We start from the raw sequence: 72089 nt of genomic DNA, 5'->3' as shown, positions 1-72089 counted from the left end.
GTTTGTGGTCAAGCATCTATGATACGGGGCGGTCCCGGCACCCAATCGGCTGCAGCACCTGCGCTCAGACACTGCGCTGCGCGACTTCACCTGTGCTGTCTGTGCCGGCTCTGCCGCTCGCTCTCACACTCCATAATCTGCTGCCAGTTCGTGTGCGGAGGGTCCTCGCCAGCGAGATGGTAAATTACAGATGTGCCCTCAAGCCCCAGGTCGCCGGGACACTTTACATCCATCTTGCAGCTTCTCCTGTATAAGGAACCGGCTCTGCTGCTGCTGCAGGGAAAAACTCGATGTAAATAGATAAGCCTCTTCCACACCTTGCGCGATAACATTACCCACGGCTTACGCCGGGGGCCACGGTTTACCCCGGAGGCCACAGCATGCCACAGATTCCCTTAGGTTCACTTACCACGTACTCTCCAGGTACCAGAGAGAATGCTCCACCGCCCTATAATGCGACCAGGATTTGCAACAATACCCCACGGACCCGTCGCAATAGCATTGGACTCGGCAAGCAGCTTCCTCCTCTATCTTCTCCACGGCCTTGGTCAGGGAATGGTGAAGGTGGATACAGTGGTGGTGAATATGTTTGGTGGTCTGCTTGGTGATGAAGCCCTTGGAAAGTTTAGCGCAGGGGTTAACGGTGGCCACTGGTGGTAAGCTAGGACTCTGTGGCCACAGCAGGTCTGGAGATCGGGGACAGGGTTTTTTTTGCCCATTCCAGGAGACTGGCAGCCAGGGGTCTGCAGGACCCTCGATAAGTGGTTGTCTAGAATGGCCTGAGGATCGTCTTCGCAGGAGCCTGAAGGCACCGAGGGAAGCGGCTTACGTGGAAGGACGGAGGTCTCCCGGCTGGGCTGGCAGCTCATTGGGGTCTCCAGTTCTTCCTTTTCTTGTTCCTGTTGGGGAAACCAAACGAAAGCCTCAAAATCTTGACCCGGACCCCCGTGGCCAAAACTGCCCCCCGCCAAAGGACACAGAGGAGAGGAATTATGGCTGAGTGGGCGTCGTCTCCGTGAGGCTGGGATGCAGTCAATACAGATTCATCTGGCGGATACTGAATAAAACATGCGCTCTGCACGCATCCACTCAGTGCATCAATAATATGATTAGGCGTTCCTGAGTGATTGTAACTGTTTTTTCCACAGTTACAATGCAGAGGATGGACCCAGTATCTGTGTGTCCTACGAGAAATAGGCTGAAAACAAACAGTTTCACACAAAACAAAGTCCTGGACTGGTTCATATTGAATTTTACACCATTTGGAACAAACATGCCATTACAAACAAACATACGCGACCGGATCCTGCGTGCCAAAAGCAACAGCAAACAATTTGCACCATCATTTGGGGCCAATCTTCCCAGAGGAGCAGACATTCGAAATAAAGCATGCCTTACAAACCACAGAAAAGAGACAAAAGGGTCTACCAAGTAAATGACATCAGGAGAGGGCAGATACTTGCCATTTATCCTAATCCCTTTTAGCTGGGTGAAACTTCTAACTTGTAAAGGCTGGAAAAACTGCCTAAGGTCAAAAAAAGCAATTTCCACAGAAAGGCTAAAACGCCAGAAAAAACTGCAGAAAAAACGCCAAAACGCAGGTAAATGCAGTGGCAGTTTTCTTGGCAGTTTTCCTGGCGTTTTTCATCAAGAAAAAAACGCCGGACAAAAACCCAAGTGGAAACCTAGCCAACCGCAGGTAAATGCAGTGGCAGTTTTCTTGGCAGTTTTCCTGGCGTTTTTCATCAAGAAAAAAACGCCGGACAAAAACCCAAGTGGAAACCTAGCCTTACTTCAGAAAAACTGCAGTAATTTTTTCGTAAGGGAAAAGGGGAGAGATGGGTAAGAAGTGCTGATGGAAGGAGGGCAGCGGGGGGAAAAGAGTTACGGAGTCCGTGAAACATTCAGTACCAGGCTCACAACTGCCCCGAGACACGCGGCTCTCCCACGGACGAGACATTAAGTGTCACTTTCCTGTCCAACGCTAAACACACCGAGCTGCCCCTTGCCACATCACCCTCAATGCCCCCTGCCACGGCACCCTCACTGCCCCCTGCCACGTCACCCTCACTGCCCCCTGCCACATCACCCTCACTGTTGGTTAAATTAATGGTCCAATTCTCCCCAGAAAGATTTCTTGAGGTGTGGTTCCTTCAGGACTGTCCTCCCCGTCTCCGGTCAGGACCTCTTCACACGGGCACCAAAATGTTGGTTGTGGACAATGATTTGTATATATAACTTTATCGTGGATCTGATAATTTCTCAAATCATAAATTATACAGTTTAATATACTTAAGGACTAAACTGAGCACTATAAATACATGTAGTTGAAAATACCTTATGTGAACTATAGCAGGGGTAACAATGTCCTGCTCTTTCTTTGTGTCACTTCTCAGAATGCTTAGCATATTCTAACACATCATTCAATGGGGCTGTACAGAGATTTACCATGTGTTTACTGATATACGCATTTATCAGTTTACGTGTCCCTGACACAAATGCATTTTTTAATTGCTGCTCATAAGCAGAGTTTGGATCTGGAGCAGGAGGTGGTGTCAATCCGCTATAGATATTATAGGTGGGTCCGACGCCACCGTAGCGTACCGCTGCCGCCAGCAGCGTACCTAGCGGGGGCGGTCCGCATTGGGTGCCGCTCATCAGGGGGGCACCCGGCACCCCTCCAGAGACGGACAGTAATGTCCGCCGCTGGAGGAGCAGGCTCGCAAGGGAGCGGTATCGGAGGTCTTTAACCTCCCTTGAACCCGGCTTAAAATCACTCAAGGGAGCCGGAGGTCTGTTAAAGACCTCCGATACCGCTCCCTTGTGATCCGCGCGGCAACAGCTGCTGTGCGCCGGGATCTGACAACAAACCCCGGCGCACAGCAGCTGTTGCCGCGCGGATCACAAGGGAGCGGTATCGGAGTTCTTTAACAGACCTCCGGCTCCCTTGAGTGATTTTAAGCCGGGTTCAAGGGTTCAAGCCGCGCCCACCGCTGTCTGACCCGGAAGAAGACAGAAGAACTGAAGAAGAGGAGCGAAGAGAAGGAAAAGGAGCTGTAAGGAGAAAAGAGGAAAGGTAGGAAAGCATTCAGTGAGAGTGGATTGGTGTATGTGTGGATTGGTGTATGTGTGGATTAGTGTATGTGTGGATTGGTATATGTGTGGATCAGTGTATGTGTGGATTGGTATATGTGTGGATTGGTATGTGTGTGGATTGGTATGTGTGTGGATTGATATGTGTGTGGATTGGTATATATGTGTGGATTAGTGTATATGTGTGGATTGGTAAATGTGGATTGGTATATATGTGTGGATTAGTGTATATGTGTGGATTGGTATACGTGTGGATTGGTATACGTGTGGATTGGTATACGTGTGGATTAGTATATGTGTGGATTGGTATATATGTGTGGATTAGTGTATATGTGTGGATTGGTATACGTGTGGATTGGTATGCGTGTGGATTGGTATGCGTGTGGATTGGTATGCGTGTGGATTGGTATGCGTGTGGATTGGTATGCGTGTGGATTGGTATAGGTGTGGATTGGTATGCGTGTGGATTGGTATGCGTGTGGATTGGTATACGTGTGGATTGGTATACGTGTGGATTGGTATACGTGTGGATTAGTATACGCGTGGATTGGTATATATGTGTGGATTAGTGTATATGTGTGGATTGGTATAGGTGTGGATTGGTATGCGTGTGGATTGGTATGCGTGTGGATTGTGTGACAGTGTAAACCCCAGGGAGATGCTTAGTGTGGCATTTGGGTACAGGTGCTATCCAGATCTTAAAAATGGGTCCCTGGGGTGGAGCAATTGGAGAGCAGGGTGGGCCAATGCTCCATTTCCCCATTTTGTGGAAATTCCATGCCGGGTTTTCCAGGAGGCAAGAAGTCCACAGGATCCGGTCCGGGATTCCTATGGGGCCGGCATCAGGCACAGGTGCTGGACATTAAAAACCCCTGGAGCCTGATACTCAGAGAGACTGTTGGGGGAAGAGGAAGTTCCCTGTGCTCCCAGGGCAAGGAGAGGCCCTGAAGAAGGCAATCCCTGAGCCAAGTGAGGCAATACCTGCCTGGACATTGTGTGTGCTGTCTGGGGGAGGTTTTCCAGAGCCTGGTGTAGCTGGGTCTGGCTGGGAGGTTGAGATAGTGGGTGATTAGGCTGGTCAGTCTGGACCAGCATAGTTTACTTAGAGAGGGCTCCAATTGGGAGCTAGGTTTTCGTTTTATGATTTGGTTTTGGGGTTTGAGCGATTAAAAATAAAGCGCTATTTTGTTCAAAGCTGCTGTTCCTGACTCTGATTGCCCTAGAGGACTGTGCTTAGGACCCCTAAAAAGTGACATGTGTGGCCCTCATGCTACAGGGTTTGTCACAATTGGTATACGTGTGGATTGGTATATGTGTGGATTGGTAAGTGTGTGAGAGTGATGGGTGTTATGCTGTACCATTTCCAATGTCTTTTTCATGATCTAATTATGCTCTAAAAGTACATCATAACTCCCATCATTCTATACTGTTCCATACAGTGGCAGAGCCTTGCACCCCCACCGCAGGACTCCTGAAAGGTAAGTGATCTTCAAAGAGGGAAAGGGTAGATAGTTAGGAGAGGGTGGATAGGGAGAAGGGAGTGAGACAGGGGAAAGGGGGTAGATAGGGAGAAGGAGTGAGAAGCGGTAGATAGGGCAATCATATTCCTATCATGCCAAGTCTGCGAGTACATCCTAGAATCTGGGTATGCCTGGGCATGATAGGAATGTGATTGCTGTTAATCATATATATATGATTTAATTGTTTTGTCCTATTTTGGTGTGTTACTTACTTTAAATAAAAGTGTTAGATTTTTTTATGGTGTGGGGGGGGTCATATTCGGTTTTGGCCAGGTAAATGCTGCACTTTCGGTTTCAGTCCAGAATTCGTTTCAGTGCATCCCTACTACTAAGCCAGACAATGAAGTGGTAGGCCTACACCACATCAATGTTTGGCGTAGTATATAGTGATTGGGGTTTTGTTACAAGTTTTTATTCCTTTCTTTTTTGGGATAGGGGGGGTGCCAGAGGAGTAGTCCGCACAGGGCGCCAGAACACCTAAGGCCGGCTCTGAATATCCCCATGATACAATCTCACCGCAATATTGGGAAAGACAGAAAAAAAGAAAATCTTTCGGTATTTATAAGATACTAGATCTGGACAGGGTGAAACAAAAGGACCTTGGTATTTATAAGATACCACTTTTTGACAGAGTGAAACAAAAGGACCTTGGTATTTATAAGATACCGTACCTAGACAGTAAAGACAGGAAAATCACTCTCACAGCGAAGTTGTTCACTTGCAATCCCAACACTTGATCACAGATGGCTTCTCACAAGTGCCGGGGGGCGTATTAACAACAACCTTATTTACTGTTCGTTCGCCGTAAAGGACTCCTGAACAGTCATTCACACAGACAGATTCATTCAGACAGGATTTGGGGACATGGGTTGGTATAACCTTCTCTGGACCATAAGATCTCTTCTTCTTAAGGTATTTTGATACTCATTCACCATAAAACAGTCTATGACTGACCCCAACAGTATTACTATAATCACAATTAACAATTCGTTATCACAAAAATAACGACTCACTACTCTCTACATTTCTCTAAATCAGTCTCATTACTCCTCGTAGTATTTCTCATTATCGGATGTACATACGCAGTTATTTATTTCAGTAGTCCCTGACAGACTTTGACCTCTATCCTTATATAATATTCCTACTCACATTTCTGGAGAGATAAATCTTCAAGAGAATGCTGGTGGTTTCAGGGACGTTGTTGCGAAGTGCCTCTGGTTTACAGCAATCTTAGCTGGAGGACTTATGTTATCCCAAATTCAGATTCTTGAGCTGCGGTTCCCTCAGGACCGTCGTCCCCGTCTCCAGTCAGGACCTCCTCACACGGGGCACCAAAATGTTGGTTAAATTAATGGTCAAATTCTCCTTAGAAAGATTTCTTGAGGTGTGGTTCCTTCAGGACCATCGTCCCTGTCTCCGGTCAGGACCTCCTCACAAGGGGCACCAAAATGTTGGTTGAATTAATGTTCGAATTTTATTCAGATCATGCGCATAATCGAGACAAGGCACACAACAAACATAAATCGGAGCGTTGTCTGATTGGTCTATTTCAAGCAGATAACACTTCTTGGCAAAACGTCAAGAAAAGCAGATGCTTGACCTTGCACAGTTTTGAGAGAAGCATGGTTTAGACGTTTTGGCGCAATTTCAAGGATAGCATAATATTTCTGATAACATAAGCATTTTTCACTGCCCCGCAGACACAGAAGACTGCCCCACCTGGCCCACAGAAGCCAAATCTAACGCGGGGGCCAAGGGATCAGTAAAGGTTGAAAATGTAGAGATTCTCCCAGCCACCAGCCCCTGCGCCACGTCTCTGGTACCCTCCGCATGCACACGTATGATCATCAGACTCAATTTCCCAAAACCCAGGACTTTGCCGCTGGCCCCAGGGCTGCAGCCATTAGAAAATTATAGCTGTTCCCGTACGTTCTGGTACATGGCCCTTGTTCCTGGCACAGGTGCGGCAACCACGGACTACAACACACTCTCCGTATAAACCAAACGAAGTGAGGGAGGGACACCTGCCCGTTGGCCTTGATGCTCCGTTGCATTTCGCGCTGGAGCTGCTTTTTCCTGCCCGTTCTATATGAAGGAATCCCGTACCTGCGCCAGAAAAGAACAACAACCAAAGCAGCGGCTCCTGTGCATGGACGGCCGCGATCTCTTATTAAAGATTACATTAAGGGGGCCCTGAAATGAAGCAGACCGCAGAGAACGCATTTCACGTGCGGCATTCACGGCTCTCATTGCAAATTCTGCGTAATCCCACCCAAAAAAGCGGTAAAAGCTGTTCCCCGACATGCACCAGCTACCCCGGGGTGGTGCTAATGGGGTAATGCAATCACCGCTCAGCAATGAAAGCATCAGCCGCCCTTGTGTTAGAATGAAAGTGACTGTAAGGTATGTTTATCCGTGACACGGAATCCCGATGAACATACATGTGCAGCTACTTACACGCTACGGAATCGTCACTGACACAGAATCGTCCATCATGGCATTGCTGGACACCTCGCTTTCATTGGCGCTGGTCGCCGGCGCAAACGCATATCCAGTTTAACGTGGGTGGGGGCTGGCGGGGTCACTCTTTTTATACACCCTGCGAGAGAAATTAACCAATCAGATTAATTCATGAAATGGGGTACCAGGAACCTAGTGCCACAAACCACATACTGGACCCCATACTGGAGGTAACAGGAATCCAGTGCCATAAACCCCCATACTGGACCCCGTACTGGGAGTAACATTAATCCAGTGCCATAAACCCCCATACTGGACCCCGTACTGGGAGTAACAGAGAACCCAACACCACAAACCCCATACTGGACACCTTACTGGGAGTAACAGGGAACCCAGCGCCAAAAACCCCATACTGGACCACGTACTGGGAGGAACAGGGAACCCAGTCCCACAAACCCCATACTGGACCCCGTACTGGGAGTAAACGGGGAACCCAGCGTCATAAACCCCATACTGGACACCGTACTGGGAGTAACAGGGAACCCAGTGCCACAAACCCCATACTGGACACCATACTGGGAGTAACAGGGAACCCAGTGCCACAAACCCCATACTGGACCCCGTACTGGGAGTAACAGGGAACCCAGTGCCATAAACCCCATACCGAACACCGTACTAGGAGTAACAGGGAACCCAGTGCCATATTCTGCTGCCGTAAAGGTGGGACTGGACACCATATTGTGGGCTGCAGGCTTAGCCTATGTCTGCCCCTCTGTATCTGTACAAGGTAATGGCTGCCAGGCTGGCCCCACCGGTGGCCCCAGTGGACACCCAGACCCAGTAACATCATCCCCAGAACACATCTCAGGGGCGCAGGGAGTTGGTGGCAACGCGTTCCGTGGCTTCATCCCTGGATTTTAGGTACAGATGGCTTTTGGCTGCGTCCCTCCTGCTGGCCCTTTAAAACTTTCCCTCCCACTGAGTCACGTTCCTTGGAGCCTCCAGATAGGGGGAGGGGGGGCAAATATCCCCTTTGGAGGCTTTGCCTCTTTACCCAAAGGGATCCAGCAAGTTAACATAGAGGGAGGGGAGCGCTCAGCCCCTTAATGCCATACAGGAGCAAATGTCCCCAAACTGCCTCCGCTTCCTGTGCCTTTTACAGGCTACTTGGAATCAGGTGAATACACCTTGCAATTCCATTTGAAGAAGAGACCTCTGAGGTGTCAGAAGATTATATAACTTTACATCGTATTCTATGTTGACCCAATAGAAGCTACAAACTTCTACTACAGACTCCATTGGACCCCTCTGGCTCGGTCCGTTCTCCTAACCTTGAGAACAGGTCACTATATACCCCAAATACCATTAACTCCTTCACAGCCAGCCCCATTAGACTCCAGACACCAAAGGGTTAAGCCCTCCTGCCTTGAAGTGGTTACTTATACAGTACCTGCTGCCCTTTTCAGGGTAAAATTGGGGCTTCTTTGATCTTGATCTTGCCCTTCAAAGCCTTTCATAAGCTTATCGCCTCCACTGGAGTGTCACTCGGCACAGCTATATAAAAGAGATCACAGTACCCACCTTCATGTTCCCCACAATCAACTGAAGCCCAAGCAAACCTGCATACTTTGCTACATGCCCTCACAACCTGCGATACCCACCTTCATGTTCCCCACAATCAACTGAAGCCCAAGCAAACCTGCATACTTTGCTACAAGGTGGACCAAGAGATCTCCATAATTATCTGTTATTCTGTTATCTGTTTTCTGTATTGTTACAGCATTTTTCCATTTTTATTTGGTAAAATGTATGTCATGCCTGTCACTACTTAAGTGTGTTATATTTTACTTTCTATCTTTCTGCTCCACTAACCCCTTATCTCCTATATCTGCCCTCTTACTGCCCCCGTCCAGTTTAACATTATTTAACACTCTCTATTATAGCCCTCACAACCTGCAATACCCACCTTCATGTTCCCCACAATCAAGTGGTTTTTCGCCTGCCCACCTGCCCCAGTGGTGTCCTAATATATAGACAGTTAAGTACCAGATCTATTTGAACATGCCAGTAGAGGGCACCAAACTGTGGATCCCTTTATTACCCACTACTCTCCACTAAACCTTTCCAGATCCTATCCCTCCCCATCTCTCTGCCATCAAAGCTATCCCAGTACCTCTACACTAAACCTTTATATGTGAAAACTACCTGTATTTGCTCTGCTACTCCTGTCCCCCACATAGTCTTCCCTATTCCTATCACACTCAACCAGCAAACTCAACCTAACCAATCTTATTCCTATCATCTCCAACCATAAACTCCCTCCCGTCTTTAACTGTGCCCTATGGAATGCCTGCTCGGTATGCAACAAACTCGCTTGTATACATGACATTTTTCTATCCCATGCTTTTAACCTCCTAGCTCTTACTGAAACCTGGATCCCCTCCCATGACACTACTGCCGCACTCTGCTTCGGAGGACTACACTTCAGCCACACTCCTAGGCCTGATGGCAGAAAGGGTGGTGGTGTAGGCATCCTTCTCTCACCTCACTGCACCTTCCAGAATATACCAAGCCCTCCCTACCTTTCATTCTGTTCCTTTGAAGTTCATACAATCCGTCTTTTCTCTCCACTCTCTCTTCAAATTGCTACACAGTTCTTTGACCACCTTTCTGCCTAGCTCCCTTTCTTCCTCTCTCCTAATATCCCCTGTCTTATTCTGGGTGACTTTAACATTCCGTTAGATATATCTAACAACTCTGCTAGCTCCAAACTCCTCTCCCTGACATCCTCCTCTGGTCTCTCTCAATGGACTAATTCCCCTACGCACACCGAGGGACACTCACTTGATCTGGTTTTCTCCAGATCATGCTCCCTTTCATTTTTCTCCATCTACCCCTTCCCTCTGTCTGACCACCACCTTCTATCCTTTTCTCCAGTGCTAACCCCTAACAAAACAAACTTACAGCGCTCACCTCATATTTGTAGGCCATCACCAGAAAATACCATTACTCAACTGTCAGCCTCACTTGAACCTCTCTTACCTTCCATGTTAACATTTTCCTGCCAAACAGCTCTACTTCTCCACTCTCATATGCTCCCTTTCTTCCAACCCACGATGCCTTTTTTCTACTTTCAACTCCCTTCTCTGTCCCTCCACACCCACACCACAAACCTCTCTCACTGCCCAAGATCTTGCTACCACTTCAAAGAGAAGATCGAGACTATTAGAAAAGACCTGTCTTCTTTACAACTCCCTCCTACATCACTCACCACCACTCTCTCCACTCCTCCCATACTAACAGCCTTTTCCCCTACAACCGAAGAAGAGAGAGACACTTTTCTTTCTTCCTCTCACCCAACAACCTGTCCCCTTGACCTCATCCCATCACACCTCACAAAGTCTCTATGTCCATCCCTTGGTCCATCACTTACCCACCTATTTAATCTTTCTCTATCATCTTGAACTGTACCATCTGCCTTCAAGCATAGAGTCACTTCTCTATTCTAATACTACTGGATCTCTCTGCTGCTTTTGATACTGTTGATCACCACCTTCTTCTAGACTCACTTGCTTCTATAGGCAATCGAGATACAGCTCTCTCCTGGATCTCCTCATACCTGTCTAACCGTTCCTTCTCTGTCAACTTCTCTGGCAAGACATCATCGCCCCTTCCACTTTTGGTTGGTGTCTCTTGGCAAACTCATCAACTCATTTGGCCTCCAGTATCATTTATATGCAGATGATACCCAAATCTACCTGTCTTCTCCTGATCTCTCTCCATCTCTCATGTCCCGTATCACCAATTGCTTGTCTGCTATTTCTTCATGGATGTCACAACGCTACCTGAAACTTAATCTTCCCTCCCTACATTTCCACTCCACTACCTGAATTCTCTATCACCATTAACAACGCGACTATCTCTCCTACTAACCAGGCCCTATGCCTTGGGGTCATCCTTGACTCAAACCTCTCCCTCATCCCTCACATTCAGTCCCTCGCCAGATCCTGCCACTTGCACCTAAAAAACATCTCTCGTATCCGCCCATTCCTGCTTCATGGGGGAAAATGTCGCCTTAAACAAAGACATTCCGTTGGTTCCTGGGGCCCCGGACAGCACTGGTGCCTTGGTGGATGCTCAGGCTATCATTTTTGAGAAGCCATACCATGACTTTGTAAGTCACCATGTCCGGAAATGGAGTGCTGTTAACATAGCACAACACAAAGAGTGCAAATGTAAAACACAGAACATGAAAAAATGGAGCCGTGGTTCACATAGTAAGATGCACAAAGCGCTTCTGAAAATGAACATGAATGTTGTCTTTGAAAGACCATTGGTTACATATCTGTCATCTCTTCTCCAAAATGAGAGTAGCAGATGGTCCACATGTGCAGAGGATGCACGCCCACAGAACATTTTCTCCCTCTGATTGCATGGTTTTATGTTGCCTCTGTCGCCAATGGTATCATGCAGCATGCCTTTTACAAACCACCTCAAAACATATTACAAGTGTCACCAGTGTTCAAAATGACAAAAATGTATATGATATGTCAGATGGTTTTCTCAGAAAAAACAGTTAAATTTTTCTCCCATTATAACCTATGGGCATTCACTCAATTCTGTCATTCACCTGCCATTCTTTAGAATACCGCTATAATTCCACTTAATCTGCGTTTTAGAACCTATACCTGTACTAGGGGAGTATACATGACAAAAATCTATATATTTCTCTGAAAAACAGGTTAGATCTTTCTCCCATTGTATCCATGGGCATTCCCTCAACACTGTCATTCCCTAGAACACAGCTATAATTCCACCTAATCTGACACTTAGATCATGTGTCTGTAATAGGGGAGTATGTGTGCCAAAGTTTTACGTGATATGTCTGATGGTTTTCTCTGAAAAACAAGTTTAATTTTTCTTCCATTATATCCCATGGGCATTCACGCAATACTGTCATTCACCTGTTATTCCATAGAACAGAGCTATAATTCCACTTAATATGAGGTTTAGATCCTGTGTGTGTACTAGGGGAGTATATGTGCCAAAGATCTATATGATATTTCAGAGGGTTTTGTCTGAAAAACAGGTTTCATTTTTCTCCCATTATATCCTATTGGCATTCACTCAATACTGTCATTCACCTGTCATTCCATGGAAAACAGCTATGATTCCACTTAATATGAGGTTTAGAACGTATACCTGTACTTGGGGAGTATACATGACAAAGATCTATATGATATTTCAGAGAGTTTTGTCTGAAAAAACAGGTTTAATTTTTCTCCCATTATATCCTATGGGCATTCACTCAATAATGTCATTCACCTGGCATTCCATAGAACACAGCTATAATCCCACTTAATATGAGTTTTAGATCCTGTGTGTGTACTAGGGGAGTATGTGTGCCAAAGATCTATATGATATGTTTTAAGATTTTATTTAAAAATCAATTATTCTTTTCCCCTCTATTATAGTCTATGGACATTCTTCCCCATTATAGTTTATGGGCATTCCTCCCCATTAAAGTCTATGGGCATTCCTCCCCATTAAAGTCTATGGGCATTCCTCCCCATTAAAGTCTATGGGCATTCCATTTTGTCATTCGTTTTACTATGTCCCTACTGTGGCCATACTAGACTGAGTCCCAAAGTTGGTATCCTTCAAACTATTATTTCTTTCATCTCTAATTATTTTATCATCACATCTTTACATTACAGGAGTTGTAAATTGGTGGTGTCACTCCGATGTTTCTCAATATGTCTAAAATTTTGCTGCTTAAAGGTTGCCATATCATCAGTTCTGGATGTGTTGCTTATGCTGAGGTGTTTCTGATTGCAATGTATGAACACTGGGTAACAAGTGGCATACCAGCCTACTGTGGCACATTCACATAATGCTTTATGGTAATAGCAGGGCCGGCCCTACAATGGAGCCGACTGGGGCAATTGCCCCAGGCGGCACTTTTGAAGGGGCGGCACTTTGCCGCCCCAAGCGCTTTTTTTTTTAAGCAGAGGAGAGAGAGGGGCGCCGAGTGGTTTTCGCTTACCCGCTCGGCGCCCCTCTCTTTCTCTCTCTCTCCTCTGCGGCGAGTCTCCGTGCTCTGTCACGGTGCCGGCTTGTAATGCTGAGCGCCGGAAGTGACGTCAATTTTCGGCGCTCAGCATTACAAGCCGGCACCGTGGCAGAGCAAGGAGACTCGCCGCAGGACTGTTTAAAGGTAAGTACCGGGGGGGTGGTTAGGGTAGATAATGGCGTCGGCGAAGTTTAAAATGCCGCCCCCCCGGCGTCGGCGGGGGGGGCGGCATTTTAAACTTCGCCCCAGGCGGCATTAAGTCTTGGGCCGGCCCTGGGTAATAGCATTTATTTTTCTCTGGTGTTTTAGATAAACTGGATAAGAATAGGTGAAAATGGCACAATGCTGGATTACAGTTAGTGAGTGCTGGGAGCAGAGCTAAATATTTTGCTGAAGCAAGTTTTTCGCTTCTTTTCGTGTGTTACTGTTATATTGCACATTGTAAAACAAAAAACAAATAGTGTTGAAAAAGAAACAAAAACATGCACCTGCATTCATGTTGATGTGCATATCATCAGCCCCTATGTTAACTTGGACCCGGGGAGACAGTTGATTAAATGTATGTAACCATTAACGACTTCCCTAACCTGTGTCACTGACACTGGTGTACTTTTAATGTACACTTTGCCTACCCTTAAACTGGACATTTTACAACAATCTGGATAGTTGTTACTTGGGTTTCAAATTGGGGCAGTCCTGTCAGACCTAGCATAGTTGGTAGGCATATAAATATTGTATTGATTAATGACAATTCTTAATATGTAATTTCATTATTTTAAATATGTGTCCTTCGTTTTAGTTATGGTAACTGCACTGATAAGAAGAAACAAGCATTGTGGCAGATGTGTTAGATGCACCTAAGGCAGACCTGGAAATTGGACTACCTGGAGCTCTTCCTCTTCTGAGGGGAGTGACTTAGTGAATGGGCACGGGCACACAGCCACTGATGAGAGGGAAGTGGGATGGTCTGATATTCTATGTTTTTATGGGGCCAAACGGCAGAGGCATTAGATTGGTTTTCTATGGTGACAAGAATAATATACCAGAACCATGTTTTACATGTTACACCCCCCCCCAACATGTCTGTACAAGCTTCTTATTCAGCACTGAAAATATTTTTTTCATAAATGAGAAACACAACATTGTTGTAGAAAACAAATACAAAACAGATACTATAGCACATCCAAGATACATAAACACTGTAAATAGTTCTAATATCATTACTATGTTAAAAAAGGTGGGACACTCGCATACCTGAGAATACACAGGCTGCAGGTAACCAACGCCCTTCCTCTTCGGGATGTGGGTAGGCCTGTCTACTGAAGTCAGTGCGCAGTCCTGCTAAGGTTGCGTGCAGGGCTAGCCCCGAACACAGAAAAACTTCATAAATTCTCTGTTTATTATACAGGTGCACATAGACAAGTTACAACATTGGCAAGCAGTACTGATGTATGATATACATAGTGTTATAAATGCCATACATACATGCATGTCAATTTCAACATTTTGCTGTAACATATGAGTGAAACATGCAATTACAATAAGTTATAAGACTGCATTCCATAGTCATCAAGATCCCCGTTTCACAAAATTATAGCATATTAGAGCAACTAAGGAGAATGGTTAAGAATGACATATGATAACCTCTTAACATAATGTAGTAAAAGATTAAAAGAAAGAAATGAAATAAAATTGCTCCAAGGTGTTGCCAAAGTATCTTGTTCACATGTAAAATTTAATTGAAAGAGATGAGATAGATGAACCAAATGAACGCCAGAGGTACGTACAGCCCGAGTTGACCGGTTGTTCTCCTGCTGGGTAAAAGACATAGGTCAATAAGTTTTGGGGAAGATACATAAGTCGTCCAAGGTAGCCATTCGAGCTGCTATCAAATCCACATTTGTGAAATAAAATTCACTCTTGAAATCTAAGCACTAATGGAGGGGGGCTGGTGTCTTCTAAAATCAAGGGATAACCACTTTAGCTGCATTTACCAGGTGTACCGTTTGTATCCACCAAATGTGGATTGGTTGTGGTGTAACATCAGCGCCTCAGGAGAGGCTATAAAAGCAGGGTCATCTACTTCCTTAATCACTCCCACCTCCACATTCCAAAAGGGACAAATACCCGTACACTCCCACCACAGGTGAATGTAAGAGTCCTCCTCCACTCCGGCATCTCCTACATAGAGAAGAGACCTGAGACAGGTAATGGTGTAGCTCTGCAGGGACTTTGTACCAACATGTAAGCAGCTTGAAAGAGCACCCTTGAATCTTACTCGAAATCTCTCCCTTGTGAATCACCCGTAAAATCGTATCCCATTCTCAATCTACGACATATGACTGGACATCCCTCTCCCATCGACTCATAAAATATTGTTTCGTGTTCCCCTGTACAGCGATTAACATGGCGTGAATCTTAGACAAGAAATGTGCGGGCATAGAGCTCCCCACACACAATTGTTCAAAACCCGTCAAAGCCTTGGTGATCACAGGGTTTGGTAACAAAGTGGAGACATAATGTTTCAATTGGTGATAAAGGAAGACAACCTGACAAGGAGGTGGAACCTGCTGAACTACATCACTAATAGAATTGAATTTCTCCCCCTGTACAACCTGACAGACTCCCACGCAGGCAAAAAAGTTATTTGTAGCTTTGTAGCAACTTTTCTAAGGGCCCTCAACGTCGGGGCGATAGTGGCATGTGTACTCGTAGTTAGTTTTTTACAGCAATGCGACAACCAGCGGGCAGCAGAGATGTGGTGAACAAAGAAGAATTCTTAATGGAAACACATTGTTTCAGTGCCACAAATGACCACTCTACCAACCTACGCAGGTGGGAAGCAATCCATTAACCTTCAATGTTTGGAAAACCCATACCACCCTTAAGCCCGGTCAGGTTACGGTCCCCCCACACATACTTCGTAAAGACTCTGTGGCATGCCCTAAAATATGATCTAGGTAAGAAGATGGGCAACGATTGCAATAAGTAGAAAAATCTCGGCAAAATATTCTTTATATATTTATAACTCCAATTCGTCCAAACTAGGAAATGTTTGGGACAGCCCACCTGCGCAGGTCTTCTGTTACCATGGACAGGAGGGCATTATAATTTAAGTGTTGTAGCTGTGAGAGATACGCCAGTATCCAAAGAAAAACTTCAATGTTGTAGGAAGGAAAATTGGGCGTGCCTCAACGCCGTTCTCGCGATCCAGAGATCCTCCGTGGTGACCTTGAGACTCAGGGGATTGGAGCCTTCATAACTGTATGATAATGTGGGTTGACCAATGGATATCAACCCAACAAAATTCTCAGTTACATATTCAAAATGCTTACAATCTTCGGGTTGGCACACTGGGCACCTTTTTTATGGGCAAAACAGTGTCTGGGCCAAGCTGAAATGAGCTGGGTTTTATGTAGTGGACCTGTCATATCTGTAGCATAACCTGGGTGGCCCAATGGGTTTTAACCTGCAAAATCCTCAGTTACTTATTAAAAATTCCTTAACCCTGGGGGTGGGCACACTGGGGACACTTTTTATGGGTGGTGTCTCTGTAACTTAGGGCAAACAACAATCACATTACACTACAAAACACCAATACAGCAATTTATTTGGTAAAAGGGCAGCTGCCAGACAGAAAATTAAGATCTTGGTATACTCTACAGAGGCCATTCATAACTTTAGATATATACATATACACATGATCAGCTTTTATGAGGAGGTGAGCTCAAGACTGGATCGGGGTGAATCGCTGGATGTCATATATCTTGATTTTTCCAAAGCATTCGATACGGTGCCACATAAAAGGCTGGTACATAAAATGAGAATGCTTGGGCTGGGGGAGAATGTGTGTATGTGGGTAAGTAACTGGCTCAGTGATAGGAAACAGAGGGTGGTTATTAATGGTACATACTCTGAGTGGGTGACTGCTACTAGTGGGGTACCACAGGGGTCAGTTTTGGGTCCTATTCTTTTTAATATATTTATTAATGACCTTGTAGAGGGATTGTATTGTAAAGTATCAATCTTTGCAGACGATACTAAGCTCTGTAACGTGGTTAACACAATAGAGGACAGTGCACGATTACAAATGGATCTGCATAGGTTGGAGGCTTGGGCTGGGATGTGGCAGATGAGGTTCAACACAGATAAATGTAAGGTTATGCACATGGGGAAGAAAAATCCAGGCTGGGAATATGTATTAAATGGGAAAACACTGGGGACGACTGACATGGAAAAGGACTTAGGAGTCTTGGTTAACAGTAAATTTACCTGTAGCGACCAGTGTCGGGCAGCTGCTGCTAAGGTAAATAAAATCATGGGGTGCATCAAAAGGGGCATGGATGCCCACGACAAGGAAATAATTCTACCATTGTACAAGTCACTAGTCAGACCACACATGGAATACTGTGTACAGTACTGGGCACCAGTGTACAAGAAAGATATAGTGGAGCTGGAGAGGGTTCAAAGACGGGCAACCAGAGTAATAAGGGGAATGGAAGGACTACAGTACCCAGAAAGATTATCAGAATTAGGGTTATTTAGTTTGGAAAAAAGACGGCTTAGGGGGGACTTAATAACTATGTATAAATATATAAGGGGGCAGTACAGAGATCACTCCCAGGACCTATTTATACCCAGGACTGTATCTATAACAAGGGGACATCCTCTACGGCTGGAGGAAAGAAGGTTTCTACAAAGAGTTTAAAAGGAGCCTGGACGTGTTTCTTGAAAGCAATAATATTACAAGTTATGGATATTAGATTAATAGGGACAGAACGTTGATCCAGGGATTTATTCTGATTGCCATATTTGGAGTCGGGAAGGAATTTTCCCCCTGGTATGGGGCAATTGGCATCTGCTTCATAAGGGTTTTTTGCCTTCCTCTGGATCAACACAGTAGGGACACAATATGTATATAGGTTGAACTTGATGGACTTTGGTCTTTTTTCAACCTTATGAACTATGTTACTATATACATACACTATATGGACAAACATATTGGGACACTTGACCATTACACCAACAAAGACTTTTATGACATTGCATTCTAAATACATAGACATTAATATGTAGTTAGTCCTCCCTTTGCAGCTATAACAGTTTCCACACCCCTGGAAATGCTTTCCATAAGATTTTGAAGTGTTTGTGTGCAAATGTTTGTCTATTCACCCAGTAGAGCATTTATGAGGTCAGGCACTGATGGCCTGGCTCGCAATCTCTGTTCCAGTTCATCTCAAAGGTGTTTGATGGGGTTGAGGTCAGGGCTCTGTGCGGGTCAGTCAGGTTCTTCCACACGAAACTCATCCAACCATGTCTTTATAGACCTTACTTTGTGCGCTGGAACACAGTCATGATGGAATAGAAAAGGGCCTTCCCCAAACTGTTCCCACAAAACCATCATGTGTTCTTTTTGTATATTGTTAATTTTAAAGTTGTTGGCAGTTTATACTTTACTTTTATAGTAGTGCTACAAAAAAAGTACAACCATGTAAAAATGCAAAGAAGGGAAGCTGAGTTTTTCAGTTTTACATCCCACATTTACTTCTGTACATTTGCTGGATAAGCAACATATGAAACATATTTCCCCTATTAAGAAATGGCCTATGTGATCATTACTATCTTTTGCAAAACAATAAATAAATCCCTAGCATTTGTTTTATACCAGCGAAAGTTAACCATAGGAATAACTGTAAGCCCCTTTTAGTTACTTTGAAAAATGCCTAAAATTAATTGCATGACGTCAATACCCCTTAAACATTCTCCTCAAACAAGCATTTGGTGACTCTCTGTTGCTAAGAAACCACCAGAAGCGGTGATGGAGCTTCAAAGGGAAAGCGCGCTCCCGCAAGCCAAGCCACGCCCAAAAGTACTACACATGCGCAACCATACGGATTTTTGTATTGTATAGCCAGCTGGTCACTGTTTTGGTCACCCCCCCAATCTAGGGTTGTACGCGGGGGCGCGCGTTGTTCGTATTCCATCGCACTGCGCGCGCTCCCGCTTTCTCCTTTCCTCTCCTCTCCTCTCTTCCCTCCGCAGTGTAGCGGGGTTCCTGAGGAGGAGGATGTGGTGAAAAAAAATGGCGGAGTTGCAGATGCTGCTGGAGGAAGAGATTCCCGGCGGCCGGAGGGCCTTGCTGGATAGCTATACCAATCTTGAGAGAGTGGCTGATTATTGCGAGAACAACTACATCCAGGTTTGTATGGCGGATAGAAGTGGGTTAAATACATTAATGTGGTGCTATTTTTTTCATACAACATGACGTCTAGCCATATTGGACATATTTAGGTTCTGTGTATATTTGAGCAGGGCGACACGTTACTATACACCCGGACAATAGGACGGCAAGTTCTCGCCTTCTGCTATGGACTGCAGTTTTTGGAAGTCCCCAACCCCCAGCCGGGTGCTAAACTCGGTAGTAGGGTTATTGTTATTCAGTGCCCTGGTCACAAAGGGTTAATGGCCATTAAAGCAAATCCTTCTGGCACACGAATGGATAACATGGCGAAGATTGGCATGCAATTTGCCAGTGATTTCATCATGCAACGAACACCCATCTTTACCCTTCGAGATTGACTCCCTGTCATCCTCAATCATATGATGTTGGCTGTACACTATCTACCAGCTGCATTAAGAGGTTCAACGTTACTAATAGCTCTACTCCAGGCAAACTGCATGGTTTAGGTGTGTTTAGTATTCTCAGTTTACGGTACAGTTTTGAGAATATAAAATTATCGGTAATGCTAAAGCACATGTTTATCTACTGTAAGAATTCCACTGGACTCCATAATTGCCATCTTTTTATATAAATGTTGGTGTGATGGATTTAGGCATCGCTGGCTGCGAAATGGTTAATAATGGTGTGACATTGCACTGTCCAGAGGTGCTTGGTTGGTCCAGTGATCCACTTTGCACATAGAGTTTTAATGCGTTTTATTCCATCCACTTATTTGCAGACCTACTCATGGACATGATAACTCATCAATAAAATGATGAAAAGAATGTCTGTAATTTTCTGATTTCAGCTTTATATTTCAACCCATCCATAAATGACATCTGCATTGAATTATGATGCATGGGATGCATCGAATGGAAAATTATTACATGTGAGATGCCTTTTAAATGTTGTACATCTATATATATATATATATATATATATATATATATATATATATATTCATGGAATATTTTCATTACTTGTCAGCTGCCTGCCTAATGATTTGTCAGTGTTATCGTAAAGTGTTATAAGAGATCATCTTGAGTAATATGATCCCAAGGACGACATGTGATTGTAATTTTAAACATGTCTATAAAACCATAGGTGCTAATGTGCCATTGACAAATAGGCTGGTCAGCACACTTTCGTTTTACAGTCCAGTAGGATCACAGTTCATTGTAGTATTTAAAGGGCTGAAAATATTTATAGAAGGGTTAATGATATTACAGTGGAACTTGAGTTGGGATGATTGCACAGTGAACACAACAGATAACTGAAAATGAAATTCGTGATCATTGCTAATCGTATTTAAATTGACATAATGTATGCGTTGGTGTAAAGTAAGCGTTGACATCTTTTCAATACAAACATGTATAAATCCCCTTTTCCGCCCATTTACCAATTGGAGCAAAAAAGTCTCATCATGTTTTTATGAATCTCGATGAAAAATTTGCCATGTGATCTCATACAGGAATTGGCAGGAGACACCAGAGCACCCTGCTGCCACAAAAGCAGGTCACCTCCAAGAGAATTGCCCTCCAGTGCAAATCTGTTAAATATTTAATTGATTTCCAAATTAAATCTCTACTATTCATTGCTGACTTGTAATTCCCGTGTGATTTATTTGCACTTCAGTTACCTCACACCCTCTCATTTTTGTAGTTCCCATTTGAATTGCTACTGCAGTAGATGTTAGTGAATAATTTCAGATTGAGCTGTGTGGAATATTTTAACATGGTTTTTCTGTCAGTCTAAGCAGAGGGTCTGCATTCCTCGGGGCGTAAATAAAATGTGCGTACATTTTAGAATATATCTTTTGTAAATTTTGAGCAAGATTATTTTTACACAGTGCATTTAATTTTCCTTAAATATTATTAAATCTAAGTAGATTATTGATGTGTTAAATCTCTTCTAGTTTTGCATATTATTATGTTTTATTTACATAGTGCCAAGTATTTACATATATTCAAGGGCTATGACAGAACTAGAATTGACAGAATAATACAAAATGTTACATTTGGAAAAGGGGGAATGATGTGTAGAGAAACTTAACATATGGAGAAGGTGGAAGAGGTTAAAAGCAAGGAGGAAAGTTTCCGCCCACAGAAAGGCTCCTACAGGGAAGTATTTTTTGTTAAGACAGCTGAAATGTGTGTGTGGCAGTGTCATAAAGGGCTCTGTAGATTAAGACATTTTTTTAAATGTAATTCTTGAGGTTATAGAGAGCCAGTGGATGGATGCCTGAGAAGAGCACCGTGTAGCAACAGCATTTTGGATACTTTGCAGAGGAGAGAATGGAGGAATGCCAACCAGGAGCATGTTGGAAAAGTCAAAGCAAGAGATAAGGGAATGAACCATGGTTTCTTGTGATTCATCAACAGGTGCCAAATATGTTTTTGAGGTGCAAATGGCAGGATCTGGCCATGGATGGAATGTGATGAAGGAACGGGCCTGGATAGTAGGAGGGATAGTTGTGTTGCTAACGGAGATTGGGGATTCTGGTACTGGAGTGGAGATGGAAGAAGGAAACATAATGAGTTCAGTTTTAGAAAGATTAAGTTTCAGGTATCATTGTGCTGTCCACAAAGAAATAGCAGGCAAGCAGTTGGTAATTCAGGACATGAGAGAGATCAGGAGAAGACAGCACAATAATTTTAAATATTTTTGTTTTGAAGGAATATATATCCTTCATTCAGATGTGTTCTGTGCCTGTCACCTGCAAGCTTTATCATTAACCCTTGATAAGTTCATTAAATGAACATATAGTGCGCAATTCTATGTTAGTGATATTTTGTAAACGCTTTATTTATTTATACGGGTCACACTATGTTATGATGTGTCTCTTATTTCTGAAAAGTAATTGAAGAGTTTTGAAAATCTCCTGTGATCCTGGATAGGGGATTTGTGTTTAACATTATTACCTAAGTATTCTATCTTCTTCTGGTGTTGGTATCACCTTAATTGCTGTAGCTCACCCTATATTGATTATTTGTGTATTGATTTAACAGGAAGAAGTGTTGATCTCTATTTTTGGGGTTAGTTGAGCACTTTTACTATACTGCACTTTTTGTATAGCACTTTGTCTATTGTTAATTATAGAAAACAAATGCACCTTAATGTTGGGTGAGAATGTAATACACCAATGGAACAGAATAGAAACGATTTGGACCACACTTTTGATGAATTAGAACAACTTCTAACTAAAGAAGTAAAATAATGTGAAATAGCTACTTTAGAAGAAAAGAAAAAAAAAACACCTAGAGAATTAAAAAAATAAAATAAAAAAATCCACATTTGGTAATAACTCAAATTTTATGCACCTTTTAGAATTTTTGAGCTGTACTCCACACAATGGATCTCATCATTAACTGTAAAAGGGAACAACTGTAAGCATTAGATAATGATATAATCAAGTGACAGACCAAACTGGCTGAATTTGAAAATACATCTGATTTCAAAATTAAATCAGATATAAAAAAAAAAAACCTGGAAAAATTTGAATCGGATATCGAACAGTTAAAATTAAATACATTTGATACGGATATGGTGGATTATAAACAAAACAGAATTCAGAATTTTTCTAGTTTTAAATATATAAAAATGCACAGAACAATTTTAAAGAGAAAAAAGTGAAAAAGGGGGGCCACGGCGACTAATGAATGAAGAAAGATTTTCATATTGCACACATTTGTTTTTCGTTTCTTTTGTCCCATGTTGCTTTCGTTCATTATTTGGAAAATGAATGTGAAAGTGAATGCGCAAGTCTAGTGAATATGCCATATGTTGTTGAGCGAAAGAAAAATACATATAAATTATATAAGGAAAAAGAAATATGATAAAAAATCTACTTAATACCAATTAGTAATAGTTTCCAACCATTTGTGGGGAACAAGGGAGATGAATCTCCATCTTTTTAGATGTAAATCTTCTCATAAAAAACAGATGGCTGTATATAACTACTCACACCTCCTGTAGAAATGAGAAATCCCTAAAAATGCAAAAAAGGGCAGGACAGAAGGACACGTTGAAAAGAAACAACCCTTTCTCTTTCAAAAACACATTTTAACAATCAACCAGAAATATGTATTTTCAATTTGAGTAGTACAGCATTAACTACAACCTGAATGAAAGTTTTATTAAAAAAAAGGTTTTAAATTTGGACCCACAAAACGTTTTGTTGCTTTACCTGTGTTTGTAGATATCCAGAAATTCCTTAGAAAATTGTTTAAAATAAATATTAATTGAAAAATCCATTTTAAAATAGTATCTCAACCTCCAAATTTTTTCATACTAATGTAAATGATCCCATCTACATATAAATCCAGTGCTATGCATGTATTTAAATAATTAGTTCATTTAGTAATTAGTTCATACACTAGAAAAATAAAACAACCAACAAAATATGAGTAGGAAGAACATGAGAGTGGGAAAGTAGAGTTGTTTAGAGAGCGAGGGGCAGAGTTGTAGAAATGCAGCAAAACATTTTGGAGTATAAAGTCAAAAGATTTGGATTTCCTGAAGTTGGCTTCAACAGTGCGGCAATGTTGTGTTGCGAAGTAGCTAGTGTAGGAAAAAAGGTTAGTAGGTGGTGGTCAGAAAGAGGGAAGGGAGAAACAGAGAAATCTGAGTGGGAACCTAACCTGGTGAAAATCAGATTGAGTGTGTATAAGTGTAACGTAGAATTAGTCCATTGGGGAAGACTGAAAGATGGTGTTAGCGAAAGGAGTTTAAAGCTTGTGGAGTTGTTAAATATGTCAATCGGAATGTTGATATAATTCAGAATGAGATGGAATTTCAAGAGAGAAAGAAGGAAAACAAGTCAGAAATGTGGTCAAATAACCAAGCTTGGACTTGGCGGGTGATATATCACTGTAATGTGGAGAGAAGTGACAGATCATATAAACAGAATGAAAGGTAGGGAAGACTCAATAAATGTTGAAAGGTGCAGTTAGAGGAGAGAAGGCTATGCATACTAATTCATATGATTATGTGGTCCTTTTACTTTTGTTTTTTTCCCCCCCTTGCAAATGCATGAGTGGATTCTGTAGTATCTTCCCATATGCATGTTCCCGTCCTCTAGTTTTCTTCTGTGCACCAGATGTGCAGGACTGGTCTAAGGATTTTTGTCACCCTAGCCAAAAACTCATTTTGCTGCCTACCTCGGCCCACCTTCTCCCACTCTCCACTTTTTCATTATTTTTCTCCTTCTCTTTGATCCCTACTCTCTCATCTTTCTATCCCATCTCTTTATCTCTCCTCCTCTTTCTATTTTCCTCACCCTTTTCTTTGATCCTCTATCTCATTAGCCCTCCTTTTCCTTATCTAATTTTTCCCATTTCCCTTTCTGTCCTCCCATCTCACTTTATCTCTCTGTTCTCCCCATCTCTCATTATCTCATCTTTCCATTTTCTCTTTATTTCTTCTCTAGCACATTACACGTTTAAACAATGCTTAATTGGTACTAAGGGACCCAAAGTGCGCCAAGAAAATGTCCAACACCATTGCACCACCACCAGCCTAAACCATTGATACATGGAAGGATGGATCCATGTTTTTATGTTGTTTACGCCAAAGTCTGAAACTGCCATCTGAATGTCGCAGCTGGAATTGAGACTCATCAGACCAGGCAACATTCCTTCAGTCTTCCATTGTCCAATTTTGGTGAGGTTGTGCGAATTGAAGCCTCAGTTTCCTGTTCTTAGCTGGTGTTTGACATGTTGTGCATTCAGAGATAGTATTCTGCATACCTTGGTTGTAACAAGTGGTTATTTCGGTTACTGTTGCCTTCAGTCATCTCGAACCAGTCTGCCCATTCTCTTCTGACATTAACAAGGCATTTTCGTCCACCCAACTGTCGGTCACTGGATATTTTCTCTTTTTTTGGACCATTCTCTGTAAACCCTTGGTTGGGTGTGAAAATTCCAGTAGATCAGCAATTTCTGAAATTCGCAGACCAGCTCGTCTGGCACCAACAACCATGCCACGTACAAAGTCACTTAAATCCCCTTTCTTCCCCATTCTGATGTTCTGTTTGAACTTCAGCAAGTTGTCTTGACAACGTCTACGTGCCTAAATGTTAGGGCTGCAGCTAATGATTATTTTCATAATCGATTAGTTGGAAAATTATTTTTTCGATTAATCGGCTAAAAAAATAAATGTAAATTTTTCATTTATTTAAAATAATTTAAAAAACAAACAGCAGAATTAAAAAATTTGATAAAAATGCATTTCTTGTTTTAATTTCCCAACCTTCCCCCCCCAGTTATGCACATTTGAGCCCAGGCTTGCCACCCCGCCCCCTCAAAAAAAATATGCCTTATATACCCTATATGCCTTATGCCCCCTGATATGCTTAATACCCCCACATATGTCACTCTGTCCTCCCCAGATATGCCATAGTGCCGTCATAGATTCACAGACTCGCTCACATCACACTGACACAATACTTTTATAAATAAATACATTAATAATCTTCACTGCCCCCAGAATTTAGATTCCCTTTAGTTTGCCCCCCTTTACCTCTAACTGCACCTTAAGTTAACCTTATTAAATTAATTAAATTAACCCTCAGTCCTCAGCATTAAATTAACCCTTAAGACCCCATCAACCATAACTGCCCCTAGATTAACCCTAACTACCCATCAACCATAACTTCCCCTAAGTTAACCCTAACGACCTCATCAACCATAACTGCCCCTAAATTAACCCTAAACACCCCATCAACCATAACTTCCCCTAAATTAACCCCCACTTCCTCTAACTTTCAGCAGCCCAAATACCGTATTTGCTCGATTATAAGACGACCCTGATTATAAGACGACCCCCCAAAATCTGAATATTAACTTAGGAAAAAAAGAAAAAGCCTGAATATAAGACGACCCTAAAGGAAAAAAAGTTTTACCAGTAAATGTTAATTCATGTAAACTATTTTTTTTAATAAAAGCTATGATTGAGAAAAATATTTTTTTTTGTTTTTATTTCTTGTATTTTCCAACCTGTCCCCCAGTTACGCACATCTGCCCCCAGGCTTGCCACACCAATATGGCACTGTGGCCCATGATATGCCTTTTGACCCCCTATGTGCCACTCTGGCTCCAGAAATGCCTTATACCCCTATATTCCATTCTGGCATTTAGGGGGTTAAAATGCATATTATGGGGCAGAGTGGCATATAGGGAGGTATAAGGCATTCCAGGAGGCAGAGTGGCATTAAGGGAGTTAAAAGGCATTGTATAGAGCACTCTGCCTCCAGAAATGCCTTATACCCCTATATGCCACTCTGGCATTTAGGGGGTTAAAAAAGGCATATTATGGGGCAGAGTGGCATATAGGGAGGTATAAGGCATTCCAGGAGGCAGAGTGCAGTATTAAATGCCCCCTTAACGCCACTCTGCCTCCTGAAATGCCTTATACCTCCCTATATGCCACTCTGCCCCATAATATGCCTTTTAACCCCCTAAATGCCAGAGTGGCATATAGGGGTATAAGGCATTCCAGAAATGCCCTACACACACACACACACACACACACACACACACACACACACACACACACACACACACACACACACACACACACACACATACACACACATACACACACATACACACACACACACACACACACACACACACACACACACACACTTACTTACTTACTTACTTACCGGTGCTTCCAATTTCCTGCTGTATTGCCGGGGCAGCGGGTTGACGTCTCATTCCGCGGCAGCCGGAAGGAGGTGGAGTTGGCAGCGGGGGTTTGTATGCGTCCGTCGCAAATACCTTCCCCGGCTGTCAGAGATGAGAGTTCCCCGCACCGGTGCGGGGAACTCTGATCTCTGACAGTCGGGGAAGGTATTTGCGACGGACGCATACAAACCCCCGCTGCCAACTTCACCTCCGGAAGCACCGGTAAGTGTGTGTGTGGGGGGGACGACACGAGGATCCAGGTCCCCTGCAGCGGTGCGGGGGATCTGGATCTTAGTCTCATAATCAGACCTCTATTTGAGGTCTGATTAGAAGACGACCCCGATTATAAGACGAGGGGTATTTTTCAGAGCATTTGCTCTGAAAAAAACCTCGTCTTATAATCGAGCAAATACGGTATTAATTTTATACTCACAGTAGCCGTGTGGATGCCAATGGGCGGGGCCAATCGGCAGTGACTGGGAGAAAGGAAGCGGAGGGGCCAATCGGCAATGACTGCAGGGAGGGACTGTAAGTAACTGCTGTGAGTTACACTGAAATGGATTATAAAACGAGGGGTATTTTTCAGTGCATTTGCTCTGAAAAAACCCTCATTTTATAATCAATAAAAATCGATTCAAGTAATCGATAATGAAATTCGTTGGCAACGGATTTCATTATCGATTATCGATTTTATCGATTAGTTGTTGCAGCCCTACTAAATGCATTAAGTTGCTGTCAAGCATTTGAACAGGTGTACCTAATTAAGTGGCTAGTGAATGTGTGTGTATGTATATATGTATATACAGGGCTCGACAAATCCCAGGCGCCAGGTCGCCATGGGGACTGATAAATTTTGTCCTGGCGCCTAGGTGTTTGTGAGCCAAACCTATAATTGGGTTTAGGATCCAGATCCCCCGGGGCGTTGCAGGGGACTTGGATCCTCCTTTCCGGCAGCTGCGGGCGTCTGTGCGATGCAGACAACCCCGCTGCTGCCGGCGGCTCCGCCCACCCTCCTCACTGAACGGGGCTGTCACCGCCCACGGAGGTCACTGAGTCGCGGTGGCCAGCTGACTCAATTCTATTTCGGATCAACGGGGACGGCTTCTTAAAACGCCACCCCTGTCGATTCGAAATAGAGGTGAGTCAGTCGGCGACGCTCAATAACTTTCGCGGGCGGCACCAGCGCTGCTCAATGAGCTTTGTTGGCGGTGCCAGCCCCGTTCAGTGAGGAGGATGGGTGGAGGCGCCAGCAGCAGCAGCGGGAATGAATCCAACAGAGTGCACATCGGGGTCAGGTAAGTGGAAGTAACTGGGGGCATGCTTGGCAGTGGGAGGCTGGGACAAAGATGGCTATGGGAGACTGGGGGCAAAGGCAAACTCTGTCCCCAATTTCCTATAGGCATCGTTGTCACTAAATAGCTTCCCATAGTCCCACTTTTAGTGACAAAGATGCCTATGGGGAACTGGGGACAGAGTTAATTAATGGGATTAATTAATGGTGCTTTTTAGTGTGGGCAAAGTGCTGGGGCAAAGTGTAAGTGCAGGGCTAAGTGCGGGCTAGGGTAAAGTATAAGACTGTGAGTGCTGGGGCAAAGTGTGAGTGTAGGGCCAAAAAAGTCCTGGCTCCTAACTTTTTTAGCTGGCTCCTAGATTTAAAAAAAATTGTCAAGCCCTGTGTGTGTATGTATATATTATATATAATATATATTATATATATATATATTACTTGACATACAGTATATTTTCTTGGACTACTACGCGATTCGCGTAGAGCTCTACATGCTGCCTGGACAAAGCAACGGGGACACAGATGCAGGGGACCTTGATCCTCCTGTGCTATGCCCCCCTCAATTTACCGGTGCTTCTGAGTCCACGGTGCTAAGTCTGGGCAGTGTGTAGAGCTCTACGCGATTTGTGTAGAGCTCTACCCGATTCGCGTAGAGCAGAAGTTGTCTACGCGAATCGCGTAGAGCTCTACATGCTTCCCAGACTAAGCACCGGGGGACTCAGAAGCACCGGTAAGTTTGGAGGAGGGAGGGAGTGTTAAATGGGGGGCAAAAAAACATATATGGTTTGATGGGGAAAGTTGACTTGGCCAGGTTCGTCATCCCAAAAAGGATATGCAGGCAGGATGATCAGATGTCAAAATTCCTAGTTAAAAAAACTAAATTGCGCATGCCCCAAAACGGGCCTTTTAGACCCCAAATAACCTGAAAAGCCCATGCATGGGTGGTATCACTGTACTCCGGAGATGCCGCTGACACATATTGGGGTGTTGTTTTGAAGTGACGTATAACAGGAGCTGTAAACTATATACCTGAAGTACAATTTCTGTGAAAAAACCCTAAATAAGTTACTACTACAAACTTTGACAGGCTGGTAGTAGAATGAGTGCATGAAAAGGGTTAAAATATCAGCATTTGTAATACTCTGTGGTGTCTAGTTTTCAAAAATACATTGTATGGGGATAAATTGAATTGGCCGGCTTCAAAGATGTCCAAAATATAAAGATATTAAATAAATAAAAACAGCCTGGACCTCTGAAAGGTTTCATATTGTACAGTGTGAAGCATAACAGTACTGTTCCTAAATTCTCTATAGGAATTCGGGAAAAAGGATGAAAAAGCATTCTCCCACATAGCAGTCACATCATGCGTTTTTGGTTCTCTGCTTTTAATGCTGTAGTAACAAATACTTTAGGGATGGTACCAATGACAGCTGTTAAATCTGCTAATGAAAAGGTCTATTGTGCAGAGCTTTCAATGAACAAGGCAAAAATAAAACCCTTTTTGTTCCTCTGGAAACAGAACTCGCTGAACATTGCTTTAAAAATACCTGTCCAGATTTTTCTTTGAATAATAGACACTAAGAGCGCATAGTGTTGCCATTTAACCCCTTCAGTCCCAGGGGTTTTTGGTACCTCAAGTCCTGGAGCAATTTTGCCATTTTTGGGGTATGTCAGTTCAGCGATTTATTCCCCTTTCCTGCAAATAGTGTACCCATGTAAACTATATATTGTTTTTTCAAGGAGAGATAGAGCTTTCTTTTGATACCATAGTTAGATAATTAGCGGAAAATTTAGGATGAGAAATTTAGTAAAAACTAGTGAAAATTTGAAAAAAAATATATTTCCCCTCTGAATCCTCACAAGATTAGGTAAAGTAATGGAAGCTTCCCTCCAAGTTTATCAATTCAGGTGTCCTGATTTCAGAAATACCTAATTAACATAGAATGTCCATACTTTCCCAGCACTTATAGGGAGCATACTATAAGGTGTACATTATTCGTAGAATTTTTACATTAGGTATGATGGGATTGCAATGCTAATTTTTAACAAATAAACCAAAAATACCCACAAAAATATATATTTCTGTAAAGCAGACAACCTATAGGGTATTATTTTTTATACTTATGGGTTTGGGGGTTGTGAACAGGAGCAGGAGGGTTATACCTTTTTAGGTGTTGTGTTAGGGCAATGTAAGGGGACGTAAGGGTTTTTTCCCTTTTTTATTACTTTAAAAAAAAAAAATATTGCACTGTTATCAGTGCAGTATGGTTAGATGTCCTCTTAGGGACCTCTTGAACATGTTGTTAATGCCAGAGATGTCACAATGACATCACTTAGCTCACTTTGTTTATTATTATTATTTTTTTTTTTTTTGAGGATTCGTGTTTCAGCATGGGAGAAGATTGAGAAACATGGTTTCTCACTCTCCTTCCTGCGATCCCCTGCACCGATCACACTGTGATCTCCATGCAAGTCCCCACAGACTTGCATAGATATCACAGTGTCTGTGATCTGTGCCTCATTGGAGCGATCAGATATCCCAGCAGGGTCGAGACAGACCCTGCAGGGGATATCCTGTCCTCCAATGCCCTATCACACGAAAGGACATTTAAAACTAAAATTTTTTTTACAGTAAAAAAAGCTGTTACAGGAGATTGGGCAGCAATGCTGGGTTCTGCTGGCAGGGGGAGTCCAGGCTATCAAACAACAGCCTGATCTCCCATGTAGCGGCAGGGATGTGTCCCTGATGCTGCAAGGTCAGGACGGTACGCCCATATGTGTTTCTCTAGATGCGGTATGAGCGTATATAGGGGACTGAAGGGGGTTAGAGTTTTTTGTTACTTTCTTTTTGGTAACCAAGCATAGAACATCTTAGTTGTGCTTTTCTGTTTTAAATATAAATATATATATATATATATATATATATATATATATATATATATATATATATATATATATAATATTAACCAGACACATACTGATATTTATATTCCAGCATACATGGCTACTTTTGTATTTCCACTCACACGTCAGTCGTTTGCGATTTTGATTTTCCGTGTACTTTTATGTTTGCGTATAGTATGATAGAATCTCCCCTATAACATGACAAATTTACAATGACAAAGTTACAATGACGTCAACGTCAAAGATCGGCAAATCTTATTTTGCTTACAAACCAATATGACATTGTGTTAACCAAAATTCATAGATTTATACGGAAGGCATACATTTTACTGTTAAAAGTGCAGTGTCTTAGACTTAGAAACAGAAAATGGAAAACTTAAAAGAGTTTAAGAGGAACTGTAACATTTCAGATTATCCCCTTTTATCCAAGGTAGCATGGCTTTTTTTTTTTTTTTTTTTGCGTAATTTGTTAATACAACTCTTGTGGAGCGAGAACTACCTTTTTGCTGCTACATCTAATGATTTCAACTGCTGCCATGTCCACAGGTGACCATGAGGCCAACTATACAGATTAACAGGAATGTTGTAAACAATCTCTAGGGTTTATGATGCATGTTCTGTCTGCATGTTACAACTTCCTACTAGGCCTTCCGGTGGAATTCAATTTAATATAACATGGTAGTATGAAAGGTTATTTCCTCCAGGTTTTCAGATATAAATCTATCTAAGTAAGTAAGGGTTTTTTTATTATGGTGTATTTATTATCTACATGATTATGATTGATTTTAAAATTCTGATTCGTGACATATTAGTAGCTTGAATGTATGTTTGGTGTAATATGCATGTGTTTTTTTTATTCTTGCTGACTTTAATATCTAAATATCACAAACAATTCAGTTAACGTTAGTATTTTAACTGACACATTGTATGGATGCAGTTCAGATACCTATATCTGGGAATAATACAGGGTAAAAGAGTATCTGTCTTGGCAAAAGCATGATAATTATGCAAACAGTGGCCACTATTCAAGAGTAGGTGGTGAACTGTTGACAGAGCTACTCATAGAGAGTATTATGAGCCTGTTGTGATTCCTGGAGAAATTAAGGTGCATTGCTAATAAGCCAGCATCCTTGGTAATTCCAAAGTCTAAATCGGGTACAGCAGAAAAAGTCCCAGGTTGTTGTTCATCTGGTTTGTCATTATGGCAACTCCTTAGATTGGACAAATCTCGCCAGCCAGGCAGCTGTGGCTCAGAATGCTACTTTTAGTTTTTGTTCAATTGCAATCATTTGCTCCTAAAACTGCTACATAATTTTGGCCATCCTTGCTTTACTAATGATTAATGTTTGTTTCAGTTTAAACTGCACATGACACTTGTTTAATTTTAAATGCTTGTCTTTTTTATATAGTCTGCAGATAAGCAGAGAGCCCTAGAAGAAACCAAAGCCTACACAACACAGTCCTTAGCTAGTGTGGCATATTTGATCAACACATTAGCCAACAATGTCCTTCAGATGCTGGATATTCAAGCTTCTCAGCTTCGGAGGATGGAGTCCTCAATCAATCATATATCGCAGGTATAAATCATATGTCACTAGAGCCAACTTGTGGAGTATATAAACATATGTAACTTTGCTTGCAGGTAGGTAACCTTTTATTGTCTCATTTTGTCCACCGTATCTTTGCTTAACATAGTACTTTATGCTGGGGAAAAAAGTCGCAAGTCCAAGTTCAACCCAGCTGTTATAGAAGAAACCCCCCCCACATTAATGTGATTTCCACTAGTGCCTCAAAAAATGGAAAAATCCATCCTGACTCAAACCCCCCATTTCTCACTTTATTAACCTTTATATACCTGTGTTTTTCCATCCATTCAGTCCATTTTTAAAGGCAATAATTGAATTTGATAACACAGCCTTTGTATGTGGTGAATGCCACATCTTTATTGTTCTTGCTCTCTCTTTTTCCTGATTTTGGTAAAAAGTCTCAATGGAGTTCATCTTGTTCGTTGTAGTCCTAAATGAAGAGGTCATCATAGAGCGGTAAGTCTGCCCGCTGATGAGCGTGCATGTGTCTATGCTGCAGCCTCAATCAGCAAACATCAACAAGAGAGCTCCCTATAGGATTCCCATGATTGCTGTGCAGTGGAACCCCTGTGACCATAGAGATCTTTTAAGTCATTAATGACCCCCCAGTGAGTAGCTATAAATTGTGCACTGCTGTCTGTTAAAGAGAGATAAAGAGCAGTGTAAAATAGCAGTGTAAAATAAATAAGTTACGACTATATGTATTACTGATGAAACAGCTGCGTTAAAATTGCAGTTACGCTACTTTAATGCCCTTCTAAACCATATGCTTTTATGGGGATAATTTGGAGTGGCCAATGTCCCGTTTTGGACTGTCTCTGAAAACTCTACATTTGAAAAGTGTTCCTTTTTTTAGCCTTGTAGCTTACACAAAACATGCAGAAACCAATGAATGTGGGGCACAAAATAAAAATAAAAATAAAAAAATAATGTTGGGAGAGATTGGTGATGTAATTCCTGAAAGGTCAAAATGGTCCAAGTAAATTCCCTGGGTTGTCTTGTTTTCAGTAACATATAGTTATGGATGGTTTTAAGATCTGTGACCACTGTTGTAGTAAGGGTCTCCCACCTTTCTAAATTTGGCAATAACTGGAGCTCGGGGGGGGAGCAATATGCTCCCTGTAATGTTTACCCCAAAATGTAACAAAATAAATGATAATCCTAAACCTATAAGGTGGTAGGATTTACCTGATGTTTGCTTAGTTGCATCTCAGAGCAAAAGTCATGGTCTGCAGAGAGCTTCCAAAGCATCAGAGGGATCTCATTGTTGAAAGATAAGTCAGGAGAAGGGTACAAAATAATTTCCAAAGCATTAGATATACCATGGAACACGGTGAAAACAGTCAACATCACGTGGAGACAATACAGGACAACAGAGGCATTACCAAGAACTGGACGTCCTTCCAAAATTGATGAAAAGACCAGAAGAAGGGAGGCTTACAAGAGGCCTACTGCAACATTAAAGGAACTGCAGTAATTTCTGGCAAGTACTGGCTGTGTGTTACATGTGACAACAATCCCCCGTGTTCTTCATACGAATGGGTTATGGGGTAGGGTGGCAAGACAGAAGCCTTTTCTTACAAAGAAAAACATCCAAGCCCAGCTGAAGTTTGCAAAAACAAACAAGTCCCCCAAAAGCACGTGGGAAAATGTTATGGTCTGATGAAACCAAGATTGAACTTTTTTGGCCATAATTCCAAAAGGTATGTTTGTCACAAAAACAACACTGTACGTCACCCCAACACAGTGCCCACAGTGAAGCAAGGTGGTGGCAGCATCATGCTTTGGGGCTGTTTTTCAACAGCTGGAACCGGGGCCTTAGTCAGGGTAGAGGGAGTTATGAACAGTTCCGAATACCAGGCAATTTTTGCACAAAACCTTCAGTCCTCCGTTAGGAAGATGAAGAGGAAGTTCACATTTCACCACGACAATGACCCAAAGCACGCATCCAAATCCACAAAAGCATGGCTTCACCAGAAGAAGATTGGCGTTTTGGAATGGCCCATCCAAAGCCCAGACCTGAATCCAATTGAACATCCGTGGGGTTATCTGAAGAGGGCTGTGCACAGGAGATGTCCTCGCAATCTGACAGATCTGGAGTGCTTTTTCATAGAAGAGTGGGCAAATATTCCTGCATCAAGATGTGCCATGCTAATAGACTCCTACCCAAAAAGACTGATTGCAGTAATAAAATCAAAAGGTGCTTCAACAAAGTATTAGTTTAAGGGTGTGCGCGCTTACGCAACCAGGTTATTGTGAGGGTTTTTTTTCCCCTCAAAGGTTTCAGTTTGTTTTGCTATTGAATTGTTCAAGTTATAGGTCACATTAAAGGTGGAAAAAGTTCTGACATGATTTATCTTTGTCTCATTCTTTAAAATCACAAGAACATGGCATTTTAATAGGGGGGTGTAGACTTTTTATACCCTTATTATTATATTCAGTATTCCAAAGCTTTCAGATGTAGATTACTGGTAATGATAAAGAGCACATAGAAAGTCTGTTTTGTTGCTCTGCACCTTCCCCAGGACCCTGAGGCAACCTTGTCCATCTTAAGGAATATAGGTTGGTATTCCATAAAGACATAATCAAAGGAGTCATTTTTAAGAAAGTTAAAGTTGCAACTTAAAAAGAATATCCAGTAGGTAACCCGTAAGAATTATGCTCACAGTACCTGCTAACTGTTGCTACCCTGCTTAGACCTTTTTTCCTCTCCAAACATGTCATACTTCCCAGCAAAACATTTCACCATTTCACCGTTGCTGTTAGTATTATTTTATTTATATATAACCCCCTCGTAGTAACAAGTACTAGAACTTATACAGGAGGAAACTTGTATTATCCTCCCATGATTCCATACCCCTTTTTATACCTCATAGGATCTTATACTGTTGCAAAGTTTGTCTACCATTATTACACAATCCTTTCTAGTTAATGAGTTCTTAATTATTACCTCATTTAAGGTATAATTTGCAATCTTGGTACAAGCTTTTTTAAAATAATTTTTCAGTTTGAACCAACATTATTTAGTTCATTGGGTAAGTGGTAATATGTCAGTGTTGTTATTTTATGTGTGTAATATGGGCTATTTACTCAAAAATATTATTTCTAGACGGTGGACATCCACAAAGAAAAGGTTGCTAGAAGAGAAATCGGAATTTTGACAACTAACAAGAATACTTCTCGAACACACAAGATAATTGCACCAGCAAACTTAGAGCGACCAGTGCGTTACATTCGAAAACCAATTGACTACACAATTCTTGATGACATTGGGCACGGAGTCAAAGTAAGTTATTCTAATGGTTATTTTTATAGATAAAAAATGTTTTAAACAGAAATATATGGATCCTTGGTTTCAGTGCTCTGAAGGTTGTATTGGTGAGAATATACCATATGTGCTCGATTATAAGACAACGTTTTTTTCAGTGCAAATGCTCAGGGTCGTCTTATAATCAGACCTCAAATAGGTCTGACTATGAGACTAAGATCCAGATCCCCGCGTCGCTGCAGGGGATCTGTCACCAAACTCCCCCCCCCCAAACTTACCGGTGCTTCTGAGTCCCCGATGTGTAGCCGGGGCAGCGTGTAGACGTCTACACGATTCGCGGTCTCCGCAGACAACCCGTGCTGCTAACCGCACCTCCTTCCGGCTGCAGCGGAAGTTGCCTACGCGAATCGCGTAGACGTCTACACGCTGCCCGGACGAAACACCGGGAGTCAGAAGCACCGGTAATTTATTTATTTTTTTTTTTTTTGGGGGGGGGTGTTAAATGGGAATCATAAGGCATTTCTATAGGCAGAGTGCTCTATGAAATGCATTTTAACCCCCTTAATGCCACTCTGCCTCCAGAAATGCCTTTTAACCCTCTATACGCCACTCTGCCTCCTGAAATGCCTTATACCTCCCTATATGCCACTCTGCCCCATAATATGCCTTTTAACCCCTTAAATGCCAGAGTGGCATATAGGGGTATAAGGCATTTCTGGAGGCAGAGTGGCATTTAGAGGGTTAAAAGGGGCATCGTGGCATTTAGAGGGTTAAAAGGAATATCATGGGGCACAGTGGCATATAGGGGGTTTAAGGCAGAGTGACAAGCCTGGGGGCAGATGTGCATAACTGGGGGGCAGGTTGGAAAATAAAAGGAATTAAAAACAAAATATTTTTCTCAATCATAGCTTTTATTGAAAAAATAGTTCACGTAGTTTACATGAATTAACATTTACCGGTAAAACTTTCTTCCTATAGGGTCGTCTTATATTCAGGCTTTTTCTTTTTTCCTAAATTAATATTCAGATTTTGGGGGGTCGTCTTATAATCAGGGTCGTCTTATAATCGAGCAAATACGGTAATTTGGTTCAGTGTGTGTTTAAAAGAGGGAGGGGGAGAGAATTCTGCATTGGATACAAACATGACACAGTAGACTTCTGCACATGGATAAAACACATTTCGGACAAATTTTTCATTTTCTTTGGGGAATTCTGTTTCCTTCCATTTCAGTTCGGATGAAATTCTTAATAGCTTTTCAGTTCGGAAACAAAATTGTCGTCACTTCTTATGTCTTCTGTATTCTTTCTTGGTCCGCTTCTCTCTGGTATTTTCTGTGTTGTCCAGTCCTCCTGGAGTGCTTCTGCAAAAGAGTGTACCCTCTGTGCACACCCTTGAGGGAGAGGCTGTCCCTATGAGGTGTTCCTTGGCTCTGCACATTAGCGGATCTACCTCAAGAGGCTAGAAAAATGCAGATGGATTTGAGGAGAAAGAGGTGCAGAATCGCTTCTTTTTCTTCGCATTATCCTGGCCTCTTGGAATATTTCTGCAAGGACTGAGCCATGGGATGCCCCATGGGGACAGGGCCATTCCATGCCAAATCGTCACAGATCCCAACCTCTCATGAAACTTTGCAGGATGGTGGAGGACGTGAAGTAACTTATGTATGCAAAATTTTAGCGCTCTGTGGTGCTCTGTTTCTATAATACTCAGTCTCGTGGTGTGGGCAGTTGGTTAAGGATGCACCGACATATCGGCGGAAAATGCCGAAATAAAAAACGGCCAAAATCATTTTCGATTTCGGAAACGGATCCAGAGTTTTCATTTCGGCGCATGCCTACGAGTGGTGCAAGGGACTGGTACAGGTGTACTTGGAAAGAGGCATGTGTAAGTAGTGCTTACTTGATAAAGTGTGTGGCAATGAAAGGGTGCAAATTAAACAAACTAATGGAAGAACAAGATATTCATCTATCCACTTACCACCGCCATATGGCACAAATGAGACACTTGTCAAGTCCACTGAAAGTCCATTTGAGTTATTCATTTCTAAGTTAATCAGCAATCCTATTTTAAATGCTTGAAAGATGATATAGAGAATGGCAAAATAATTTTGTTGTATGACTTTGCAGAAAATTAATCTTCCCTACTACAAGACCAGGTGCAGGGTTTATGCCCAAGCCGCAGTTCATCCACTTTCAATTTATTAGAGAGAAACTTCAGTAGGGAATTTGGTATGTACAAACTCAGTGATTTGAGACTGTTTGAAACACAATTCAATACCTGTAGTGTACATACATTTCAAAAAGCGTCTCATTCAGCTTTTAAAAGAATACTTGCAAAATGTATCTAAGATGTATTTCTCAGATGGGTGTGCAGTCCAATACAAAAACAGGAACAACTTTTCAAGCATTTGACCTGGAAGCACCCTGGACTTTCAGGTCAGTGCTGGTTTTTTTTTGTTTTTTTTTTTAACGCTTTCAATGCTGATGTTCCATTGGAGCACAGGATTGACTGATATTTAGTCCCCACAAGCTTGTGGGGACAAATGTTAACCCCTGCAATGCCACGAATGTGTCATACACAATTGTGCAATTGAAGGGGTTAACGCTGCACTGTCGCTCTCAGGGAGCGATCAGGCAGCAGGGGAGGGTTGGGGCTGGTTTGTGGATGTGGAGACCAAAGAACCCTCTCCCCCTGTCCCTGAAGCTACCTCTATAGACCAGCCATTGCAGGGGGGAGTCTCTGATGACTGCTGTAGGCTTCCATGCCTACAGGAGTAAAAAGGCTTGTGGGGGCTCGTTTTTGCTGTTGCTGGCCTGCCTGGGCTTCCAGTCAGACCACCAGCAGCAGAGCCCTGTACAAAACGGGAATTAACCCCTAAAATGCCCCGATCGCGGCATTGAAGGGGTTAACGCTGCACTTTCGCTCTCATGGAGCGATCAGGCAACACTCAACCCCCTTTCCTGAAGCTGCCTGTGGTTTCAGCCTACAGAATCACTCCGTGGGAGTGATCTCAGGCTCGGGGGCGGGCTCTGAGTGGCTGTGCTGTCTGCCCAGACTCCTGGGCAGACAGCAGCAGCAGCGCCCCCGCGATCACAGGCTGACAAACACCTAGGGTCGAGCCCTGATCTACACTGATCAAATTATGACTCCAAGGAAGTTCAACCGGGCAAAAGACAATATCAAGAACATTAACTTTTGCATATATGTGTTAACAAGAAATAATTGAGAACGAGGAGTTTCTACACAGGCGACATGAAGAAGCTAGGTCAGTAACTGGAACTTAGACAATTCATGCTTTCAGACCGGAAACAAGGAATGAATTAATAAAGCGGTTTACTACAGTTTTCAACAACTAGTAAAGTGCAGCAAACAAACATCCCACATGAAAAATTGTCTTTGGAAGAAATAGGTTTTGTAACTTGCATCTATGATGATCGTGGTTAGGTTGTGTCATGAATGTGAATGGAATGTCGCAGGAGGTTTTGATCAATTTCCTACAATCCAATGGCCCATCCCCATCATATGTGTATCCTCACCAGCTAGACGTATTGAACGCTTTTTAAAGCAAGTTCTCATTAAGGTAGATCCAGGTACTGCAACAAGGTGAACTTACACATTTACTGCTGCGGACAGTTAACGCTCAAAAGAAGCACGGCAGAGAAGTAGGCACTAACTTTCCCCAGTTACATAGGACATATTTCATTCTCTGATACAGTAATTTCCTAAATAAATGCTAATGTATTTCATTGCATGTGAGCTATGCTTTATTATTATTTTATTATTATCCTGTACCCAAAGCCATCCCAAAATAAAGCTTATACTAAAGATTGAATGCATTTAAACCGTATAACATTCCCCCCCCATAACAATTGGATTTTTAGATATTCAAGGCTAAAGGTCCTATCATGTGATATTGAAATAAAAAAATCAATATGTAAATTTATTTTAATAGCTTCCTTAGCTTCAAAATAAGTTTTTCCCAATATGAAGGTTCCAGCTTAATTAGAAGCAAGGTTAGGATGTGTTTTTTTTTTTGAGCTTGTATGTGAAAATTTTGTATTTTTGAATACCCAGCATAACTAAGCGCTAAAATTTGCATATATACGTTACTTCATGTCCTCTGCCATCCTACCAAATTTCATGAAAATCTGAGCTGGTCAGGTTGAAAAGTTCACTTTTTGTGTGATGATTTTGGATGGAATGACCTGACAGCTTCTCCCCCATTCCTTCAATTGAGGGAGTGCTTGGAGGCTCCACCATTTTGTGGAAACGCTTCTTAGAAGAGCAAGAAGAGTCGAGAAGCAAAGCTGCGGAAAAGTAGACAGCTCCCTGATTTTTTTTTGTTTTGTTTTGTTTTCACTACCCCATGTTTTCAGATATTCATACTAATTAAGAACATTTGCAAATTTCGTTAAACTTTAAATTTGTCCAAATCTTATTCGACGAGTTTGCTTGGCAGCATACGCTTGACTGATGTGCACTATTTAAATCCATAATGCTACCCATTATTAGATGGAATTTCAAGACTATCGTGTAAAAATGTAGAAACATCTGTAGGATTCAACTCGAAGAAACATAGAATTTGGCAGAATGGAGCTAGTATAGCCTGTTCTTTTTTTTTTCTACCTCAGATCACACCTGGTCTTGTCCTATACTTAGGACAGACGTATGCCAATCTCATTCATTTTTGTTTAATTCTATCGCTGTATTCTCATCTGCTAGTTCTACTAGAAGCTGTTCCACTTATCCACTGCCATATTGGAAAATAAATATTTTCTTGCATAAAACTGACCTTTTTGTTTCTGATTACTTTATCCTTTGAACAATGCTCTGTTTTACTATTGTTATACTGTATTAACAGTTAAATGTATATCTGTACTATTGGATCCACCAATATATACCTGCATTGCTTTTAAATACGTAAGCCCGGTATTAAAAATGAACATTTTATTTGATTCTGTTGATTTGTGCAATTATATTTGAGCCCCTGAAATAATGGGACTGTGTATGAAAATGGTTGCAATTCCCAAACATTTAGTACAATGTTTTTGTTCAATCCGTTGAATTGAAGCTGAAAGTCTGCACTTTTGCATCTCTGTTTCATTTCAAATCCATTGTGGTGGTGTACAGAGCTAGAATTATGAAAATGGTGTCAGTGTCCAGATTTCCGGACTTAACTCTATTATATGGACTCGTTCCACTCCTGATTAAAATTAAGCCTGTTCAGTTTACTTTTTTGCCTTCACTTTATGTTGAAATTAAACTGTTTACAGTAGCCCAGACTGACTTTCCGACCTTGTCCAAGATCTCAACCAAGACATCCTTGTTAATGAATATTTAAACAAATGCTGAACCGTTCCTTGTAGTGATTGAAGTTATTTCTTGGTCTCAATGTATTGTAATTCACAGTGCTTAGTCGTTAACACATAATGTATTCTCATAAGTCTAGCAATGTCAATGTTTTTTTTTTTTTTTTCTTTCATTTTATTTCTGCTCGTTTTTACAAAGGTCAAACTAACTTTTTCAATGCCCTTTCTTCTACTTTGTTTGCTCCATTTATGCATTAAGTGGTTGCTTAGATTCAAGGTAAGACTTTATTAGGGATTACTTTCTCTCTTCATTTATAGTAGAATGTTACACATGGAGAGCTACACGTAAAATTACACTTCATATATATTGTTTTGTGCAGTTTAAAAAAGGATAATCAGTTTCACACAGTGTAATATTACATGAACCTGATTTTAAATCATAGATATTCTACATTTCCTGAAATATATGTGACTATTCTCTAATAAGCTTATCCAGAATGATTTGAGCTCAACCTTGTGTAATATTCTTTTTATTCTATATGCAGTGTTCTCTCATTTGGAGGCTAGCTCTAGTACGTTTGGTCAGCTCAATTTACTCATTAGAATATTGCTTGTTTGTTTTTCTGCAGACTGCTGCCTAACCTTAGTCAAGAAGCATTGTTGGGTCTTCTGTGCATTACTTTGGCCTTTTAGTTCAAGGAACAGGCATCCTTATTTGTTGACCTGACTGTTCCTTTAGTTCTGCTTTGTATAATGCATAGTCAAATCTTTAAATAAATCTCCCAGGAATAATGCCAAGGACAGAGGCGAACGCTACCATGAATGGACTGCAAGTAGGGAATATATTTGTAACACTGCATATAGAATGAGGTTACCTACCCTGAACACCTTCTGTCTCCTTTGTCAATTCCTTGTGTCTTATGTATAAAGATGTACCTTGGACCAGGCCCGATGTTTGTTGTAAATGTGGAATACATTTTGTGCTTGCCATGCATGCTATATACTGCATAATTTAATCTGTTTCACTCTTTTTTTTTGGTAGTGTTCAATTTTATGTAGCTAGGAAAATATGTATAAAAGTTTAATGTACTTTCCTTAGTAATAATATGGCCTCTCAGTTAAATGCCTGGAGTGTGAAAATTAGATTGTGTATTAAGTCTTCCACGAGAGCAGATGCCAGTGGACAAATGTGAACTTATTTTGTGTGTTTAGTCGTAGACAGAACTATGCTTGGCTAAACACACAATAGCATCTACAACGTTGTTGGCATGCATTTTCTGAAGATCTGACCATAATTTGTTCAGTGACCAAATGGAAAAATATGTCCATGTTTTCCATGTAAATTATAAAACTACATTATAAACCCCAATGTTTCTTGTATATTTGGCAGCAAAGAATCTTTGACGATTTCCCTACTTTTTTTTTGGTAATTTTATAGTTCATCTCTTCAAAAGCCCTTTAACCCCTTAATGACAAAGCCCGTACATGTACGGGCTCAAAATGCATTGTTTTCAATGGGTTAAGGACCGCCCATTGTCCTTAAGGGGTTAAGCACAGCCAATTGTTTTGTTTACAAGAAACTGCCAGTAATGCATGATTTTACCTTATTTCTTTGCACGTTTAATAGCTGTTTGTACCATGTATCGCTATTTTCCTTACATCTAGGTCAGTACACAGAATATGAAGATGGGAGGGTTGCCGCGTACCACTCCTCCCACGCAGAAGCCACCTAGTCCACCAGTGACTGGCAAAGGAACTCTTGGGTAAGTGTGCTTTTTATTTCTTGGAAAGGATAAAAAAAAGGAAAACGTACATGAACCTGAACATCATTTGGACTAGTTGCCTAAATACTTTGTGCCTTCATGACTGTCCCACGGTCAGAGCTCACTTCAAATATTAGTTCTGTGTGTCCATGTTTTCTTAGTTCTGTATGTCCATGTTTCATGTGCATGCCTTTCTTTTTAGCCATTCACTGTTATGTGTGTAAAAGCTGAGAAGGAAAGACCTGCTTGCCTGCTTTCATTTGTACGCAATGATGCTCTTAGTCTAATGCCTTATTGTATGAATCTCTAGAATAGGGCTGCAACTAACGATTTTTTTCAGAATCTATTAGTTGGCAGACTATTTTTCCGATTAATCGGATAAAAAAATATAAATTTTTCATTTATTTAAAATAATTTAATAAATTAAAGTAGGATGTAAAAAACAAACAGCAGAATAAAGAACTTTCCCAACCTACCCCCCCAGTTATGCACATTTGAGCCCAGGCTTGCCACACTGCCTCCCAGAAATGCCACATACCCCCAGACATGCCACACTGCCTCCCAGACATGCTACACTGCCCTCCCCACATATGCCTTATATACCCTATATGCCTTATACCCCCAGATATGTCACTCTGCCCTCCCAAGGTATGCCATATACCCCCCTGATACGCCATAGTGCACTCATAGGTTTGCAGACTCGTTCACTGACACAATACTTTTATAAATAAATACAGGGTTAATCTTCACTGACCCCGGGATTTAGATTCCCCTCAGTTTAGAAACATAGAAACATAGAAACATAGAAAGTGACGGCAGATAAGAGCCAGAAGGCCCATCCAGTCTGCCCAACCTCTGAGTACTCTCCTTTAGTACTTGCCCTTATCCTATATCTAGCTTGGCATTATGCCTATCCCATGCTTGCTTAAATGACCTCACTGTATTAACATCTACCACTTCCACTGGGAGGCTATTCCATGCGTCCACTACCCTTTCCGTAAAGTAATATTTTCTGATGTTACCATTAAACCTTTGCCCCTCTAGTTTATGCTTGTGTCCTCTTGTTGCGGTTTTATTTCTTCTTTTAAATAAACTTTCTTCCTTTACTTTGTTGATTCCCTTTAAGTATTTAAATGTTTCTATCATATCCCCCCTGTCCCGTCTTTTTTCCAGGCTATATAGGTTAAGATCCTTTAACCTGTCCTGGTAAGGTTTATTTTGTAATCCATAAACCATTTTAGTAGCCCTTCTCTGCACTTTCTCCAACATATCTATATCCTTCTGGAGATATGGTCTCCAGTACTGTACACAATACTCCAAGTGAGGTCTCACCAGTGATCTGTACAGCGGCATGAGCACTTCCCTCTTCCTACTGCTAATACCTCTCGCTATACAACCAAGCATTCTGCTAGCATTACCTGCTGCTCTACTGCATTGTCTACCTACCTTTAAATCCTCAGAAATAATTACCCCTAAATCCCTTTCCTCACACGTTGAGGTTAGGACAGTACCAAATAGTCTATACTCTGCCCTTGGGTTTTTATGCCCCAGGTGCATTACTTTGCATTTATCCACGTTAAATGCCAATTGCCACAGCTCTGACCATTTTTCCAGCTTACCTAGATCGTTTGCCATTTGGCTTCTTCCTCCAGGAACATCAACCCTGTTGCAAATTTTTGTGTCGTCGGCAAATAAACATACCTTTCCATCAACACCATCTGCAATATCACTAATGAAAATATTAAAGAGAATGGGTCCAAGTACAGATCCCTGAGGTATCCCACTGGTAACAAGACCTTGTTCTGAATATACGCCATTGACTACAACCCTCTGTTTTCTGTCACTCAGCCACTCCTTAATCCATTCAACAACATTGGGATCTAAACCCAGAGATTGCAGTTTATTTATAAGTCTCCTATGTGGGACAGAGTCAAAGGCCTTACTGAAATCCAGATACGCAATGTCTACTGCACCACCTTGATCAATTACTTTAGTCACCCAATCAAAAAAATCAATAAGATTTGTTTGGCAAGATCTTCCTGAGGAAAACCCATGTTGTTTTTGATCTTGAAAGCCATGTGACTTCAGATGTTCAACAATCCTTTCCTTTAACATTGTTTCCATTAATTTTCCCACTACAGATGTAAGACTAACTGGCCTGTAGTTGCCCGACTCCTCCCTACTGCCTTTTTTGTGAATGGGCACAACATTCGCTACTTTCCAATCCCCAGGGACAACTCCCGTTACCAATGATTCGTTAAATATATCAGTTAACGGTTTTGCTAGTACACCCCCAAGCTCTTTTAATAACTTGGGGTGTATCCCATCAGGCCCCATCGACTTATTTGTCTTTACCTTAGACAACTGAAGTAAAACCTCCGCCTCGATAAACTCACATATTTCAAATGATTCAGTCTTTTTTCCCAACTGAGGTCCCATTCCATCATTCTCATCTGTAAAAACTGAACAGAAATATTCATTGAGACAGTCAGCTAAACCTTTATCCTCTTCTACATATATGCCTTTTGTTTTTAGTCTAACTAATCCTTGTTTAACTTTCCTTTTCTCATTTATATATCTAAAAAATGTTTTATCTCCATTTTTTACTGATAGGGCAATTCGCTCTTCTGCCTGTGATTTGGCAGTTTTTATAACTTTCTTTGCCTCTTTCTGCCTAATTTTATAGATCTGTCTATCTTCCTCACTTTGGGTATTTTTGTATCTACTAAAGGCTAACTTCTTGTCTTTCACGATTTTGGCCACTTCTGCAGAGTACCACAGCGGTTTCCTTAATTTTTTACTCTTACTGACCAACCTAATACAATTTTCTGTTATCTTCAATAAAACAGCTTTTACAAAATCCCATTTCTCCTGAACACCATTTAAATTGCCCCAGTCTGATAATGACTCCTCTATACATTTTCTCATTTTAGAAAAGTCAGCTTTTCTAAAATCTAAAACTTTTGTTTTTGTGTGGTGTGACTCAGTCACTGTTTGTATATTAAACCACACAGACTGATGATCACTAGATCCCAAACTTTCACCTACAGAAATATCTGTTAACAAATCTCCATTTGTGAACACTAAATCCAATGTGGCCTCCTTACGAGTTGGTTCCTCAACCACCTGTTTTAAAGATAATCCCAATAAGGAGTTTAGAATATCCGCACTCCTGGTACAACCAGCTACTTTCGTTTTCCAGTTCACATCAGGGAGATTAAAGTCACCCATGATTATAACATCCCCCTTCACTGTCATTTTAGCTATTTCCTCCACTAGTAGATTATCGAGTTCTTCTACTTGTCCTGGGGGTCTATAAATCACACCTATGCGAGTTACTTTACTTTTGCCAAATTGTACTGTAACCCAAACCGACTCTAAGTTCTCTTCACCAACTTGTATTAAGTTAGATTTTATGTTATTTTTCACATATAGGGCCACCCCTCCCCCTTTCCTGCCCTTTCTATCTTTTCTATATAAAGAGTACCCCGGTATTGATATGTCCCAGTCATTTTTCTCATTATACCATGTCTCAGTAACAGCCACTATATCAACATTCTCAGTTGCCACAACTGTTACAAGTTCATGGATCTTATTCCCTAAACTGCGAGCATTTGTAGACATGACCTTCAGCTTGTCATTTAACACCGATGCTGCAATCACTTTCTGTCCTTGCTTTGGGGGGCAAAACATATGCTTCTCCCTATTATCTTTATAGACCAAGCCCCCAGATCCACCCACCTGGTTACTAAGTAAATCGCCTTCCCTTTCTATACTGTCTAACCCGGTATTTATTCCCTCCCCCCCCATTCCTAGTTTAAAATCTCCTCCAACCGTCTAACCATTCTCTCCCCAAGCACATTGGACCCTCTTGCATTTAGGTGCAATCCATCACGACTATAGAGATTGTACCCCAAAGCAAAATCAGCCCAGTGCTCTAAGAACCCAAAGCCCTCCTTCTTACACCAAGACTTCAGCCATGCATTTAGCTGCCTAATCTCCCGCTGCCTTTCTGGTGTAGCACATGGCACAGGTAGTATCTCTGAGAATACTACCTTGGAGGTCCTTTTCTTAATCTTACTACCCAAGTCCCTAAAATTATCTTTTAGGACACTCCATCTTCCTCTTACTATGTCATTGGTGCCAATGTGCACCAAGACAGCTGGATCCTCACCAGCCCCTCCCAATAATCTATCCACTCTGTCCGCAACATGCCGAACCCGGGCACCCGGGAGACAGCAAACCATTCGGTTGCTGCGATCAGAGCTACAGATTACCCTGTCTGTTTTCCTGATTATTGAATCCCCTACCACCACAACCTGCCTGGGCTTTCCTTCCTTTCGGATCCCCTGCACATTGGATGAGCTGCTCTCCCGGCTGTTAGGGAGAACAGCTTTTTCCGCAAAGCCTACCTCTGAGTCTGCCTCCCCAACATGCTCACTTAAAAGGGCAAATTTGTTGGGAGGGAGAGACTCTGGGCTGGCTTGCCTCTTCCTCTTCCCTTCCCCACTGCAACCACGTCTTACTGTCACCCAGCTATGTGCCTGACTCCCTTCTGACTGATCTCCTCCCTCATTGCTAGGGGCCCCATCTAAACTTTGCTCAGTGAGCAACAGACTCCTCTCAAGGTTGTCAATCTCTCTCAGTGTTTCAATGTGCCTCTTAAGAGCACCAACCTCAGCTTCCAGAGAGACCAATTGATCACACTTACCACAGCGATATGGACCCAGGAACTGCTGTTCCAAGCATGCATACATATGGCATGATGTGCACTGAGTGAAATCTCCAAGCTTGCTCATTCTTTATAAAGGGACGCGAGTATAGAATTTAAACAGTTGCTTTATGTCACTTACCCTCCTTGCTCTTGCACTCTTGTGTTGCACTAACTGCTGTGGTGCACAAACTGGTCACTTACAGAAAGCAAGTCACTTAGAAAATGCAAGCCCCTTACAGTGAGCAACCACTTCCTTATATACAGAGCAACACAGTTAATTGATTATAAACCCCACCCTTAACTAATTACACTATAGAAAATGGGAGAAAAAAAAAAAACCAAACAGTTAATGCAAAACACACAGTTTTTTTTTTTTGTTTTTTTACCACAAACCCTTCAACCCTCTTGTTGCTGGTTGAGATACAAACCCACTGTTGGTATACTTATAATACCACTTCTCTGCCGCTGCTGTGGTGCACAAACTGGTCACTTACAGAAAGCAAGTCACTTAGAAAATGCAAGGTATTATATACTTATAATACCACTTCTCTGCCGCTGCTGTGGTGCACAAACTGGTCACTTACAGAAAGCAAGTCACTTAGAAAATGCAAGCCCCTTACAGTGAGCAACCACTTCCTTATATACAGAGCAACACAGTTAATTGATTATAAACCCCACCCTTAACTAATTACACTATAGAAAATGGGAGAAAAAAAAAAAACCAAACAGTTAATGCAAAACACACAGTTTTTTTTTTTTTGTTTTTTTACCACAAACCCTTCAACCCTCTTGTTGCTGGTTGAGATACAAACCCACTGTTGGTATACTTATAATACCACTTCTCTGCCGCTGCTGTGGTGCACAAACTGGTCACTTACAGAAAGCAAGTCACTTAGAAAATGCAAGGTATTATATACTTATAATACCACTTCTCTGCCGCTGCTGTGGTGCACAAACTGGTCACTTACAGAAAGCAAGTCACTTAGAAAATGCGACGGTATAGAAAATGGTTTGCCCCCCCTTTACCTCTAACTGCACCTTAAGATAACTTTTATTTAATTAAATTAACCCTCGGTCCTCAGCATTAAATTAACCCTGAAGAGAAGACCCCATTAACCATAACTGCCCCTAAATTAACCCTAAACACCCCATTAACTATAACCACCCCTAAATTAACCCTAAACACCCCGTTAACTATAACCACCTCTAAATTAACCCTAAACACCCCATCAACCACAATTAACCCAAAACACCCCACTAACTATAACTGCCCCTAAATTAACCCTAAACCCCTCATTAACTATAAATGCCCCTAACTTTCAGCAGCCCAAATATTTTTATACTCACCAGTTAGATGAGTTCTTGAGCCATGTCGACGGTATAGAAAATGGACGGGGCCAATCTGCACTTTGGTCCCACCCCTTTCTTTCTCCCTGTCCCTCCTTGCAGCCAATCGGCAGTGACTGCAGGGAGGGACTGGAAAAAAGGAAGTGGGTGGGCCAATCGGCAGTGACTGCAGGGAGGAACTGTAAGTTGGAGCTGCTGCTGTGAGTCACTTAAACGGACTATAAAACAGGGGGTATTTTTTCAGTGTTTGCTCTGAAAAAACCCTCACTTTATAAAAGATAAAAATCGATTCAACTAATTGATAATGAAATTCGTTTAGTTGTTACTGCCCTACTCTAGAACTACACTAATGTGGAATCTAAAGAATTCATATTTATGCAGAAAACACCCCTTGCCACAAAGAGTAATCCCTAAAAAGTGTTATAGTTATTGTAATTACATAAGCATTTTTAGGGAAAGGAAACATGAACAATAAAGATATATCTTTTTAATTACCCTGCAGTCTTCAGGTATACGCTTGGGACTTCATGCTGGCTAAAGCATATTTCAAAGTGTAGCATATAGGAACAAAGGTATTTGTTTGGGGGAAATGTTGAGATTGCATTCAGCTAAAAACAGATTCAGCAATTCCATATGTTTAGGAAACTTCTTATTGCAGCAGGTAATTTCTTCAAAGGCTTTTGTTTTGTAGACATCCGAACTAAGTGTTGTCTCTGTTCTCAACCAATGCTCTGCAAAGTGTTTAGCAGTGAAGGGGTTGAAACATATAAAATCACAAGTGCTTTCAGTCGTGTTTTCTTTTCCATTGAATTTTTAAGCTTTCTACAAACTGCTACTTTTTACAATTCAAATTAAAACCAACCCAAGGTTAAGGCAACAGGGTTAAGTCTTCAAGAAACTTTTGTCCTTAAGTCCCAGGCTCAGGGCTATCACTTGGAAGTTCATTTTTCTTTTATATTTTATTTTGTTTTTCTTGAAGGCGACACTCACCCTATCGCACATTGGAACCTGTGCGTCCCCCTGTGGTACCAAATGACTATGTACCAAGCCCCACACGTAACATGGCTCAGTCACAGCAACAGAGCCCTGTTAGAACAGCTTCAGTCAACCAGAGGAACCGCACATACAGGTATTCTTTTTTAGCATACATGCCAAACAGTGGTTGGCACCTAATGACAAAACATGAGATTTTAGAATTCTACCATTGGGCATTGTGGAGCCATACATTTCAGTGAGTGTGTGCAGTGAAAAGGAGCTGCATTTATATCAGGAGTTGGACCAAAGCAACATTCTTTTACTGGATGTGTAGCTAAAAAACAAAACAAAAAAAACCACTTATGATCATCATTACGTCATCTCTATGAAATGCTCAAAATGTTGTCCGTCACTGTGCAATCATATTTTAAGACGCCTTTACAGTAATGTCCTGCCTTTTTAGAAGAGCACTGCTCTACTAGAGTTTACTAAGTTATAAATATATTTTTGTTGATATCTTCATTGCTTAACCCTCTTTTTTTATGCTATTTCCCCTGCTTTGTATGCATTTTTCATTTTCATTTTCATTTGATAATGGACATCAGTAGCTTATACATTTTGCTAACAAACTCCTTCACTACTACAGAGCATCAGGGAGTATAATGCAACTGCCTGTTTTTAATTAATTGTATTGTGGATGGCATATCATTGTGTTTTTTTATTTATTTTGCTAAGATTTCTTCAGAGTCTTTACATTTTGGTAAGAACTACATGCCAAAGCGTGAATTGTTTTCAAACTGGTCTTTGTCTAACATTGCTGAGCATGTTATTTTGGTCCTGAAAATGTTTCTTGTATGTTTGTATGCAGTTGGGTTACTTGTGTACATGTTTATTTTTTTGTTAGTAATTGAAAAGTGGTCCACAATGTGACAAACCATGCTATTAAATGAAACAAGCGTCATCACTAAAAAGGAAAACATAACTTCCCTTTTACCTGTCTGTTCATGAAGGCAATACCCTCCTTAATTCTGCATGACTTTCTTTAGGGCACAAATAGTTCTCCATAGGAATTCCAGTTACATGCGTGTATCCTCACATTATAGAAGCTCTTCATCTGTTTAACTACATTGTCCTGTCGTCTCAGTACAAAAAGAACTATCTCTCCCTGCCCCCACTTTTACTGAACAAACATCCTGACGCATTTAAAAGTATCCATGCATATATGTAGACAGTGACAAAAAATGCAAAATATCTATTTATTTTTAAAGTAAGTATTTGGATATTTGATTGGTAAGTAATGCATTCACCTCTCTTAGTCTCACATGGGATTCTCAGTAAAAAAAAAACAAGGTCTATACCTTCAAATATTATATTATCTATCATGTAATTACCCATGCCAAAAAGTGCTTATTTTAAATTGCTGCAAAGACATGTTAGACTGCGGGAAAACGTCTTTGTCAACAGTAAATCTACACGAAGGGAGTAATATGAGGGTGTCTTTAGAAATAAATGAGTTATGGTGTCTCTACTTACATAATGAATTTCCTTAAAATAAACGCAGGGATTGTGATCTTATTTTTGAACTGTAACAAAATTCTATGCATGCCAGATTTGGGTCATTTAGAGTCGAGTAACTTTCCAGCGAGAACTTTGAGAACTTTCATCAACGTTTTTCTTTGTCCTGTATACATTTCAGAAATACTACAAGAATATCTTGGTTTGGTCTTACAAAAGACAAACATTTTAATGTATATTATTAAAAACTGCTAATGTTCTGATTGCTGCTTGTTATTATACTGTATAAGAAAAGTATTACATCAACATAATTGGCAATATTTTATCGAAGTAAACATATACTATATGACCAAAAGTAGTATGTGGACATCCCTCCCAATTATTGAGTTTAGGTGTTTTGGCCATGCCCTTTGCTAACGGGTATATAAAGTCAAGCATATAGGCAACTATCTCCATAAACAAACATTTGCAGTAGAACGGGTCGTACAGAGGACCTTAGTGAAATTAAGTCATGGTTATAGGCCGCCACCTTTGCCCCAAGTTTCTGCCCTGCTAGATCTGCCCCGTTATTGTGTAGAGGAAGCATCTAGGAATAACAATAGCTAAGCCAGAAAACAGTGCTGGTGTGTAGCTTGTAAAAAAACACCTGTCCTATTTAGTGTCACTCACTATAGAGTTTCAAAATGCCTCTGGAAGTAATATCAGCACAAGCACTGTACCTCAGGAGCTTCATGAAACGGGTTTCCATGGCCAAGCAGGTGTACACAAGCCAAAGATCACTATGCACAATGGCAAACGACAGCCAGAGTGTAAAGCACATCACAATTGCACTCTGTAGTGATGAACCACACTTTACTATCTGGAAATCGGGTGAGTGCTACCTGGTGCTTACTGCTTAAACATGTGTATATCCTTCTACAATCGATGAGCATAAAAGTAGTAATTATTTATTTATCCAAGTTGCTTGTGTATGACTAGACCAGCAGCCGGCGTCTCCTCCATGCACATAGCTTTTTCAAGTCTTCATATGAAACCTAGACCACAAAAAATGTACTTAATCCATAAACAAGACAGGAATTCTGGGGGAAGGAGACAGAGGCAGAAAGATACAAAGACGTTGTACGTTTCAAGCAACTGAACAGCTCCTAATCATAGTCCTATAATTAAGAGCTATTTAGCTTGAAACACGTAAGGTGTTTGTTCCTGCAGCCCCCTTCCCAGTTCCGGTGAAGGGTAATGTTAATGCTACAGCACACAGACATCTTAGACAAGTGTATTCTTTCAACTTTGTGGCACAGTTTGAGGAAGGTTCCAACATAACTTTGCCCCATTGCACATGGGTCCATAAAGACATGGTTGGATGAGTTTGTTGCAGAAGAACTTGACTGGCCCTCACAGAGCCCACACCTCAACCCCAATACCTTTGGGATGAACTGGAATGGAGTTTGCTAGCCAAGCCTACTCGTCCAACATCGGTGCCTGACCTCACAAACGCTCTACTGGATGAATGGGCAAAAATCCCCACAGAAACAGTTTTGAAGGCTGAATATAATATCATATATTATAACAAATATTTATTAACTAATATAATATATATATATATATATATTAATGAATATATTTGTTAATAAATTAGTTAATACATTATATTATATTAGTCTTTTGTCACCAGTAGTGCCTTAGTAGTGCAGCTTTGCTTAATACTAGGTTAGTATTTATTTTTAAGCTGTGTTTCTGCACCTTGTGGAGTTGTGGGCCCACATTTTTTATATATAAAAATACATAAATAGCAATCAAAAACATTCATTCGAAAAAATCCAAAAATATACATGGGTCCAATATATATACATCCATTTATTAAGGATATTGCCCTAATATCCTTTGAATTATATTGAACCATTTTATATAGAATTTATACATTCACAACACAACCAGTCAGCAAGCGAGAGAGAACCCACAAAGCAAAAGAAGAAATAAAGCAGGGAAATCTCTGGACACTGGTCCCATTGGGGTATAGCCTTAGAATCCTTATGAGTCTCTTGACACCTTGATAGAGGAGAACCTTTGACCACATGTGTGTAAAACAGGAGTATGTTCTATTATATAAAACCACATTTTACAACTAAATTACTCGACAAAAGGATATTTTTTATAATACTTGTAAAGGAGTCAGAGTGTATATCCACCATTTCCCTATTATAACAGGAACATTGTTACCATTCATAGGTTACTTGGGTACCGGGCTAGACACTCCCCTGGAGTCAGGTAGTGGCCTCCTCTTGCATCTTGGTTTGCATCTTTCTAACTTTTTTGTGCAATTTTGTGATGATATCTTAATGATGCTTACCTGCACATAGTGTAGGCACCTGCTTGAAGTCTAAATTTACACAAAAATTATTTTTTGTTCTATATGCTCGTTTTTTTTTTTTTTGGCTTAATTTAATAACTTCCGGGCCCAGACAGTCCATCTGGCACACAGGGCAAATGACTGGTGGATGGTGCCAAATTGTACCTTTACTGCGCCTTGTGTGGTCGATTCTCTGCTTTAGTGTGGTGTGTGGTCATCTATGGGAATATATGTGGCTGTTTGCTGCAAAAGTGACTGTCCTCTGCAAATCATATGTAGCCATTCTCTCTAAAGCATGCCAGTCACATTTATACCATGTTGGAGCTTTGAGAATGGTCTGTTAAGATTTAAACATAGCCTTTACAGGATAGTGAAAAATCACTTTATCCATGTTATTTGAGTGCTTTTGCCAACAATGAATGTTTGCCACAGAAAGATTTCCTTTTATAGGGCTGTTTGAATGCAGAAAGTTTGAAGAGCTTATTATAGGTCAGTATGCATCTAGCGTATACATTTTTACATGACTGCTTTTTCACTTCTGGTATTAACTTTGCATTTTTGATTCTTGTAGTAGCAGTGGGAGTAGTGGAGGCAGTCATCCCAGTAGTCGAAGCAGCAGTCGCGAGAACAGTGGAAGTGGCAGCGTGGGGGTCCCAATTGCTGTACCTACTCCATCTCCTCCAAGTGTTTTTCCAGGTAAGACCAAGTCCAGTGGATAAATATCAGCTTCACAAACAAATACTCCACAGTTTCAACCTTTGCATTTTGTCAATGGAACTTATGGACCAATGGAATTTATATTTATACTAGCGTTTTATAACATTTCTTATTCAGATTTTGTTTTCCTGTTTTTTTAATTTATGCTTGGCCCATTCAGTTCCTATCAACAAATTCAGAATGCAAAGTGTGTAAGTTTCTCTCTGGTTTCACATGTACAAAAACACCAGAAAGAGAATTCGTGTGTGGCAAAGCTAAAAAAAAAAAACATATTTGGGATAGTTATGTACATATATCAAATAGGAGCAACCTGGCTAATTTTATTGATCTTTGATTACAACATTTCCTCTCCTGAATAAATATGATGTTGCACCTCCAACTATTTGATGTTACACAGTATCCTGTACTGTAGATCTTCAGACATACTTTGTTTTCTGTTCAAGAATGCTAAACACCTTTTCCTGTGCATGATTTTCATCCTCCACAATGAATGATGGTAGTACTATTCTCTTTACTAAATGCCTAACACTGAGCTGCCTTTCTAATCCTGGCTAACATGATTACCGTATTAACTTCACATCTTCCTCTTTCCACATAGCCCCTGCTGGCTCAGCTGGCACTCCTCCCATCCCTGTTACCTCCACACCTGCCCCTGTCCCTCATACTCCTGCTACTGCCCCCTCCTCCTCAACCACCCCAGACGCTGCTGCAGGAGCTCAACCCCCTGCTGATGGTTTCACCTCTCCAACTCCCCCTGCTGTTTCCTCTACTCCTCCTACAGGTGAGTGTGGGGACTGCTCTCATGATGAAACCCAAATGTTACTGCACCCACATTTATATGCATGATACCAGGGCACAGAAAACTGTATTCTGCATGTGTGATACAGACAGCTTTTTGTGTTGATCACTCTTTAGTATCCCTATTTCTTAAGGTGTATCTGTAGTTCAGTGGTTCTGGAATGGATTCTGTCTTCACACTTTAAAAAGTACATTTCTCATCTAAAAGTTGTGGAAGTGGTTTTACTTTTTACTGCATTACAGTATTAATAGATTCACATTTTAGAATAAATTTGTTAAAACTTCCAAAGAACGAAATGTTTTCACAGGAGTTTTCCTCCCCTTCTTGTTTCTGTAAGTCCGGACTATTGTGATGCACTATTTGAATCCTGTTTACCCATTTACCAGCTCTGCTGGATATGAGTGGATTATATAAATCTAAATAATATCTGAACTTTTCCAAGTATGGTGTTCAAGCAGAACTGATCTATTTAATTTTATAATATGATTTTTCTTAGTTTACAAGATCTTTTTCATCTTATTGTCTATATACAATATTAAACTGCCTTGCAATTCAAAGTCTCCATGTACTTACATAGCCATGAGTCTACCACTAATGGGACAAGGTAAAAAATAATCATGAAACCATGAAATAATATGAAACCATTTTATATCACAAAAAATAAAAAACGCTCCATTTTTAGTAGCATGTTGATGGTTTAGACATTTTTACATTACTGTATTACAGTAACCATAGCAGTCAGAATGGCACTTAACGTAAAGCCAATCTAGAGATACGTATGACATGAGTTAAAAATACAGACTGGTTAAAAAAAAAGGAAAACGCTGATAAAAAGCAAGAGAGGGATGAAAAAGGTGGACACGTTGTACATCAGAGTGCAAAACCTGTTCATTTTGAATATGAAGTTGGTGTGACAGATATAAACATGCAGTTCTCTTTATATGCTTTACAACTGAATGTGACTTTCTGTTTCACTTACGTTCACAATAAGCATCCATGTTCCTTTTTTATACTTTAGATCTTAGACCATTTGTTGTGTTATCATTTTCTTCCCTTTTAACAGCCACAATTTCTCAATTAGTTTACAGACATTCGTCCAATAATTGTGAATAATTGTGTAGTGTTTTAATCTTCAGGACATGGAGAATAGGGCAAAAAATCAGTTCTGGTTCCCCTGATAAAGTTGGCTCTGACCAGTGAAATGTATGTATGGTTTGGCATATCCTGTGAACAGTAGTTCTTTTCTTTTATGCTTCTGTCGGATATGAATGCCCCATAGGACACTGAGGGGGAAGATGAACCTTTTTTACATTTTACCATCCCTGGCAACAATATATTGAAGGCAGGACCTAATCTATAAATTATTCATCACGTTACCCAAAAAAACAAAAGGGGGGTGTATGTCTCTAGATGGGGCCTCTTATCAGCTTGTTGGATACACTAGAAGAGGTATAGGGCTTAGGAACATGGCCAGGTGTATCACAGGTGGGATAGAGAAGACATATGACTAGGAAGTCCTGAAGGCGGCTAGCGTAAAGAAGAATCAAAGATGGCTGCAAAGATGGAGACAAATACATGCTAGACATTTTCCCACAACTTCGATTTTGATATTGCGCAGCTTGATGGGCCTACATTTTGAAGCTTTGGTAACGGGCCTGTAGGGTTCTGGCTATCATCTTTTGAAAAAGAATGAGGAAAGTCCACTCTTTCTCCCTTAGAGTTCCGTTTTAAACATCTTATTTGGGAAGGTGACTGTCGTTACATTCAGAATTGTTGCCAAGGTTATAGGAGAGTTATTTACCAGTTCTCAAATCCCACTGGACCTGAGAATATGCCTCTTGCTGTATCTTCAGAGGACAGCACTTTAGAGAATAGGTTCTGTTTCTCTTGTAGTATTTGTTGTGAATTTGAAGGACAAGAAAATGACAAGATCAACAGTGGATTGCTCATGACAATTTTAGGAGCTAACAATGTCTGTGGGTCACGTCTTGGGCAAAAGAGAGCAGATGCTTGGGACTGGATATTTAGTGTGGATGCATAAAGAAACTTCTGTTCTTTCTCAAGACATTATACACTGGAGGCTTAATTTTCAACAGAGCCATGTTACTGAAAACACCCTTAGTAAACCTATTACACATATACAGTGTGTAAAAATATAGCAGTGCATACAAAATACATTGTTTGCTTGAAAGAGAAGGGCTTGCACCTGCTCTTCTACCAGTATGTTTTAACACGTGTTAATGCTGTACAATTGTATATTGTATATCTGCTTTAATGTTAATTTTCATTCTCCTTCTGTGGCCTCTCCAGTAATCGTATTTATGGGGACAGGAACAACGGCAGAGGAGCAATTATAAAACTATATATATATGTAATATATATACTGTGTGCAAAATAATTAGGCAAGTGAGTATTTTGAACCAAATCATAATTTGTGTGCATATTTTCCAACCCCAAGCTTATTGAATGCTTATTGGATTTGAATGCTTATTGGATTTAAGCATTTCAGGTGATGTGTATTTGTGTATTAAGGGAGGCTGTGGCCTAAGGAGATGAACACACTATGTCAAGGTGTGCATAATTATTACGCAGCTTGCAGCTTTTCAAGTGGGCAGAAAAGGAGATTTAGCTGACTCTGAAATGTCAAAAATGTCTTGAAAGACATTGGGGTGTGATCACAGAACCATCAAACGTTTTGTTGCAAATAGTCAACAGGGTCGCAAGAAAAGTGTTGAGAATGAAAGACGCGAATTAACTGCCAGAGATTTAAGAAGAATCAAACATCAAGCTACCAGGAACCCATTATCCCCCAGTGCTGTCATATTCCAGAACTGCAACCTACCTAGAGTGTGCAGACGTACAAGGTGTTCAGTGCTCAGAGACATGGCCACGATACGGAAGGCTGAAACCTGACCACCACTGAACAAGACACATAAGTTAAAACGTCAAAGATAAGCTAGTTGGGCCTTTTTCGGGTTGAAGATGGACTCAAACTCAACTCCCAAACATACTGCCGGTTTTTAGAAGACACTTTCTTCATACAGTGGTACAGCAAAAAGCTTGCATCTTTCAAGAAGACCATGAGGATCAATGCTCCATCGCATGCATCCAAGTGCTCCAGTGCATGGCTAGCTAGTAATGGCTTTAAAGATGAAAAATAATGACATGGCCTCTTTCCTCACTTGACCTAAACCCTATTGAGAACTTGTGGGCTCTTCTTAAACAGATTTACTCTGAAGGAAAACAGTACAGTTCTTAAATATTCAGGTTTAAGCTCTCAACATTTCGGATTGCTGGAGAGCACTGTAGTTCAATAATAAAGTTAATCATCAAAAATACAACTTGCCTAATAATTGTACACACATACACACACATACCAAAATAAATCTCATCTCCCCTGTAAACAACATGCACCATATATCTATATAAAGCATTTTTACTAATGTTGAACAAAAAGGCAGCACACCCCATACTGTTGCCCTTGCTCAACTGTCTTCCACTAATTATTTTACTGCTACCTGCTAGTTCGCTCGGCTTCTAAAATATTACTGTTGCCTAACAAAGTATTTTTTACTCCTGTCATATATACATTTATTTTCAGGGACATAGTATCTCTCTCTCTCTCTCTCTCTCTCTCTCTCTCGAGTGAGAGAGGGAGGATTTTAACAACTCTGTTCACGGAACAAATTTTGTCAATTTTGTTCATTTATACAAATGTTCGAACAAGGCGGGAACTCCAACGAAACAAATGAAATAGAGGCAAAGGATTTTTTTTATTTGCCTTTTGATGTTTTTGTTGCTCCCTCACTCTTTCACTCCCTGCCAATGTCTCCCTACCTTCTCCGCTGACCACTTCACTGTCCCTGTCCCTTTTCTGCAACGCCACATCTTCTCTTGCCTCTTTATTAAAATAGATGCCAATGCAAACACCGGGCTTATCAGGACAATCAGTAAAATATTGTGTCATTCTGTGCTCTTTGGCATACCAGACCCAGCACCATTTCTGTCTCTTGGTTTTTGTGGAGGTTGGAAGGAAATTTAGAAAGAGAAAGTGTGCTGCTCCACTTCTTGTAAGATTTCCTGGAGATGCTGAGGGGCCAAAATTTGTCGCTTTCGGTGAGGTACCCTTTTTTAAAAAAAATAAAACAGACATTATTGGTTGTAGTCTGCATCATGTGGATTGCAACCTTCTTATTCTTATACCATGTTGGCGTGGAAAAGTGAGATTCATGATAATGCACATGGTATATGGTAAAAATGACACCTATTTTGATTACCATAATAAATGTAAAAAATACAAATGATGTGAAAGAAACCATTGGTATAATTCAATATTTTGTATACTGTGATATATAGCTGTAGCTGTCGACAATAAATACCTGTCCTGTTTTCAGGTCATCCTGCTCAATTCTACAGTATGAACAGGCCAGTGTCTCGGCATAACCCACCAACAATAGGGGGTTCGCTTCCCTATCGACGCCCCCCATCGATGACCTCACAGCCGAGTCTTCAGAACCAGATAAATGGAGGACCCTTTTACAGCCAAAATCCAGGTATGAAACCAGATATGCGTTGTGTACATAAATTAAGTTCAGTGTATCCATTTCACTTGCTTGCTCCAAAATATAAAATATCTTCAAATTGACTGTACACAAATGCTGCTGCTTTCTCAACTGTGGCAATCAACACTGATCTAGTCTAGTGGTTATTGTAATGGTTGTGTGAAGCTAGTATGGCAGCTGCTTGGGTTGTCTAGTATGTGCTCAGTACTACAATAGTGTAACATTGCATAATTATGAGCATTTTTCAATTACCCTTTTAGATTATTTTTTTTAAGTACACCTTGTAAGTTAACAAGTTAATAAGGCAGTTCTGCTAATCTTGTTTATTAATGATTTTAAATGCCTCTCTAGCTACTTAAAGTATGCATGTGACCAAAGAAAAAAACAACTTTGTTACATTTCATATTAATGATTTACTGCCTGAGGAATTAATGTCTGTGGAAGAGAATGTATTTACTGGTAGGTTTAAAAAAACAAATGCAGACAAATTCAAGTTGCCTTAGTTGAAAATGTACAAGGAAGGTTAAACGTTTTTGTGGATTAGTTATTTATTAATAAAAGGGAAACATAATGATTCGGTTGTAGGTACTCAATTGTATATACCTACAATATATATATGTAGTATAGTATAGTATAGTATAGTAATATATATATAGTAGTAAATGCTTCGGAAATATTGCCTCAAAGAGAATTCCATCAATGAGGATTGTCCTGAAAAAGTTACATCATACTATTAAATGTCATCATATGTTTAAACAGTGTAGCATTTTAAACAATGCTCATTGATGCTTAGGTAAGTGTTATATGTGTGTAATATATAATGCATCTCTAGTTCTCTTCTGCCTGATGTTGATTCTACAAGCTTGTGCACAATTTTATTGCATGCTTCTGGAGAATAGAGTGGGACTTCTGTTTGGTCAAAGCGTAGTTGATGATGTGCAAATCATCAACTCCAGAATCGGCAAAGCTTTCGCACCCCTGGATATTTCCTGCACCACAATTAACTGTAGGTTTTGCATACTGTGGTGCTTTCATCTTATTAGGGCCTCTTTTCATATGAACACTGCGACTACAACCAAACATTTCCCATTTTTATAAGTGACTAAATAGGATGGCTTTCCACTCTTCCACTTTGAAAGTTTGGCTGTTAGATTAAAAAAAAAACCTTTCTGATTTGTATCAAGTGTTAATTGTTAAGACTAAAACAACTCACATGTGCAAGGATGTTGATAGTTTTACAACGGTTGTTATAACAGTTAAAATTATAAGAAAATGGTATGTGAAGGGACTTGACTACTCAATAAATATCAATTTCACGGATAAAAATAAGTGGGCTCTGTGTTAAATAATGCATTCCTGAATACTAAGTATTAATTCAATACAATATTTTACTACTTTTTAATTATTAACCCCTTCGTGACAAAGGTTGATTTTACTTTTTTTCCCCTCCGTGACAATGGCCGTTTTAACATTTCTGCGCTGCTCGTGTTTAGCTGTAATTTTCTTCTTTCCCGTTTACTGAACCCACACACATTAGATATTGTTTTTTTCAGGACAAGAAGGGCTTTACTTAGATGACATTGTTTTGATTGTATCATATTATTTACTATTAAAAAAAGTATAAAATATGGTGAAACATTAAGAAAAAAATGACTGTTTCTAACTTTTAGTTGAAAAATCTTTTACTCATCTATAAAAGGTAATGAAAAAACCTGCTAAATAGATTCTACTATTTGTCCTGAGTTTAGAAATACCCAATGTTTTTATGTTTTTTTGCTTTTTTCTGCACGTTATGGGGCAATAAGTACAGGTAGCGTTTTGCTATTTCAAAGCCATTTTTTCCAAATCTGGTAATTCTTCCCCCCATGTGCCATTTCGGGTATCTTTGAAGCCGGCCAATGCAATTTACCCCATCAAGTCATATATTTTTGAAAACTAGACAGCCCAGGGTATTCCAAATGCTAGTATTTTAACCCTTTCCAAGCACTATTTCTACCATCAGCCTTTGTCAAACTTTATGGTAGTAATTTGTTTGCATTTGTTTTTTCACACACATTTTACTTCAGGTATGAATAAACAGGTTCTGGTATATGTCACTATCATAAAACACCCCAATATGTGTTTACCAACATCTCCTGAGTACAGTGATACCTCACATGAATGATTTTGCCTGGCTGTTTGGGGGCAAAATGGCCACATTTGGGGCATGCGCATTTTCAATGTTGAACTTTGACGTTTGGCGATCAACTGCCCATGCCCTATTTGGTACATCTTTGAGCCGGGCCATTTCAGTATGCCCAATAAAGTCATATATTTTTGAAAACTAGACACCCCAGGGTATTTCAAATGCTAGTATTTTAACTCTTTCCATGCACCATATCTACCACCAGTATTTGTCAAACTTTGTGGTAGTCATTTTTTTGCATTTGTTTTGTCACACACATTTTACTTCAGGTATGAATAAACAGGTTCTGGTATATGTCACTATCATAAAACACCCCAATATGTGTTTACCAACATCTCCTGAGTACAGTGATACCTCACATGAATGATTTTGCCTGGCTGTTTGGGGGCAAAAGGGCCACATTTGGGACATGCACATTTTTCAATGTTGAACTTTGGCATTTGGGGATCCACTGCCCATGCCCTATTTGGTACATCTTTGAGCCGGGCCATTTCAGTGTGCCCAACAAAACCATATATTTTTGAAAACTAGACACACCAGGGTATTTTAAATGCTGGTATTTTAACTCTTTGCATGCACACATTTTACCACCAGAATTTTTTCAAAGTTTGCAGTAGTATTTTTTGTGTGTATTTTTCCCCCACACACCTACTTTATGTATGAATTTACAGCTCCTGGTATATGCCGCTGTCACACGACACCCCAATATGTGTTCAGCAACATCTCCTGAGTGCAGTGATACCCCACATGCATGGGTTTGTCATTTTTTTGGGGAACTAAAAGGCCACATTTGGTACGTGTGCATTTTTTTAAATTGGAAATTAGATGTGTGGCCATCCTTCCCCCCGTGTTAATTGGGACCTTGTTGAACCCGGCCAATTCAATTTACCCCATCAAATCATACCTTTTCTAAAAGTAGACACCCCATGGGCATTTAATATGCCAGTATTTTAACTCTCTCCATGCGAGAATTGTTTTAAGCTAATGTGCTAATTTTAGGACTTGCTCACAAAAATATATTTTTTATATATATATTTTATTTTTTTTGCCTTTTTTAAAAAAAAAAAATTTTTTTTTTAACTTGAAGGTTCCCCTGATAGTGACATCAGTGGGAAATTATTTTTACATTTTACTGTTTTGTTTACAATTTTTTTCTAATTATTATTAATTTTATTTTATTTTTTAATTTATTTTTACTAATCACACTGTGATTAGAAAACTGGGCTCCATTGACTTGCATGGTTGAATGCAGTACCTGTATTCAACCTGCAAGTGGAGCCAGAGTTCTCTAGAGGGTCTGAGACCGTCTAGCGAACTTTTTCAACTCTATTGTTTTTTTTCCCGGGCCGCCGCCATCTTGCAGATGGCGAAGATCACCGGCAGCTGCGGCTGTGACCGCTCTCCGGAGCGGTCACAGTCCATCCAAAGGTAAGTTTTTGGTGTCGCTGGATGCCTCCTGATCGAGGCATTCCAGCGACACCATTTAAGTTTAGGAGGTGATCGTTGATCGCCTCCTAAACGCTTTTAAAACGGGCGTCCGCCGCCATACAATGTATGGCGGTTGTTGACGCCCCGGGGAGGGGCCAGACATGGCCCCTGGTGCCGATCGTGGCGTTGCTGAATGCCTCGAGGTCGAGGCATTACAGCAACGCCGTTTGGGTGCAGAAAGCGAACGTAGATCGCTTTCTGCACCCGTTTAAAGACGTGCCGGTTCTGGCACGTCATTTGTCATAATCGACTTTTTTTTCGTGCCGTGCCAGAACCGGCAATTGTCATTAAGGGGTTAAATAAAGCTGATTATGGACTTTGAATTTTGGGCCTTTTTGTATGTTCCTGAAGTTCTTCCTTCTCTTCACTCAGCCGTTTGGTTGCTGATTTTGACCTATCATTTTAATCTATTGTTCCATAGGTTCATTGTGTTTACCGTTTCCATATCTTGTGTTTTGCTTGTTTATCTCCTATGTAGTTTTATAATCTTTAGTAATTTTGTTTTAGCACAGCAGTGTTTGAGCCTCTATATGATTACTGTGCCCTCTAATGTTTAGTAGTTGTAAATATTTTTCCTGTGTGTGGGTATTGAATGCTTGTGCAAATGTAATCCTGAAATAGTTTAAAATAATTTTGGTACAGCCTCTTTCTCATGGCTAGTAAAATGTATTTAGTTGATTTTTTTATTCTAGACTTTGAAGTTTGAACTATTTTTTTTTAATGGAACAACAAACTGAATAAACTGAATTTAGGCATGTAAGCTTGGTCAAGACAGCTTGCTGAAGTTCAAACCGAGCATCAGAATGGGGAAGAAAAGGGGATTTAAGTTAAGGGGGGGGGAGTCGTGTGGACAAAAATGCCTTGTTGATGTTACAGGAGAATGGGCAGACTGTCTCGAGATGACTAAAGGCAACAGTAACTGAAATAACCACTCGTTACAACCAAGGTATGCAGAATACCATCTCTGAATGCACAACATGTCAAACCTTGAAGCAGATGGGCTACAGCAGCAGAAGACCATACCTGGTGCCACTCCTGTGAGCTAAGAACAGGAAACTGAGTCTTCAATTCACACAGGCTCACCAAGATTGGACAATGGAAGACTGGAGGAACATTGCTTGGTCTGATGGGTCTCAATTCCAGCTGCGACATTCAGATGGCAGTTTCAGACTTTGGCGTAAACAACATAAAAGCATGGATCCATCCTGCATTGTATGAACGGTTTAGGCTGGTGGTGGTGCAATAGTGTTGAACATTTTCTTGGCGCACTTTGGGCCCCTTAGTACCATTGAGCATCGTTTTAAATGTGGCGGCCTACCCGAGTATTGTTACGTTACATTACATTTATTTATAAAGCGCCGGCCTATTCCGCAGCACTGTTACATTCATTAGGACAATTTATAAACACATACAATAACACATACATACAATAACAAACTGGTGCAAAGGAGAAGAGGGCCCTACTCTTGCGAGCTTACAATCTAGTCGGTGGTTGAGGGGAGTGAGACAATAGGAGAGGACTGCTTGGATGGGGATGAGTTGATCTGGTTGCGATGTGTTGAAGCTGTCTGTTCAGATGGCTTTGATTAGGATGATGGTTGGGGCCACTGTAAAGGAATGTTGTAGGCTTCCCTGAACAAGTGGGTTTTCAGAGAGGTTTTGAAAGTCACGTACGGGACAGAAAGTCTGACAGAACGGGGAAGGGAATTCCACAGGAGGGGAGCGGTGCGGGTGAAATCCTGAATACGGGAGTGGGAAGAGGTAACAATAGAAGGAAGCCGCAGGTCATGAGAGGTGCGAAGAGTGCCGGTAGGGGTGTGTTTGGATAGGAGGAAAGAGATGTAAGGGGGTCCCGAGTTGTTGAGGGCTCTTATAGGTCAGAGTTAGAAGTTTAAATTTGATTCTAAAGGCTATGGGGAGCCAGTGAAGTGATTGGCATAGTGGAGCGGCGGCAGAGAAAAATTAATCTAGCTGCAGTGTTGAGGATGGATTGAAGCGGTGAAAGGCGGGAGAGGGGGAGACCGGATATCCCCCCCAATAATCCAGGGGGGATATCACAAGGGAGTGGATTAGTAACTTGGTGGTGTCTTGTGTGAGGAAAGGGCGGATTTGGGAGATGTTTTTCAGGTGGAGGTGGCAGGATTTGGTGAGGGACTGGATTTGAGGGATGAAGGAGAGAGCAGAGTGACACCAAGGCAGCGAACCTGGTCTGTTGGCTGGATAGTGGAGTTATCAACAGTAACAGAGATGTCAGGAAAAGTAGACATAGCGGATGGCATGATTACCAAGAGTTCGGTCTTAGAGATGTTGAGCTTTAGATAACGGGACGCCGTCCATGATGCAATCCCTGATAGACAGTCAGTGAAGCAAGTTAGAACAGAGGGGGAAAGGTCAGGAGCAGAAATATATACAGTAGGGTGTCATCTGCATATAGGTGGTAATGGAAACCAAAGGAAGAAATAAGTTTTCAGAGGGAAGAAGTTTAGAAAGAGAGGTGATTAATGAAACGAAATATATTTGTTTAGAGAGACGGAGGGCCGAAGTATAGGAGCGGAGCAAGAATTTTTAGTGAATGAAGTCTTCAGGTGAACGAGACTTCCTCCACAGGCGCTCAGCGGTACATGAACACCTTTGAAGGAGGCGTGTCTGTTTGGAATGCCATGGCTGAGGTGGAAGGTGTGGGGGATTGCATACTGTTACAGGGGCAACCATATCTAGGGCTGAGGCTAGTGTATGGTTATACTGAGCTGTAGCTGTGTCGGGACATGAGGAGGAGGATATACTTGAGGGAAGTGGCCGTAGTGTATCTGAAAGCTGTGGAGTGTTGAGGTTGCTGATGTTACGGTAGGTTTATGGTGGTTTCTTGGGTAGGGAGGGTGTGTGTGTGTGTGTGTGTGATATGTCGAGATTAAATGTAAGCAAGCTGATCAGACAGACAGATGGGAGTGGTGGAGAACTTAGATAAACAAAGGCGGGAGAACACTAGATCTATTTGATGACCGCCACGGTGCGTTGGGGAGTTAGTCCGTTGTGAGAGTCCGAGGGAGGAGGAGAGTGAAAGTAGTTTGGAAGCATCTGGTGAGGATGGGTCATCAGTAGGTATATTGAAGTCCCCTAGAATTAGTGTAGGGATGGTGGAGGAAAGAAAGTGGGAAAGCCAAGCAGCAAAGTGATCAAAGAAATGTGAGGTAGGGTCAGGAGGCCGGTAGATCACTGCAACGCGAAGAGGAATCGGGGAGAAAAGGCGGACAGAGTGTATTTCGAAAGATGGGAAAGACAGAGAGGGAATTGGTGGTAGACATTGAAAGGTTGTTATTGTTGCTGACCATGTCCATCCCTTTATGACTGCAGTGTACCCATCTTCTGATGGCTACTTCCAGCAGGATAATGCACAAAGCTCACATCATCTCAAACTGGTTTCTTGAACATGACAATGGGTTTACTGTACTGGAATGGCCTCCACAGTCACCAGATCCAATCCAATAGAGCACCTTTGGGATGTGGTGGAACGGGAGATTTGCGCCATGGATGTGCAGCTGACAAATCTGCAGCAACTGTGTGATGCCATCATGTCCGTATGGACCAAAATCTCTGAGGAATGTTTCCAGCACCTTGTAGAAAGTATGCCACGAAGAATGAAGGCAGTTCTGAAGGCAAAAGGGGGTCCAACTCGGCAAGGTGTACCTAATAAAGTGGCCAGGGAGTGTATATATATATTGGTTTGTGTAAGTGTTTGAGTGGTGTGTATGATGTTAGAGTGACTTTGCGCATACATGTACAGTGTTAGAGTGGGTGGGTGTGTGTTTGGTTAAGTGTATGGTGTCAGAGTGCACCTGGCCATCATCATATCCCTCACGTAATTCATTCACAGCTTCGACCACAATCATTATCCCCTTACCACCAGAATTTCCAACCCCTACCATCATCACCCTCCATGTTCATGTCCCCTAATGTTTCATCTCCATACCCACCCAGCATTATTTTCCTACCATCTTAATACCCTTCCCTTAGCATACTCCCCTTCATATTCATACAAACATATTTGTCCGTCCGACATGGAGAGTAAGACCACACGGCAGACTCAGAGGACGGGGAGATGAGCAGAGAAATATGTTAGTAACGTTTTGTGCGCTGGTTGTAAAATAAGAGAGCGTTGTATATGATAGTAATTATGTGCTGACTAATCCTTCAACGCTTGTTTGGTGGGAAAAAAATACTGAACTGTTGTTGGCAAAATATTTGTCCATAAAAGATTTGCAACGATAATCATCTTTATTAATGCATGGTAAAGATGAAATGCTGTGCCCCCATCATACCCAATTCCAGGATGTCATGTTGCAATATTTTCTTTCCCCACAGTATCCCATGCTCCTCCACCTCCTCCCTCCATCCTGCAAGTAACTCCACAGTTGCCTTTAATGGGATTTGTGGCAAGAGTTCAAGAAAACAGTAAGTTCAACATATGTCTATGAATTAGTTGAAAATCAAAAAGTAGTAAGTGTTTGTACCTTCACTTACATAATAAGCTGTTGCAGGCTTTACTTTTGCCACAGGTTAATGTCATCCAGTTTTTAGTTTGTTACTGGATTTAAAAATGAATTAAGCTTTATTCAAGTATTCTGTTTTTTTTTAAATATATAATTATGGTGGTTTTCCATTGAAGACCTGCGTAAAGAAAATTGTGAGCTGTGGTTAAACAAAAAAGAAGTTACCTGCCTGACTGCTTTGTGTAAACCGTACAGTGAAGAGTAATCTTAATGCTTCAGCATGCCAACACATTTTGGACAGTTTTGTGCTTCCGACTTTGTGGGAACAGTTTGGGGAAGTGCCCTAGTGCACAAAGCAAGGTCTATAAAGACATGGTTGGATGAGTTTGGTGCGGAAGAACTTGGCTGGCCCACACAGAGCCCTGACCTCAACCCTATTGAACACCTTTGGGATGAACTGGAACGGAGATTGCGAGCCAGGTCTCTACTGGATGAATGGGCAACAATTCCCACAGAAACACTCCAAAATTCAGTTAAACCTTCCCTGAAGAGCGTTATAGCTGCAAAGGGGGGCCAAGTACATATTATGTATTTAGAATGTAATCTCATAAAAGTCTCTGGTGTAATGGTCAGGTGTCGCAATATGTTTGTCCATATAGTGTACGTGTATATATCTAAAGTTATAAATGACCTCTGTATATATACCAAGATCTTAATTTTCTGTCTGGCAGTTGCCCTTTTACCACATAGGTTGCTGTGTTGGTGAGTTTTATATTTTCTAGTATAATATGATTGTTGTTTTCCTTTAGTTACAGAGACACCACCTCCACCTCCTCCTGCAGAAGAGCCGGTATTTGACGAATCTCCTCCTCCCCCACCACCTCCAGAGGATTATGAGGAGGAGGAAGCTGCTGTTGTTGAGTACAGTGATCCATATGCTGAGGAAGATCCTCCTTGGGCCCCACGGACCTATTTAGAGAAGGGTATGATTAACAAAAAGAACAAAATGCAAGAGAAAAGTATATTTAGAAATAGAAGAAATAAAAAAGGACAAGAGGTCAAAGCCTAAAATGACTGTGTCAGACTTAAATTTCCTTATATTGCAATAATGAGAGGATGGTTGATAAGTGGAAAAGCCTCCTATGAGAAGTGGTGGAAGTTAATACAGTTAGGGAATTTCAACATGTATGGCATAGATATAAGGCTATCCTGAAAAATAAGGCATTGGTATAATAAGGTTTAATGTTTTTTGTGTGCTGTCAAGTTCTACATTGTGTTTTAAGGAGGATGATGTATACATATTTTAAAGTGTTACTGTACTGTAAGCATGCAGATACATTGAAAAATTGCGAGCACATTGAGCATGGAATTGCTTGTGTAGATACTTATATAAGGTGTATATTCAGTTTCAGTTATTTAAAATTAAAGTAGATGGATTACTTCAGGATGACAGAAATGAAAAACACTCATTATGAAAATGTTAGTACTACATTGTTTGAGTTGTAACTGTCCAAACCGTGAACTTTTTAAAAGAAATTCATTATAATGGGTGAATGGAAGATTTCTCAAAACTCATAATACTAACACTGGTCTGCTTTTGTCTCCTCAGTTGTGGCAATTTACGACTACTCAAAAGATAAAGATGATGAGCTTTCCTTTCAAGAAGGAGCCATCATATACGTCATTAAGAAGAATGATGATGGGTGGTATGAGGGAGTTATGAATGGGGTGACAGGGCTGTTCCCAGGCAACTATGTGGAGTCAATCATGCACTATTCTGAATGATGACTACATAAGGAGCAGTGAAAACTTCCTCAACAGGAACCATTGAGGCTTCCGAGAATTATGTGGGCCTTTGAGGGGGCCAAGTGAACAGACTGAAGAGGATCGATGTGGTTAAACCTCTTATTTTTTACCCCCTCTTTTTTCTTACCTTTAAATGAAATGATAATTTACGTTGTTTGACTAATGGTGATCTTCTGAAGTTCAGTGGACTCAAAATGTGAAAAGGCTGTTTATTATCTATAATCCCTTTATCCAGCCCTTCTTCGTACTGCCCTGGGATCATGGCTATTTGACCAAGCAATTAAAATTATTAAATCTCTACCAGCTTCTTCATCTGTCCAAATATGCAACAAAATCTCCATGCAGTTTTTCTTATCCTTTCTTAGCTGCTCTGTGTTTTAATCCCATTATGATGACATGACTGTAAAGAGAGGTAATTTGTTTAGGAAGTCCAGATAATGCAGCTGAACAGATAAGCACACTATTCTGCAAATAAGCTAACATGCCTATTGCTCTTTAAATGTGCATAGAGATGAATTTCGACAGACTTTTTCATAACGTTTGATGGATTTAGATAAACACAGCTTTAGTGGTTGAAGCCTGTTACAGTAGGCTTATAAACTTTGTTTGGATATATGCGACCTTAGTAAATAAACATCTTGGTAGGTTGAACCCTACTGCAGAGAGGAATTAAAATGCCATTTTTTAAAGAACTGTATAATGAAGACAGGTGGTCTCAGACATCCTGAGTCTGAAGAAGCAAAAATATAGAATGCCCTGCTGGTGGCAGTCATAGCTGTATGCGACTGATGGTAATTTAGGATTTAAGAATTTTCTGATTTGTTAATCATGTTCTACCATACTCATGAAAAGACAGGGATGCTGACAAGAAGTAGGTTCGTGGCTTCAAATCTAAAATAGATTTTAGCCTTTTCTGTATATGATTAAGATGTCATAAAACAAGGGGATTACAACATATAGCCTCCTTATTACAAACATAATACCATTTGTGAACAAAACAGTGTGGTTACAATTGTAAATCATTAAAAAAAATGTATTACATTGAACTGAATCTGGCTGAGCTTGCAGTCATGAGTTAATCATGGGATTATTTCAGCAACATCCTCTTTCAAGCTAAACATGCTTAGGCTTGGATTTTCTACAAGACAAACCAAGCAAGTGCCTTGAGCGCAATTGTTGTTTTTTTCTTCTTTTTTTTTTTTATTATCTTTTTGCCATGGACAGAAGAATTTAATAGTAGTCCTGCCTACTACACCATATGCAATTTGGCCAGGCTTGGGAGCACAAGTTGTTTTTGAAACCAGAGCTATGTGGAATGTGGCCTAAATTGTAATCTTTCATTTGATTTTCTTGCTTGTGAAGTAGCCCTTCTAGTTATCTGTTGCAGACTGTCATGTATGCAACCTACTCCAGATAGGCATTATGGGCGATTTACTTAGTATTGCCAATAAACAACAAAAATACTGTGTGATTTCTTTTAAGATAAAATACCAGACTGCTGAAATGAATATCATGATGAAAACCTAAACTAAACCATGTCAGTGAACAGCTGAAGTACAATTGCTAAATTAAATGAATACATTTACTTAGGTTGTGGCACAATCTTCGTTTTTATTATAGAATTTGATTGTGACAGCCCAGAGAATGGTCATTAAGTGTAAAGGTTAAACTCAGGCTAATAATTGTATGGGACATTGGTATAAATAAGACATTGCATGACTTTTGTATTTGCTCAGCCCCTTACATTTGTCGCAGGTATTTTAGACTTTGTTTTTTTTATTTTCAACACCACAATATGTAATTATTTTTTTCATGGGGTGTGTGTAATATACCTCCTTATTGTTATAGCGTTTTATGAAGTAATTATTTTATTTGATCACTGATTTGAAAGACTTGTAACAAAACCATTCCAAAATTAGCAATACTGGCAATAGAATGGGTCTATTTATTGTTTGCTAGGGTAATAAGATCTCTC

At 40.9% G+C, this 72089-nt stretch overlaps 2 protein-coding genes across 9 annotated transcripts in view; one reads left to right on the top strand and one right to left on the bottom strand.

Annotated features, from left to right (window-relative positions):
• Nucleotides 1–2408, bottom strand: part of LOC128501703 (axin-2-like) — a 2809-nt gene extending 401 nt beyond the window's left edge. Inside the window, exons 1-3 of the mRNA XM_053471272.1 lie at nt 2338–2408; nt 410–802; nt 91–270 (exon numbers count right to left, since the gene is read on the bottom strand). Coding sequence (XP_053327247.1) covers nt 91–270; nt 410–802; nt 2338–2408 — 644 coding nt within the window. The remainder of the gene's footprint in view (nt 1–90; nt 271–409; nt 803–2337) is intronic.
• A 16680-nt stretch (nt 2409–19088) lies between these two features.
• ABI2 (abl interactor 2) lies at nt 19089–70412 on the top strand. 8 transcript variants are annotated; one of them, XM_053471821.1, is made up of 12 exons: nt 19092–19345; nt 32656–32823; nt 35942–36118; nt 41669–41686; nt 43075–43172; nt 50213–50362; nt 54642–54766; nt 55386–55568; nt 59981–60139; nt 68181–68270; nt 69118–69291; nt 69918–70412. In XM_053471821.1, the coding sequence occupies exons 1-12, from the start codon at nt 19229–19231 to the stop codon at nt 70091–70093; spliced, it is 1635 nt and encodes a 544-aa protein (XP_053327796.1). In that variant the 5' UTR covers nt 19092–19228; the 3' UTR covers nt 70094–70412. The 8 variants fall into 8 exon arrangements, with proteins under 8 accessions (XP_053327798.1, XP_053327799.1, XP_053327796.1 ...); XM_053471823.1 differs by lacking the exon at nt 50213–50362 and having other exon boundaries at nt 19089–19345; XM_053471822.1 differs by lacking the exon at nt 41669–41686 and having other exon boundaries at nt 19093–19345.
• Nucleotides 70413–72089: the final 1677 nt, after the last annotated feature.

The sequence above is a fragment of the Spea bombifrons genome, chromosome 7 (assembly GCF_027358695.1).
Source record: "Spea bombifrons isolate aSpeBom1 chromosome 7, aSpeBom1.2.pri, whole genome shotgun sequence".
Taxonomy (NCBI): Eukaryota; Metazoa; Chordata; class Amphibia; order Anura; family Pelobatidae; genus Spea; species Spea bombifrons.
The sequence above is the reverse complement of the archived record's forward strand: the minus strand, read 5'-3'. Positions and strand labels throughout refer to the sequence as shown.

Bases quoted from the DNA above. Each gene is read 5' to 3' on its own strand.
- ABI2 (XM_053471821.1), top strand. From the start codon at position 19,229: ATGGCGGAGTTGCAGATGCTGCTGGAGGAAGAGATTCCCGGCGGCCGG. The intron at 19,346-32,655 runs GTTTGTATGGCG...TTTTTTATATAG, and splicing joins GCGAGAACAACTACATCCAG to TCTGCAGATAAGCAGAGAGC. The intron at 32,824-35,941 runs GTATAAATCATA...TATTATTTCTAG, and splicing joins CAATCAATCATATATCGCAG to ACGGTGGACATCCACAAAGA.